General features: G+C 40.6%; 3 protein-coding genes across 15 annotated transcripts; 2 read left to right on the plus strand and 1 right to left on the minus strand.

The window, feature by feature from the left end:
* Positions 1–3,984: 3,984 nt before the first annotated feature.
* On the minus strand, positions 3,985–8,136 carry RMI1 (RecQ mediated genome instability 1). 3 transcript variants are annotated; one of them, XM_037901781.2, is made up of 3 exons: positions 7,799–7,936; positions 5,905–6,089; positions 3,985–5,793 (listed from the first exon to the last, which is right to left on the minus strand). In XM_037901781.2, the coding sequence occupies exons 2-3, from the start codon at positions 6,052–6,054 to the stop codon at positions 4,186–4,188; spliced, it is 1,758 nt and encodes a 585-aa protein (XP_037757709.1). In that variant the 5' UTR covers positions 6,055–6,089; positions 7,799–7,936; the 3' UTR covers positions 3,985–4,185. The 3 variants fall into 3 exon arrangements, with proteins under 3 accessions (XP_037757709.1, XP_037757708.1, XP_007065587.2); XM_037901780.2 differs by lacking the exon at positions 7,799–7,936 and adding an exon at positions 7,999–8,136 and having other exon boundaries at positions 3,985–6,089; XM_007065525.4 differs by having other exon boundaries at positions 3,985–6,089.
* HNRNPK (heterogeneous nuclear ribonucleoprotein K) lies at positions 8,019–34,337 on the plus strand. Of its 8 annotated transcripts, none has more exons than XM_043547321.1 (17): positions 8,434–8,493; positions 10,595–10,622; positions 10,989–11,063; positions 11,170–11,252; positions 12,407–12,504; positions 14,445–14,501; positions 16,011–16,054; positions 17,012–17,084; positions 17,660–17,773; positions 19,090–19,218; positions 20,133–20,440; positions 20,622–20,676; positions 29,976–30,026; positions 32,278–32,299; positions 32,377–32,459; positions 32,882–33,051; positions 33,807–34,337. In XM_043547321.1, exons 4-17 carry the CDS (start codon positions 11,204–11,206, stop codon positions 33,838–33,840), a joined length of 1,287 nt encoding a protein of 428 aa, XP_043403256.1. In that variant the 5' UTR covers positions 8,434–8,493; positions 10,595–10,622; positions 10,989–11,063; positions 11,170–11,203; the 3' UTR covers positions 33,841–34,337. The 8 variants fall into 8 exon arrangements, with proteins under 8 accessions (XP_027683665.1, XP_043403259.1, XP_027683664.1 ...); XM_043547322.1 differs by lacking the exon at positions 8,434–8,493 and adding an exon at positions 8,602–8,802; XM_027827864.3 differs by lacking the exons at positions 8,434–8,493; positions 10,595–10,622 and adding an exon at positions 8,019–8,156.
* A 2,049-nt stretch (positions 34,338–36,386) lies between these two features.
* Positions 36,387–52,077, plus strand: C5H9orf64 (chromosome 5 C9orf64 homolog). 4 transcript variants are annotated; one of them, XM_007065527.4, is made up of 5 exons: positions 36,387–36,683; positions 36,957–37,303; positions 38,741–39,000; positions 49,807–50,002; positions 51,605–52,077. In XM_007065527.4, exons 2-5 carry the CDS (start codon positions 36,967–36,969, stop codon positions 51,835–51,837), a joined length of 1,026 nt encoding a protein of 341 aa, XP_007065589.1. In that variant the 5' UTR covers positions 36,387–36,683; positions 36,957–36,966; the 3' UTR covers positions 51,838–52,077. The 4 variants fall into 4 exon arrangements, with proteins under 4 accessions (XP_007065589.1, XP_027683668.1, XP_037757710.1 ...); XM_027827867.3 differs by having other exon boundaries at positions 36,526–36,683; positions 38,819–39,000; XM_037901782.2 differs by lacking the exon at positions 36,387–36,683 and adding an exon at positions 38,157–38,261 and having other exon boundaries at positions 37,165–37,303.
* Positions 52,078–54,786: the final 2,709 nt, after the last annotated feature.

The following is a 54,786-nucleotide window of genomic DNA, read 5'->3' on the forward strand; positions in this document are numbered from 1 at the left end:
TCTTAGCATGTTAACTCAATTGAGCCAACTTCCCTGGGGAAAAAAACAAAAAACCTCTTTTCATTGTGTAGTCACACTCTTTGTGGTTCTGCAGTGTTTATATTATCTGGGTGAAATTCATCTCATTGGAGGACCTCTGCACTACTTAAGCCCTGAAAGAAAATCCAGAGTTGCACAAACTGCATAGCCCTACAAAGAAATCTCTACATGCTTGGTGCATTTCAGAGAGGTACTCTGTGCAAGCCAAATAGACTGGTGTGTAAGGGAGACTTGAGGGTTTGCTCAGAGTGATGCCATTGGTATCAGGCTTGCACAGATCTGGTGGCTCAGAAACATCATATGGAGAGGAGAAGAGTGAGCCGCTATTCCAGCCAATTCTGATATATGTGTGCTCCCAACTTGTACACCCACATCATGATCTGAGCACATGCAAGTCTGGTGCATACAACAGCTCATGAACATTTGTGTATTTTAAAAAAATCTAACCCTATTAATTTAAATCAGCCTCAGCTGTACATCCCTGTATGTGTTATGTCAGTCCTGGTTTCTGCAGATCAAGAATATTTTGTGAAGTTCTTGTACCCAAAGAACAGAAGAGAAGACCCTCTTAATCTGTAAATAAAGGGATCCAGCCGGTATCACCCATGTGCATTCATAAAATGTCTACACATTGAGAAAAACTAAGTGTTTTAAAGTTACCGAAGTTTCCTCCCACATTCTAATGCATTTCTTAAATGCACTGTATCCTTCAATTTGTAGCAAATTGCACCTGCATGAGGCCTGGCACTATACTAGTAGCTGGATCCAGGAAGTAAGCGCTCTTCCTCACTCCGAAGCACATTCTTAAGTACTTGTCTGGGCTGAGGCCCATAAGCACATTTCTTCTGTATGACTAAGGCAAGTTTCAGGGTTTAATATTGACAATGCTTTCTTGCATATACATTTGTTAAATGTTGACTGCAATGTACTTGTAAATATTAAACTGTCTTAAAGTCAGAAAAGTCATAAATAAATGTAATTACCAACTAAAAGTTATTACGTAAATGTTAAAAGAAAAGGAGTACTTCTGGCACCTTATAGACTAACCAATTTATTTGAGCATCCGATGAAGTGAGCTGTAGCTCACGAAAGCTTATGCTCAAATAAATTGGTTAGTCTCTAAGGTGCCACAAGTATTCCTTTTCTTTTTACGAATACAGACTAACACGGCTGTTACTCTGAAACCTACTTAAATGTTGTTAGTAGTATAGATTACCACCATTTTATTATCATAAATCAGGCTTTCTTTCTACCAAGAATCCTTTGCACATATACACATTTTTCACATTAATCTTTTAAAATCTATTATTCAATTTAGAAATGTGTCGTAAATGCTGGTGCTGTCAACTAAAATCAGTTATTCATCTGCCATATTTAATACCATCAATTACATTGCAATTTTCCCCACACTTGTTCTGTGCTTATCATCAGTGTTGCCAAAGAAAGCATTTCCTCAATATAGAAATAATTATCAGTTCACTTTTTGTGCACACAGAACTTCCCTGAAGTCAAGGGAGATTTTGTCTGGCTAAGGAGCGCAAAAAAATCAGCCTTTGTGTTAATTTTCCAGAAAACAAAAGGTCATATTTTGCTATTGAATTTTAAGTAGTACTGCCCAATAAAGGCAACAGGTCTGATTCTACTCTCATCAGCAGTAACCACATTGGTGTCAAAAGAGTTAAATCGTTGTTGTTGTTTGTATTATAGTGTGATTGGTGTATGTTTTTACTCTGTAATGGTTTAAGACCATTGTTTATTGTAGTTTATACTACAGTGTAAAAACATATAAAGAGACATTCCAAAGAATTTACAACCTAAATAGACTATATAAAGGTGGAAGAAAAAGTATTATCTCCATTTTACAGATGGGAAACCGATTCACAGATTAAGTGATTTGCCCAAGGTCACAAAGGAAGTCTAATGAAATTAGCATTGCTAACATTGCTTATTTAACAGAATCAGCAGCTCGGGGCTTCCCTACTTTTGCTGGAATCAGAGGATGCATATTGTTAGGATTGTTAGGTCTCACAACTTATGGGGCAGTGGTGTTGAATCTATAACACACTCTTCCTTTTTCCAGAATGTTAGCTACTAGACAGTAAGAGAGGCTACCAGAACAAGCAAAACTGTAGGTTGAGGGTCTGATTAAAAATTCATTCCCTTCTTAATTTACACTCTTAGTAGAAGTCAGCAGTGCGCTGGTTCTTCAGTCATCCATCCTGTAGCTTAGAGAGGATTCAAATTTCTACTGTAAAAAAAGGTGCATGGGAAAAAACAAACAAAAACAAATGCTTTCAGACCTTCTGCACATTTCATAAAGGATAAAAAAAAAAACTACCACCAAAAACATACACCCATTTTTAAAGGTCACCTTTAAGACTTCATACTCAAATCATACTTAGTCATCTGATATGTTAATTTTTATGTATGATCCAGTAATATTAAAAATGTTCATCTCTGGATCCATTCACTCTATCAGTTTCCAAACTGGACCTTTCTGTGAGTCTTAAGACAGTACAAAGTGCGATTTTAATAAATATAATAACCACATTGACATGAAACATTTCAGGAACATGAAAAACATTTGACTAAATAGCACAAAGACTAGAAAAGCAACTGTTGTTAAGCTACATTACTAATTTGGAGAGAAAAAATTTATGTTAATGGGGTTCAATCTTGTTGTACTACTATATTGATCAGTGGCATTGTCGGGTTAAAATAAACAAATATGCTTACTTATATGATACACACTACCCTCTGTTAAATGAAATAATTTTTGAAAAACACTGAGATTTTCAAAAGTTGGTTAGTCTTTGTTTCTCATACTGGACAATAAGAATAAAATAGTCTGTTTGACTTTTGATCATAAACCATTTCTATTCACTTTCAGCTTCTCATGCACTATATGCATATTTGAGTTACAAATCCCCTAGGGTTTGTCCTGATAGTATGTCATAATATAGGTAACTTCTGTATTTTATAAAGGTTCAGTGCCTTGTGATGAAAGCAAATAATTGGATTAGATTTACTCCCTGTGACAAAGCTCTGTCCTTGCCTCCGTGGGTCCCGTGTTTCCTGGCGGATTTCGCTAGCCTCAGAGGCTCACTGTGACCCTCCACATAACCCTTCTCTCTCTAAAGACAAAGGTCACAGTCTACTGAGCCATTTTCATCATAAGCCAGCAAGGGAGGTGAGGAGAAGTTATCCTTCCTTGCACAGTCTCTGTTGTCTCCAAGTCTCAGTGATTAATAAGGGGGCAAAGATTGGGGGGGAACCTGGGCCCACCCTCTACTCTGGGCTCCAGCCCAGGGACCTTAACAGTATCAGCTATGGTAGCTGACCTTTTAGAAACATGACATGTACAATTCCCTGGGCTATTTCCCCCACAGCAGCCCTCACTTCCCCCTTACCTCAGGGCCCCCTTCCTTGTGCCTGATATGGTGTGTACTACTCAGTCTCTCCAACAGCGCAACTTCCTCCCACAGCTCCTGACATGCACACCCACCTGACTAACTGGGAGGCTTTTAACTAGTTTCAGCCACCCCTGATTGGTTTCAGGTGTCCCAATCAACCTAGCATTCTCCCTGCCTTCTGGAAAGTTCTTAATTGGCCCCAAATGTCTTAACTGACCTGGAGCAGCTGCCATTTCACTTCACCTGGTACCAGGGATTTGTTTAGCCTGGAGCTAATATATCTATCTCCCACTACTTTTCTATAGCCATCTGGCCTTGCCCCGTCACATCCCCTGATTTCTTCTGGAACTGCATAGTACTCCCTTGTAAAAATTTCTGAGCAGTGACCCTAGTGCTAATGGTAACTCCACTGAAAAAATGTAAGGATCATGATCAGCACTCAATAACAAACTTTCAGATAGGAAACGGGTATTCCTCAGCTCCCTGATTAGGGGCAAGGTGGCTTTTGTAAAAATAATTAGATACATGAACATTTTATCAAAACAAATTTATTTGTAATTTTTATTCAAATATTTTCCCCTTAAAGAATGGATATTTCCCCCACCTTCCCTCCCTGCCATTAAGAAAAACAAACACAAACCACTGGACTTCTTAATGGAGTTCTCAACACTTACTTTGCTATGCCTTGAATTACATATTTCCTGGGACTACTTTCTATAGATTTTTCCTCCAACTATTTATCTAAACGTTTCTTCAAGTTTTCTAGATCTACTGCATCAACATCTTGTAAAATTAGTACTGTTGCTTTAGATTGAAAGGGATTAAATTCAATAGTCATCAAACAACAAAGATCTATCAGTTCTCTTTGGCATTTCTGCAAACCATCCTTAAGCTTCTGATGTAGAATGGGATCTTTCCTTAACAGTTTCATTTCAGGCACTGAAAATCCAATTAAGCTTGTTAGAATTTCATCAGCAATGTCTACCTCTAGATAAGCGGTACCATCAGAGATTTTTGCCATTATATTCCAGAAGCCACTGCTGCTTGTGAGATTTCCAGTAAGGGTTACAATAAAGGCTTTAACTTTCACTGTTGTAACAGTTTCTGCGGTATTTGCAAGTAGAACAGAAATATATGTAAAAGGTGGGGAATCTAACTCAAGACTTTTGCATTTCTCTGTTGTTCTGTAAGAAAAGGTTTGTACACAGTAATTTTGTTTGTTTATCTCTGAATCAGTTTTTGAAAAATTAACTGGTCTTTTGTTTAACAATCTACTGCCAGAAAAACTACAATTTTTTTGACTGCTCTTAACTACATCTATCTTATTACACTTCTGCTCAAGAACATTTTCCAAGGAGAAATCGTTGGTAAAGCTCTTGGAGTGTTGTATATTATGGTGTAGTGAAAAATTACTTGTACTACTTTCATCACCAACAGACAGTTCTCTCCCACAGGATTTTTCTTTGCTAACTGAATCCAACTGACCTCTGTCATCTTTTTCAGATGTGTAACTTAGTGAAGATCTTGGCATATGTGAAAATCTTTGTGTAATGACATCTATGGTTTTGTTTATGACCGGTGACTGCATTGTCTGAATTTCTTCTTGGATCTCCTCTTCTAAAAACAAGTCATCTTCCAATGAGAAGTCATCTAAATCTCCATCAACATCCTCCACAGCTGGAACACTTTGTTCTTCATTTGCCCCAGGCAAGAGGATCCCAAATTCCTGTTGTGAGTAGTTTTCATTGCTTGAAAGGAGCAAATGTGTGGCTGTATTTGAGTTGTTACTTCTGCTACAATATCCACTTTCTAAAGGAACTTCATGATTTATGGTAAATTCATCATTTTCATCAAGACTTGCTAGAAGCTCTTCATCTGAAGGTCCTAGAGTTTGTCCTAGTTCATCAACAGCTCCTAAAATGCCTTGTTCATGATCATGCTGCTTGACAGGATTAGGGTTCTCAGCTTCTCCAATTAACCTGGCAAGGACTCTTTCCTGAGCATAGTCCTCTAGAAGAGCATCTACTTCGCCCCCCAACAATTTCACATTTTCTGATTTTAGCAAAAGAACTCCAAGACGATATGCAATGTTACCCTGTATTGTAATTTTTGTACCTGGAGGAAGATTACTATGGAGGACAGGAATGGGTTGGTATTCCATACCCTGAATTTGATGTATTCCATCAGTTAGCTGCAGCATCAGCATTCGGGTAGGCTTTGCTTCCCAGGACTTTTGGGGTGCCTGAGTGTTGGCTGTTACTTCTTCATTTACAGTATTTTTTCCTCTAATCTTTTGCAACTGGGAATATGCAGGCTGGCTAACATCCACCAGTGAATCAATCTGTATGGAATAAAAGCCATTCAGTTCTCCTTTTGGACCATCTAAGATACAATCAGGCAAAACAGGATAGTCCAAATCTCTCAGATCTGTAAGAAGCCACTGCTCAAATACCTGTTTGTTAATCTGAGCTTGAGTTAAATTACAACCATTTTCTTGTTGGATCCAGTTAATACAAGCTTCTAGCCACGTCAGAGGAACTTTAACATGCCACGTAGAAGAAAGCCAGGTTTCCACTTTTCCTGCAACACTAGATCCACTCATTTTCTTTTAAGTTATAGGAAAAATGCATGAATCCCCTGAAAGGAAACAAAAAAAGTTTATTCTTGGGCCACTTACCATGGCAGCGCTTTAATGTGGTTGTGAGTCATAGCTCCAGCGCTGGGAGACAGAGCTCTCCTGGTGCTGTAATAAAACCACCTCCGTGAGGGGAGGCTCCAGGCGCTGTAGCACTATCTACACTGCCATTTTACAGCACTGAAACTTGCATTGCTCAGGGGGGTGTTTTTTCACACCCCTGAGCGAATAAAGTTTCAACGCTGTAAGTCTCAGTGTAGACAAGGCCTAAGTATCCAGCTGGTCACCAGAAAGAACTGAGAGTGTTGAGATTTTTACTAGGCTGCTCTCCCTAAACCCATCTTGGTGACTCCATCTTTTGTACAGACTTCTGACAAGCCTGTGACTCAAAAGTCTTTCTTCTTGCTGGCAGAAAGAATGCTTGCTGTCATTGTCTCATCTCCCTCCCACCCCGCCAGATTAAATAGTGGAAAGCAGGCTGGGAGGTCCTCCTCAGCCTCAGTTTATGTTTGCTTTCTTCCTCCAGGAATGGCTCTAGTTCCTTCTCTACTTTTGACAGGAACATGGTCCTTATTTTCACTGCTACTAATAAGCTTATGTGTAGAAGTGACAGGACCCATCTATTCTACGAGCAACTCAGGGGATTTGTGTACAATTATGGCACAGAGGGGACCTTAAAAGTGCTGTAACTGGATGAAAGCTTTAGAACTAAAGTAGTATCTAGATATGTCCAAGTCTTGAATCCAGTTGCAGAGTACTTTTAAAGATGTGAAATCATACAACCAGGCACCCTGACTAAACTGAAATTCCAGGTAGAGGTGGTCCCAAATTGTAGCAGTGAGGTCTTGAGGAACACCCATATTACTAATAAAAGCTCTTTGAGGGTTATATGGTCTTAAAAATTAATCAACAAAAGAAACAAGAAATTCAATAAAACATACACAGCTGGGTTGTATCCTTTTTTACTTCATTATTATGTAATCAGAAAGCTTAAAGTTTTATTATTTCTGTTTTTTATTTTTAAAGGAGCTATAGAAGCATTATAAGAGCAGAGGTTGATAAGACCTTTCTCCTCCATGAAATTCTAAATTATGTATTAGTCTGTGGCAAAAGCCACCCTGGCCTAAACTTCAGCCTGAATCAGTCACGTTGCAAGGCAAGCAGACTTTCTCCCCCACGTGAAAAGAAAGCAGTGTGTTCACACATTTATGGGCCTGGTCATCCTGTGCAAGTAGGAGCTACTGACTTCAGTATGATTACAATGAGACGGACCGTTTTGCTATCAGTTTTGCTGCCTCGGGCTTTGCATTTGCAAACTGTTTTTGTCATTTGTCTTGCAGTGTCCTCTGCAGTGCAGTAGGTGCCCCGCAGACAGAGGGCAACGCAGGCCCTGCCCCAAAAGCAGTGGCTTTAGCCGCTTTCCAACCAAGAGCGGCCACTGGTGCCGCCCAGGCATGCGGCTGAGAGCGTTCTGAAAGCGGATCTAGGAAACCATCGTGAACACCCTCACCACCTCGCTGCGGCGCTCGAATCGGTTCAGAGCGCAGGCGCCATGGCCGCTAGGCTCTAGGCAGAGCGCTAGGGACGGAGCCCGGCTGCACGGTGCTGTGAATGTCACGACCCACGGGCAGTGGGGCTAGCGGAATTAGAGGAGAGCGTGCTAGGTACCAGCCCCCACCAACCCCGGCTCGCGGGGAGCGGCCCCACTTACCCGCACCCGGGGCGGGGCAGCGAGCCAAGCGGCCAGGAAAAGGCAACAGAGACCACTCCTCCCGCCCCTCATAACACGCACGCGCACGGTCTGGATGCGCAGAGCCAGCCGTGCTCCGCACTGTCCCCACGACACGAGCCTAAAATCTAACGATCATTTAGAGCCGGGAAGTGCCCGGCCAAGCGCGCGCGACTTTGAACCTCGCGAGACTTTCGCCCATCTCGGAGACGGACGAGGGAGGCGGAGTTTTCACAAACGCCATTTTCTCGCCATACGACGGAGGTCGCTCTTCCTTCCCTTACACCGCCCGCTGGTTCTTGTTGCTGTCGTAGCTTTTATCGTGACTCCTGCCTGTCAGGTAAAGGGTGTCCGACATGCCAGTGCGATGCAGAGCGACCGGAGAATAAAGCCGGGCACCTTTCTTACGGTTTTCGGGCCCATATAGATTTGCGTAGCTACCACGGAGGGCGGGGCTAAGTGGGAACCGCCTGAGGTGTGATGGGCAGCTCTATTAGCCAATAGAGCTGTGGCGTGCCATCTTCGGTTGTAGGCTGAGCCAATGGGCTGAAAGTGCTGTGTGTGTGCGCGTTGGTGGTGGGGGCTGTTCCTTCCCACACCCCTTTCTTTCTCACACTCGAGTCGGTAGGGCAGGCGACTGGTGCGTCGCTGCTTCGGACCAGAGAGCGCGCAGCGCGGTAAGACGTAGCCTGGAGAGGCCGGCCCTGAGGAGAAAGGGGGGCAATGCAGCGCGTGGGATTCCTCCTCCCGCTATAAATGAAGTCGGGACCTGTTTGCGCCAATCCGTCTCCGTCTCGAGACACAGTGATGCGGGCGGCCTGGTTGTAACTGTGCATCAGCCTACACCGTCACGCTGCTAGCTCCCTTTCCTCACCAGGGCACTGCCTCCTTTGCCCGAGGGCAGAAGTCTTCCCCCTTTGCGGGAGTGGGTTGAGCAGATCCGTGCCCAGAGGGATTGTAGGCCCCCGGCCCCCCCCTCACACTCGGTCGGTTCCCGCGTACGCTGAGTCTTTCCCCCCTTCCCTCCTGCAGTCGGACGGGGCGGGTTGGGGGGCGGGGGAGGGGTGATCTCTGCGGGCTTGTTTTGATAACTCGGTGTGGGGGACTGGCTGTTGGGGGATCATGGCGCGCAATCGGGGAGAGGCGTCTAGCGTGCGCGGTGGCCCTTGCGGGGCCTGTGTCGATTTCTGCGGGATCCGGGTTGGGTCTCGGTTCCCGCAGGGCGATCATGGCGGCGGGGGGGTTCGTTTCTTGCTGGGAGGCCTTTATCCGCCCGGGCAGGCCGTGGTGCGAGGGCTCCTAGGCGCCTCTTTTGTGTCCGCCCGGGCAGCCAAGGGGTAGGCCTTGGTGTGACCGCGTGGTGGTGGCTTTTCCGCTCCCGGCTCCGCCTAGCAGCGCGTAGGCGCCATTACAGCGGCCGCCATTTCTTTTCCCTGAGCTGCCGCCGGGAAAGAGAGAAGCTCCGGAGTCATCTCGGGGGGAGAAGAGGAGATTATATAACTCGGCCAGTCGGCTTCTTTCTCCCTCTCTCCCCCCCACCCCTCCGGGAGCGGGACAGCTCTGTCAGAGCCGACACCGGGAGCGGCCGAGTCCGGAGGCGCGGCTGCTCGCTTCTCAGACAGCGAGTATCCCGCTTGTTGGGCGAGTGGGTTGGGGTGGCGGCCGACCCTGCCCCACTTCTCGTCGTTGTGGCCAATCTCGGCTAAGCTCCTCCCGTCCCGATGCGCAAAAGGGTTACACCAGCACAGGGCAAGTTGTAGGCACTGTAATCTCCCCTCCACTGCCCTACTGAGTATCGGTTCTTGTACAGTGTTTATGCTTGCTGCTACGTTATTTGTGTAATGCTTTTGGACTGGCACTTTCTAGCCTAGCACTATAGCCAGCGTGAATTAGCCACACACCACTCCCGCTTGGGAGCATTCGAGCTGCCTGTAAGCAGCTCAGTAAATATGGGGCATACCAATGCCTAGGTTTATGGGCTTTCCTGATGGCGTTAGCAGCAATGGAAATGCGGCTCGGAAATGTCACGGTTACATCCCCAGGCCATATATTCACGATCGATTTGAACTTTTTGGAGTTCACTTTTTTCCTCAATTGTGGCAGAAATATAGACTTGAAAATATGTTTGCACTAATCTTTTTTTTTTATCCCCGAGTTAATAGTTAATTTCAGAGAGTTAATACATTTACAAAGGCTAGTTTGGGCGCTCCCCAAATATTTGTTTCTAGAATAATGCAGTGATTTATAACGATACTATGGATATTGCCTATTTGTCTGCATAAACCCATTAAATATCCTGAATTAATCAACAGTATTAAGTCAGACTTCAGGTAGAGAATACCGAGAATACCAAGAATTCTAAACCAGCATGGAGTTTTTGTTAGCCTAGGAAACCTATTTTTTGATGTATTTAGTTGTTGAAATGTGGATTTAAAGAATACTGTGCAAATCTATACTTAATAGGATTTCAGACAATGCAATTTCTGAACATTCTTACGCAGACTTACACAAGCAGGCAAATGTATAGTTTACACTTGAATATATTTAACTGCTTTTAATGTGTGATAGCAGTTGTATGTGTATACATGAGGGTAAAATATGCTTGTGCAGTGCTTTTAGTAAAGTTTTCCTAAACTTACAGGTAGATCTTTTATCATTCTAAAGACTCACAGCTGATATTGGAGTTAAAAGCCCTATTAAAAACAAGTTGATGTGGCTAAAAATTGTTACTGGCTTTTGTAATTGTGCTTTAACTTGAGTAGTCTCTCCTGTTTACAGATAGACTGTGGAAACCCCTCAAAATAAGGTGTGCATAAGTCTAAAGTGTTAGTGTACTGTGTGTAATAAGGATTGATTTGTCTCATTTAATTTTAGAATTTGAAGTTCCCATTTGTTGAGTGAAAGGTGAATACTGAAATGTTGCTAAACGTAATCTGAAAATTATGAACAAATGCAAAACAATATTTCAGTAACTACATCTTGACTGGAAGTGGGGAAAAATCAGTTGTTGGCCTTTTTATGTTAAGGCCTCATGCTGTCTGAGTTCTAAAGAAAAACTGTATAATAGCATTTACAGTGGAAAGCTCAATGCATCAGCTTCAATGTACTCTTGGTCAAGACTGTGTAACTGTAAATGAACAAGACTAAAATTAATGTATGTTGGTTTTCATAGGCTATTGAAGCAATAGGCTGTTGATTTTGATCCCGCCCAGAACACTTCAGTTTTGCTCTGCAAGGATATATAATCGTAAGTTCTAGAAGCAGTTGTCTCTTTGATTGTTCGTTTTAGCAAGATGCACAGTTTGATTTTTTCTATAAAGAGTACTTGTGCTAGCCTTTTTATTCTTTGACAGGTTCCATTTACTAGTCTAAAAATAAAAGGTAGTGATGGAGACTGAGCAGCAAGAGGAGACCTTTACCAACACAGAGACAAATGGTAAGTTCTATAAAAGCTATATGCAAGTATATATAGCGAGTAAAATGAACAGTTTAGGAAGGAATGTTCCCAATGTCCGTTTTTGCTTGATTATTGGAAGCATTTTAGTAATTGTGAGTACCAAATTCTTGTATGTTTAGCCTTGAGACAATTTTAAGCGTTTCTATAAAGGCTATATGCTTTTAAATACTTTAGAAGGCTTAAATTGTTAAAATACTAATTGCATTCACAAATTCAATAACTTAGATGTACTGAATGTTTTCAAGACAGTAGGTCGCAGTACCTCTTGTGCATTGACTGTGACACTTCTGAAAATTTCTTAATGGTCAAAAAACATTACGTTTTGAATTTTGATTCAGTGCTATGAGTTTGGCTATCTTGTCAGTGCATTACTGCGTGTTCTTGTTTAGCATGTGTGTATGTGTATACACAGATGCTAATCAAATAAGTGTAAAAACTAAGGATTTAAAAATTGTTTTATCATCTATCCATTATTTAGCTCTTATTTCTGGTCAACAGAAGCAAGTACTAGTCAGCGTCATTATTGCAGCTTTTATTTACTTAGTATTTTGCACAAAAGAACTACAGATAGTATGCATTGCTTACTCAGGATCTTATAATCAGTGGCAAAATTCAAAACAGCAGCAGTAATTCAGTTTTCATAGTAATTGGTGCCAGCTTGTAAAGAGAGTATTTGAATTGTTGCATTGCAAATTATTCCAGTAGTACTCAGCAATGGGGTAAACTATTTTCAACCTTTTGGATATGTTTGTGTTAATCTTTTGAGAATTTTGGAAATTGTATAACAGCACTACTGTCATCATAAGTATATCTTACTAAATGGTGTAGACCTAAATTTCATAAAAGCGACAAACCCCCAACATCTTGGTTTAAACTGTACTTCATAGATTATAAATTATTGCAATATTAAGATCACCATTCTGTAAGAATGTTAATTACCACGGTTTTTGCATTGGAATTGTGAATTATTTTGGTTACAAATGTTCAGTATATTTAGCTTTTGGATTTGACATTGGTATCCACTTAATCAAACAAAGTTTAATCAGGAACATTGGTATCGAAGTGCACACGTTTTGAATATGGCATAGCGAAAACTAACTGAGTGTTTGCATTCCTGCCCTATGAAACTATAGGAAAACGTCCTGCAGAAGATATGGAAGAAGAACAGGCTTTCAAAAGATCTCGCAACACTGATGAAATGGTAGAACTGCGCATCCTGCTTCAGAGCAAAGTAATATACTTGAAATATGTTACCCCTTTAAAGTGTGTAGTAGCAATTATGCGGGCAGTCATAACAAAGCATATAATCTTGGTGCTTGAGTTTCTAGTTGAAGGTTTATAAACAAAAATGTAAAATAAAACTTTATTTTTCACTCTGCTGAGAGAACTAACGTACAGTGTTGTAGCAGAAATAGCAACACTGTGTAGTTCATCTTTTAAAATAGTCAAATGAAACTTTATTGTTTGGAATATTGAATGTGGTGATGGGATGTTGCAGATAAAAAGTGATTTTTTTATGATAGGTTTCAGAGTAGCAGCCGTGTTAGTCTGTATTCGCAAAAAGAAGAGGAGTACTTGTGGCATTTGTTAGTCTCTAAGGTGTCACAAGTACTCCTTTTCTTTTTTTTTAAATGTAATTTTACCAAGATTAGTCCAGTGATTTTTAAGGTCTTACATTTTAAGCCAGTAACCAGGAAGTTAAGCAATAACAGTTAAAGTGCAGGTTATTTCCTGGGCTTGGACTAAAAATTAACCTCAGATAATAAGGCTGTAAGGAGAACATTGTTCAATTGGGATCATCAACTTAAATATGGGGGAGGAAATTATGCCTGTGAATTTTAATAACTTTATTTTCAACAGTGCAATTGTTAGTCACCCTCATAGTAAACAAAAGAGCAGTGTGGAAGAATACATGGGTAGCTCCTCAGTGGATATACATTTTTATGTCAGTTTACTCTAGTTTAGCATTTACCCCCACTATGTTTATGTTTATCTGCGACACTGAGACAGAAGGTGGTGATCTTGCTATGGCTAATTCCTTGGTTCTCTCAGAAATTGCCATGCAGTCATCAAAATATGGGCACAGCTTGGTTTTCTATTTTGCTGAAGTAAAGTAATCTATAGTTGGGGTTTTATTGTTAGGATTTATGTTCGTTTGACTGTATGTGGTATTTCTAGAAGATGGATTATATAAATTGTTGCAGAACAAGTTTGACATACTCAGTATAGTATTTGAAGAACCTGCAGCATAGTAAGCAGGTGATTTTAATACACCAGTCAATATAACAGCCTAGTTTGATACATTTATTTGCCATTGTTGAACATCTACCAGTGTTATAGACTGCTGCAAATTTATTCTACTAATCAAAAATGTGAAATGTAGACTTACTCAGGAAAGTGACATTCTAAATTGGCATCACCTTACTCAACAAAAATCTCTATATGTATTGAGTTATACCTACTTTATTTAGTTGAAGTAAGGTTTTTTACCGCTCTTAATTTTTCACAACATGGTGGATTCTGAATGTGAACTGGATTATTTTTTGGCTTGTAAATAAATCGGATAAATCCAAATGGCAGAGCCACTTCAACTCCATTGTCTTCATATCATAACTTGGGTTGTACCTTGCAAGAAGGCAGTAGAGTTGCATAGGTGTAATCAAGGGCAACGCTTGGACTGTAGACCCTTTATTACAAGTAGTTGTCAAGGAGCATTATGCAATCTAAAAGTCAAGTTTTGTAGTGCTGGCAATTAAGATGATAAACCTTCTTATAAACTGAAAATTTAATCTAAAAGCCATTGACTTGCACAATAAATGTGGAACCTCATAATGCCAATGTTACTTTTCAGAGGTGAACTATATCTTGATATTGTAGTGATGCAGATTGAAACACCCAGAAATTTAAAGTTAATATGGAAATTTTATTAGATTGCAAAATTTTGCTTTTTCTTAATTGAGCAGTAACAGATCTGTCAGCGTTTTTTCAGTTTGCATAGCTTGTCTCAATTTCTTCACCATCGTTTAATTTGAACCCTTTTAAAGAAAACTGTCTTTAAAGGCATGCTAAAATCAACCTGATGCAAAAATAAATGTCATTTTTAAACTTATTTCCCTTTGGAAAAAAGTAAATTTTGCATTGGCATTGTGTAATTTTTGAATATTTTTTCAGAATGCTGGAGCAGTGATTGGAAAAGGTGGCAAAAATATTAAGGCACTTCGTACAGACGTGAGTATTTGAGAGTTTGAACTAATTTAACGATTCTTTCAGAACACTGCATTTAAACCTGATTACATGCATTTCTAGAAATTGAGAAAATCAGTTTTAGACCTTAATAGTCTAGTTACAAGCCATTTGTAATGACTGTTAGAATAGATAACCTCAAGGTTTTTGAGTTTATATTGTAATTAAAACCCAGATTGAGTTATGTGGGAGGAGGTTTGTATTAAACCTCTTTGCGTATTAACAGGATTCCACTAAATTATACACTTCAAGTGAGTTAACAATCTAATTAGAAATATTGACAGAGCTTAAAACCCTTAATTGCACCATTTCCCATATGTGTGAATCAATTATAGTATTACTGAAAACCATTGCAGGTGGCTGGCTTAACCCAGTGATAGATGAATATTTTTTAGACTTCCTTTTTTTAAAACTGTCCATCTGTTCTTACTTCAACAGCTTGCACATGAAGCACAAAGACATTAATGTTAAGAAGATTGCATGATTTAAATATGGGTATAGAACAGCATAGAAACATTTTATTCTGTAACTTGGAAGATTTTAAATGATCATGATTTATCTACTATTCACGTTTTATAGTGGGTTGACTCTTGTGATTAGACACATGTTCAACATAAATGTTTGTTTATAGAACTTGGCAACACTTAAAAAGAAATTTCATTAGTTTATCCTCTTGTACTTGACATCAGCTATGATTTCAGCAGTTTTTCTTTCTTGAAAGACACTTCGTTAAACACCGTATTTGGTAGTATATCATTTCACAGTTGGTATCAGATTTGTCTACATTTTTCATTAGATTATTTAAATTTTAAATATGTAAATTGAACTCCTTATAAAAATTGTGCTTGGAAGTTCCTAAACATTAGCAACTAGAATTGAAAATGGTCAGGAACCATATGCACATTAACTGACTTCTTTGGCAGCTAGTGTTCTTTTATTAAAGGGGGAAAAAATCCAGATATCATATATAATTATCTAGAATATTAACTTTCCCGGTTTGCCCAGGATTTCAGTAATCTGAATCTCAACAGGTTTTGTGTCTACCCTCATGAGCCAGCCTACTACTGAAACATCGTATGCTAAAAGTAAAAAGTAGTATAGTTAGATCAGGTAACTCATTTTAAGGTCCATAAATGTTAAGCCACAGTCAATGTAGCAATCCGTTATTGTGTTAGTCTTCAGAACAACTTAAGCTTGTTTCATTAATTGAGAGTAATGAGTATAGTTTGTATTAAATTAAAATTTATTGCTTTTCCCCCTTTTCCCTCTCCTTGTTTTTTTGGCCATATATCTCCGTTGCCCATGTACTGGATCGACTTGCCCCTGCGTTGCCCATCATGACGTTGGCCCATCCGCCCCTGAACGCCCATGTGAAAACCCTGGTTGGCTATGCCCAAAAATGTGCTCGTTGCCAAACGGGTGCCATACTTGACAACTTCCGATTGAATGCCCATGCCCAATGCCAACATCCACGAACGCCAATGACCAATGCAGTACAATGCCAGTGTTTCAGTCCCAGACAGCAGTGGCCCCGAGCGGTATGTCCCAACAGTTTATGCCTCACTGCCTGATTAGAAAGAGAGAAATGTATTTTATTACCTGCCTTTTATATAATTAAATAGTATCCCCTTATAGACGGTGTATTGTTTTTTCAAGTTTTCTGTCTTATTTTCCCCATTAAGTCTTTTTGTCACTGAACTTTTACGTGAGTTGCCCACCCAAACAATCCACTAATTTTATTTCAATGGAAGGAGCACAGCTTCAAGTGTTGCATATTTGCTGCATTGTAAATCAAATTGTTTCAAAATAATCTCTCGCTCTGTCTTTGTGGCCCACCTTGCTCCCCCAACATTGCCTGTTCATAATTTTTTCTGATGAAATGCTAACTCTCTGGTTCACTTTCCTTCACTTCTCATTTGTGTTGTCTTTTTATTTATTTGGGGGGGGGTTGGTTTTTTGTTGGTTTTTGGGGTTTTTTTGTCTTGCTTTGTATTTGTTTTCTTGCAGAGCCCCATTAGTAATTTCTAACTGGTCTCATAACCTTACTCCGAATATAATGTTCACCACTTGCATATCCCTACTTTTCCTATGAGAAGGTGTGCCAGTTTTACTGATGTAATAGCGAGGGTATCCTAAATTAGTGGTGGTGGGGAACACGAATATTCACTTCAACTTTCAGTTCTGCATCAGTTTCTTGCCCACTTAATCTGAGCCCTTCCAAAATCCCATTTTCTCTCTTGCTCTGTCTTTTGCTCTGTCTCTTGCTCTCTCTGCCTCTGCAAGATCTAATCTTAAATTTATCGTGTGTATATATTGGGCATAAACAAAGATGCATGTGTTGTAAATTCAGTAAACAGGTTTACTTTAAATGGGGAATACTGTAAATTCTACTCTGTAGTAAGTTGTTTTGAGTTCTATGATTATGAATGCAAAACTTACTTGTGCTTTTTTTTTTCACCTTCTCTTTATTATCTGGCACTTGTGGCCTTTGACAGCATATTGAGTATAAGTGCAGATATTGAAACAATTGGAGAAATTTTGAAGAAAATTATCCCTACCTTAGAAGAGGTATGCCTTTTTCCTCTACTTGCATCTTCAGAAATGTAAAACATCAAATGACAATTCTGTCCGTGCTATTCTTTCTATGTAAATTAAGCTTCTTTTAGTGGAGGGAAGTGTTACAAACTCTTAGACAATAAGAATCAATAATTTAAGAGATCAATTTTTGGATTCAGTTTATCACAAATTGCATTCTGATACAGCAGAAAAAATTGTCTTAAGGTAAAACATACAAGAATTTGGTACTTCACAATTACTAAAATGCTTCCAATAATCAGGCAAAAATGGACATTGGGAACATTGCATCCTAAACTCTTCATTTTACTTGCTCCGGCTCTGATGTTGCACCATGCTATCTTGACCCCACGCAGTGCTGCATGGTTCTTCAGTGGTTATGTAGTCAAAGCATAGGAAATACAGAAACAAATTTCAGCTGTTTTTGGCCAGATGTAGATCTGTTTAGAACTTTGTATGATCTGAAAAAATCGAAATAGCACTATGCTAAATATTTATTCAAGACAAATTTGTGCTATATTTGGCTGATCTTCATTGTGTACAAATTTTTCTATGTACTTTTACGACAGTACCAGCACTACAAAGGAAGTGACTTTGACTGCGAGCTAAGGCTGTTGATTCACCAGAGTCTGGCAGGAGGAATTATTGGCGTCAAGGGTGCTAAAATCAAAGAACTCCGAGAGGTATCATTTTTCCCCATTATCCAGATTTGTTTTATAAGCTATTTACTAGTTTTGTATTTATAGGTGGGTTCCAGCATGGCGGGGTGCATTCAGTGACTGCTTTATTTTTAACACTGGCAATGTGAATTACTCAGAACTGACTTCACATCGGATTTCCATGCTGGCAAAGGGGTCTGCTTGTACATAGCTTATTGTAGGATTTGCTACAGTTGTACAGTGAGCCCGGGACAGATGGTGATAAAGCCTATGACTTTTGGTCCGTCCTGTCCACTAAAGTGTATTTAAGTCTAATTGGATCACCCTTTTTTTCTAAAAACATCTTAGAAACCTATGAAGAGTTCCTTAACATTTTTGTTTTTTTATAAATATACAATATAACCATTCTATTTGGTGTTGCATGGCATGGACGCCAATACAAAAAAAATTTAGGCTGTGTCTGGTCAAATAACGTACTAAATATTTATATAGCTTTTGGAAGGATATGAAAAATAGCCTGGTACTGATAGAGCTAGTCCTACAACTTGTAAAATTATAGTTGCTTAGAAGATTCTAATATTTTTCACACCCTGCTGCTCGGTAACAAATTTTTACCAATAATACTTAAATCCCTGACTTCTCTGATTCGTGTAATGGTTTTTATATACAAAAAAAAAATTACATTTTTCTTGTGCGCTCATTTTAAATTCATATGTGGATAAAATTGATCAATTATTTAATATTTAGTCTTTCATTTTAAACCATTAATAATTTAGATGCATCATTAGCTCTTCAAAACAGATTAGTATAATTTAATTACTTTGGTTTTTTATTGTATAAAATAGTCAAATATTGACTATTTCAACTGTAAAACAAAATAAGCAGCCTAAGAAGATCTTCGATATTATTTCTGTACCACAATAGACAGTGACCTACATTACAAGTTAAATCCTGGGGTTGTAGATTTACTTGGTTTTGAAAGGATGCTGAAAATTTAAAAATACAGGTCTGTGCTTTTTTTATCCTATCGTTAAAATTAATCTTGGGTTACTGTAATGGAAAAAATTTTCTCCTTCAGTTTGTGCATTTGACAATGCGGTGTAGCATTTGTTTCAGATGTTTGTAGGGGAGCTCAGGAACCAAATCTACTGAAACTATTAAGAATTTTAATTGCCTAGGTTAAGATGACTGTATCTCTTTTTTATTTATTTATACATATACACACACATACATATATATACATGCACACAAATATTGCTGGCTTTTTTGTTAGTTTTCTTGATGAGCTATTAGTCATGCTTAAATACTTGTAGTTGAAATGTTTCTTTTTTTTTTAACAGAACACTCAGACCACCATTAAACTTTTTCAAGAGTGCTGTCCTCATTCCACGGACAGAGTGGTACTTATTGGTGGAAAGCCTGATAGAGTTGTGGAATGCATCAAGATCATCCTGGATCTTATATCAGAGGTAACATGTTTTTAGATTCACTTATTTAAAGATCAGTATTTTGTTATAACGGGCCTAGATGTTTTCAAGATAGGGACATGACACTTTAGTCTTCTGGTTTCCATTTCTCTTCTAGCATATGGCAATTATAACCAAAAGTTACAATTTGGCTATTGGTGCCCTGTGTTAAATAAGTTTCAGGCCAATTCTAGAAAACGTTTTCTTTTTACATTTTAAAAAAAAATGCAGTATTTCTACAAAAAAGGCATTGTTCATTTTCTCTTGTATACTGAATGATATAAAGGGAGTCTGGGACGGAATAAAATCAGAAAAGAATGTTCACAGAAACTGAATTACTCTCTGATCCTTGAGTGGTGTCTCCAGCAGAGTTGAACTTCATAGGAAGCATATCAAGGCTACTGTCTACACCTAAGAGGTTACGGCAGCGCAGCATTGCAGTGCAGCTGCGCTGCTGTAAAAGCTCTCATGTAGTGGCTCTGTGCCAACAGAAGACACCTCTTCTGTTGACATAATTAATCCATTCTCAATAAGCAGCGGGAGAAGCTCTCCCGCCGATATGGTGCTGTGCACATTAGCACTTACGCTGGCATAATTTATGTTGTTCAGTGGGGTGGAATATTCACACCCCCGAGCGACATTAAAGTTTTTCTGACATACGTGGTAGTGTAGACATAGCCTAATAGGAAAGTTCATGCTAGTTCTGCCTCTTCTGTTCCTATTCTGTGGATAAACTGAGGACATGCCAGGGTTGCTAGATGTATTCTTCACAAGCATGATACTTATGAAAATGTACAGGGATAATTTTCAAACTCTTTAAATTGGTGGTTTAAAGTATTGTTTTATACTTTTATGTATTATACTGAGGTCTATTAATTTTAACAGTCAAATGCGAACTCTCTCTACTTTTTAATTAGTCTCCAATCAAAGGACGGGCACAGCCGTATGACCCCAATTTCTATGATGAAACATATGACTATGGTGGCTTCACAATGATGTTTGATGATAGAAGGGGACGTCCTGTAGGATTTCCAATGCGTGGAAGGGGAGGCTTTGATCGAATGCCTCCTGGTCGTGGTGGGCGTCCCATGCCTCCATCAAGACGAGATTATGATGACATGAGCCCTCGCAGAGGACCCCCTCCCCCTCCTCCAGGTCGTGGTGGCAGAGGTGGTAGCAGAGCACGTAATCTTCCTCTTCCTCCTCCTCCGCCTCCTCGTGGCGGGTGAGTTCTTGCGCAAGGACATACAAAATTCTAAAGAGTAGAATTTGTTGATTCTATTTGTGCTTCCTGTGTTCGTTGCAGATTATCAAATTGAGTTAGCAATTTTGAACTAAAATGTGACCTTACATAAGTAAAAATACTTAAGTTATACACCAGTTTTGGTTTTTTTCCTTCATTGTAGAGATCTTATGTCTTATGACCGGAGGGGCAGACCTGGAGACCGTTACGATGGAATGGTAAGGATTTTAATTTGTATTGTAATTTACCATGTATTCACCAAAAAACCTTACTTGTTTGTTCTCCTTCAAGAATTGCCTCTTCAAGTACCTGGTCTAGGATATGTGTTTTTGTTTCTCAAAGTTCTAGAAAGTAGGGACCCATCAGAACAGTGCAAAAGGTACACTTCACAGCTTCCTCATGGAAAGGGATATTTAGGACTGAAGCTAGAAGGGGCATACACCACTGCCTGAGTCAGCTTGTTTTCCTGTTGTCAGGCATGGTGCTCTGTCAGTTTGTCTCCACTAACTCACCTTTTAGTCCTATGACCACATGGGTTGTAATAGGCCACTTCATCTTGAATGGTCCCTTAGAATATGTGACAGGTTTCAGAGTAGCAGCCATGTTAGTCTGTATTCGCAAAAAGAAAAGGAGTATTTGTGGCACCTTAGAAACTAACAAATTTATTTGAGCATAAGCTTTCGTGAGCTACAGCTCACTTCATCGGATGCATCAGATGCTGTAGCTCACGAAAGCTTATGCTCAAATAAATTTGTTAGTTTCTAAGGTGCCGCAAGTACTCCTTTTGTTTTTAGAATATGTGCTAACTACCCATGCTAAACTTTGTGTTAGATCTTGTAGATAGCTGTGACACTGTTAGACCATGTCTACACTAGCAAGCTTACAGCAGTACAGCTGCAAGATCACTCATGTAGCCGCTATGCAGACTTGTCAATATAATAAACCCACATAAACGAACAGTGGTGACTATGTCCGCAGGAGAAGCTCTACTGCCCCCATTGTGCAGTGCACATCTTGCCTAAAAGTGCTTCTCAGAAAAGTATCAAAAATGTTAAGATTTAAAGCTATTGGATCTTTGTGGCTTCATGTATTCTGAAGCTTCTGGGACTTACTCATCATGGCTTCAGAAAAAAGTGATGGAGTGCTACTCTGACTTAAGTTTGGGGCCATCGTCTGAGAGATGCCATTGGTCCAAGAATGATTTTTAAGTTGAAAGGCAAGGCAAGCCAAATATGAGCATTCAGATGGCTTGCTGCTTTCCATTCTAGTGTTGTCGGGTCCTGCTGCAGGTACTGCCCATTTGGCCCCCAGTTCAAGTCTCAGTTGTCACTTTTCTGCAGATTGTCACCTGTCCCAGGTTATCTTGAATATCTTATCACTCATGTTCTTCACTTGATTCTTTTTTCCTCTGGATTGAGAGCTCAGGTAAATTCCAGAGGTACCAGGATTTCAACTCAATATATACTCCAATCAGAATTTATAAATTTGATGTTTCATGATGGCTTTTCCGTATTTTCTGTCTCGAAATGTACCTACAAACATCTAGATCAACGTTTCTCAAATATGGCCACCAGCAGCTTTTCTTGCAGGCACAGCCTCCTGGGCAGTGGTTTGAGGGAGCGGGAGGCAAAGCCGCCCCACCTCCTTCTGGGGAGAGACAAGCTGAAGGAGCAGGCAGTTAGTGAGTTCTCCACCTTCCCGGGAGTGGTGGGGTTACGCTTCAGACCTGGGGTGGTGGATAGCAGGCTCCCACCACACGGCTTCGGGCTCTGTCCCAAGGCCCTGTCCCCTGGATGTGGGGCTTTGGGCTCCCTTCCTTGGCTGTGTGGTGGCGGGCTCTGTCCCCAAGCTTACCCCCACCTTCCCTATCACCTCTGGCCCCCACTGCCTGCCCCAACACCCCTGGCCTCTGCTGCCTCTGAACCCACCTACCCATCCAGGGCTTAATTTGTCCCCAGGCTTGCTGGGGCTGAGTAAGTCTGCAGTGAAAAGTGATACATACAAACATACAAATATCACTTTTCACCGCAGACTTAATTATAGCTAGCAAGTCTTAAAAAAACCCAAACCAACAACCCAAAAAGGCAAAAGAAACGAGAAAAAAACAAGAATGTTCAAAGCACCTTATTTGTGTTTCTGTTCTCTTTTGATCCAGTAAAGAGTAGAGATAACTGTATAGTATTTGTATTATTGAGTCTGCAACAAAAAACCCTACATAGGTAAATTATAATGATTTGGACATGTATATGTGCATATTTGTTTTTTTTTTTTGTTTGTTTTTTTTCCCTAAAGTTAATTAAGTGTTTTAGGAAAAATTGTCAGAGTGGCCACACTCTGAGGCCACCAAAAAATGTGTTGTGAGAACCCCTGGCCTAGACCCTTGTTTATATTAGGAAAAATTAGACTTTTACCAGTGATTTGAATTTTGCTACTAAGTATGTGCTCTCGCAGCCGTTTTCCGTGAACTTCTCGTCCTTCACCGTTTGTCAGATTCTGTCGGTACAGCCCAGTTCTTTCATGATCACAAGGAGCCTGGTGAACTCTAGGGGACAAGAGAAGTCTATTGAGAGATTCCTAGTTTGTCTACCCCAACAAAAGTTAAGATCTTTTCTAGAGAGTGAGGATTGAAGAGTTCACTGAGAAGCCTGCGATATTTTCTCTCTACTCCTAGAAACTCTGTGATACTGATTCTTTCCCTTATTAGATCATCTTTTCTTGTATTAAGATTAGAATTGACCTATTCAAGATGTTCAGTCACTGGATTAGTGATTATAAGGCAAGGTTGAGCATCAGCTGTCGGTCTTTGAGTGTTGCGTTACATTACTTCAACATTAGGTGGTGATGACTTGATCAGGATGTCAGAAACTCTGGAGTTGGAAGTGTCTTAAACTCAAGAAAAGACTTAAATGGACAGACCATTTTGGAATCTTGTCAGAACAGTGCTGTCTTTGCTTTTTAGTGACAGATTACTGGAATCTGCTACGTTTTTGGTTTAACCCTACATCCATAACACCTGTGGTGAAGAATCTGAAGAATCTTCATCAAATCCTCTATCAAGGCTTTTGCATATTCCTTTTTCTGTCCCATTCCTGGTTCTCTGGTCTCCATATCTGCAGAAAAATCTGGAGCAAGGGAAATTAGGAAGAAAGGCTTAGTCTTTGGCTACTAGGCATTAAGTTTTGTCATTTTTTCAGACCATTCTTTTCTTATAATTATGTCTGGGAGAAAATTTATATCTGAAATATCTTCTGTTTGATTTTTAAGAAAGCTAAATATCCTCTTGCAAAATTTCAGTGCATATTCATCGACAGTGTTAAGTGATCATAGCTGCAAAGGCTGTGGCTACCTGTTAAATCTGCATAGACATGCACAAGTGGAGTACTCAGGGCTCCTGGTTGATATGAAAATATGTCCATTGAAGGTTGAACCCCTTCACTAAAACAAAACCACAATAAGTTTGACAAGACATGCCTTTTCTTCTATCTAGCTTTTCCATGTAACACAAAGTTGAACATACTGATCTGTGATGTTAGAGTTCAAGAAAGCTATGTGATCCAGTTGCACTCCATCCTTACTCAACTCTTCGATATTTCACAACCTGCTATGGCAGGAAGTTACTATCCTTATATAACAGAGAAGTAGAAATTTCTCAGAAGTATTGAAGGGAAGAGTTTCCACTTATAATTGAGTTTCTACTCTATCCTGCATCTTCAGAAACTGAACTAATCAATAGATGTAAATATCAGGTGATATTGCCTTCCATTTGACAACCTCCAACCTCATGTTCTCAAGACCGATTTTCATATTTTGATCTGTGTGTCTGAAAAGACTTCTGGAGTGATGTGTTTACTTGGATGACTGATCAAAGCACAATGTCTTCAAAATACTCTCTTCACGTAGTAATGTTCTTTATTATGGACTCAAACATGGAATAAACCTAGAAAGTCCACTTTGTCCCAATCAAGCCAACTTTTATTGGGTGTCCTTTGGTTGTTTGGTGACCTAAGAGTTCCTTTCAGAACAGAAGTCTCAAGACTTGAAAATGCATCTTCCTGTGAACCTATCAGTTCACTTTTTTCCATCTCGTCATATTAGAAGCTTAATTGACTTTTATGATCATGTATACTCTTCTTAAAACTGCTGCTTCCTCAAAACAGATTGAATGAATCCATTTGCTGTTCTCAGGGCCAGAAAAAATGTAATGTCCCAGCAACCTTCAGCTGTACATGTGTGTTTGGGAAGTATGGTTGTATGTGAAATATAAAGATGCTGCTCCTGATTGGAGACAGAGCCTGTAGGAGTAGTGATACGTAAAGTGTAAGATCTTCCCAGTTGCCTTCACTTAACAGGAAAGGACAATTCTCTGGCAGAATGTCTGAGTCTCCGCTGAACCAATATGAATATAGCCTCTGAAGGACTTTATAGTAAAGAGAACAGGAGTACTTATGGTGTCTTAGAGACTAACAAATTTATTAGAGCATAAGCTTTCGTGGGCTACAGCCTACTTCACCGAATGCATAGACACAAACATATAGTAAAAAGATATATACATACAGAGAAGTTGGAAGTTGCCATATAAACTGTAAGCCCCTAATTAATTAAGATGAGCTATTATCAGCAGGAGAAAAAAACTTGTGATGATCAAGATGGCCCATTTAGACAGTTGACAAGAAGATGTGAGGATACTTAACATGGGGAAATAGATTCAATATGTGTAATGACCCAGCCACTCCGAGTCTCTGTTCAAACCCAAGTTAATGGTATCTACTTTGCATATTAATTCAAGCTCAGCAGTTTCTCTTTGGAGTAAAGGCCATCTTCAGAAAGTCAGATCATGTTTATATAAATCTAATGACTCAAAAGACAGCACAACATTATCCTGATAAGACAGGAAAAGATCCAACATTCAGATACCATGTGACTGGATGGAAGTGAAGTACGTGGGAGTGCTTGTTTTTCTCTGCCACTTTTTTCCAGTGACCAGTATGAGTCACATTATTCTCTTATCCCCAACTTGTGCTCAGCACTTCTTGTGTGAGCATATCCTACACTGGTCGCAGCTCTTTTGTCTTAAAACTATTAGATTTTCTATCCACACTGAGGGTAAATAGATTTGCTAGTTTGAGACCTTTTTAGTTTCGGTTATGAACTTTGACAGTTAAGAATCTTTACAAATCTTCCAGATCCTGAAAAAGGAAAACATGCTTTGAAAAGGAAAAGTTGTTGCAGTTTTTTTTAAAATAATTTTTTTGGTTCCTCTCACTTAATCCACTAAATTGGAATATTCAAGTCTGTTTTCTCAGTTAAGAGCTATAACTACATATTACTAGTTGTGCAGGCCATTCTGTTTAAGAAATTTCTTCACAAGGAAGGCTATAAAGGATTGATTCGTCCTGTATCTCTAGTTACAGAACCACCATAGACATTGGATTTGAATCTAGTCCAGACTAGATAAATAGAGTTGACTTTCAAGCCTATCGAGAGATACTTTCTTTTAACGGGCTTTAAAGACTGCTCTGATAGCTTGGATATTACATAAGAAGACCTGAATGAGCTCCAAGAATTCCTCCTTTCACAGGCTTTTGAACGTATAAAGTGGTGGTACATCCTCATCTAAAATGGTTTTTATTTAAATCATTTTTTCCGCAAAAAATTTTATGAAATAGCTTACATGAATTATGTACAGCTAGGAATTACAAACCTAAGAAGTCAGTCTCCATTTCAAAGTGAACCATGTTTCCAGATTTATAATTTAGCTGCTGTTTCTGTTCTGCTCATTCAAAAGCTGTGTCATGGTACATCTTAACAGTTTATTAGATTTTAGAAAATATTTAGTTAATTATCAACCAGATTGAAGCACATACAAAAGAAAATCAAAATTCACTGTAATATTAAATCTTTAAGCTATATCAGGCAAAGACTTCTGATGTTTAAAAAGAAAAAAAAAACCACTGTTGGCACATAATGTTTCATACATAAATATTAGCAATATCTACACAAATGGATGGTTGATACTGAAGGTTATGCACAATTAAATTCATTTACTAAAAAACAAAAAACTTCTAAGGAAATCTGATATAAATATTGAAGCTGTTGTCTTTCTGGACAATAAATGAGTTTTTTCCGCTTCCGCGTTGCTCACTTTAAGCTGTAAAAAGTGCAGTGTTGTAATTAAAATTATAGACACGCTTAATAGGTAGCTTATTAGAAATATAGGAATTACCTTATTGGATGAGGCTAGTGGTCCATATGGTCTTCTAGCCTCTTGCCAGCAAGGAAGGTGCTGCAAGAAACACTGCAATTAGGGGATAACCTGCCCCAGGGAAAGTTTCCTTCTGTCCCCGGTAGTTAGAGGCCGGTTTTAAGCCATAAAACATAAGGATTTATGAGGGTGGAGGGAATGGTGCTCTTGGTTTTTTAATATGTTTACTATTACTCTAGATACTCTTGTTCATAGAAATCTGTAATTCTTTAATCCTGCTAATTTTTTGGCCTTGATGATGATTTATAGCAATGAGTTCCACAGAATAATTGTGCTTTAAATAAATAAATAAAATTCTAAAATAATAAGCAGTCTTACTACTTAATTTACTGGGATAATTCAAACAAACCTAGAGGTACCAATAGAGTGGCAACTTGGACAGTAGCTACATGAGAGGAATGGAAAGGGATTGATTAAAAAGACATTACTTCCTTGCAGCTGGCCTTGTAGTAGACATAAAAGTGCTGATAACATGTAGTTTTCTTTATCTTCCTTATTCTTTAAATCTCTCTTAGGAGACATATCAAAGAAAGGAAAAGAGAAGATTTATTTCATTATATTTAACATGGTGTAATTTATTTATAATAGGAGGAAGGGGGCGGGGGTTCCTAAAATGGGCAGCGTGCAGATTTCCACAAACGCAGGTGGCGGGGAAGAGCACAGTTCTAGCTTTTTGATAAAAGTACCAGTTTCCTAATAGCTAATCTCTAAACACAGATTCAATTTTTTTCCATAAGTGTATATTTAAACTGTAGTTAAAGTTGAGTACATATCATTATCATAATGGTGAAAGCATCACAAGGGTGTTGTAATTATCCCAAATCCAAATGTTACAAATCCAGGAAATTCACAGTTAAACTCAAAAGAAATCCAAATTTGTTAACCTTAACTGCTTTTCCAGGCCCTTACTGAATACAGGCCAGCTGTATTCTGTCCTTCAGTGACAGCAGGAGAAGAGGGGGGAAGCATCCCTGAACATTTAAAAATCGGTTTAATTCAATCTGGGACTGCAAACACACAGTAATAAATTTACTGTGGTTGAATGGTGTCACTACAGGATGGAATTAAGGTTATTTTGGGACGCTTTTGCTGCATAGTATAACACGTTTGGATTTTTTTTTTTAAGTTATTGGTTCTGTTACATTATTGATTTGTACTCAAACCTTAACTCCAGTTTGACAATTTTATTACCATGTGATATTTCTAATCATTTGAAGATAAGATATGTGAAATGTTTTTTAAAGCAATATTCACTATCACGATTGGTCTGCTTTGCATTCGTCTAGATGAACGCAAAGCAGCCTGCGTATATTGGTCAGATACCGCCACTCCTGATCTCCACATTTCCCTGTGCATATCCCGTAATTTTCTCCTACCTCCATACATGAACACCAGTTACCTCTTCCCTCCAGTACCTCAAATTTTCTTTGAGACCTCCCCCAAATGTCCACCTGCCATTGCTGATGAGTAGACCTGGTACAACAGGTAGCTTTTTCTCTCCCCGCACCCCCCCATTGTTGAACCTTTCTCCTTCAGCAGAGCTTGATAAATGTTGTTCTAAATCTACTACAGAGATTTTCATAAAGGTGGAATAGCAAATAACAAAATGACTGCCATCTTCTATTGCTTTCAGTGAGTAAGTGCCCACTTTCAGAATGGTCACAGCCTTCCATTGCTCCTAGTGTGAATGAAGTCAAGCTGCCCTAGGGGACGATGATGGCCCCTGACAGCCATTGTAGGGTGCCACCAATTCCATGGGGAATGGTGGGGGTCATTTTCAAATAAGTCATTTTGTTGATTGCAGCTTCACTTTCAATGGATTTTATCTACACCAGATTTTTTATTTAACCTTGAGTGAGTTAATTGCCAACTAAGTCAAGTTGTAACATGTTAAACATTAGTGTAGCCGCTCTCTGGATATTCATTCCATGCTACAGATGTTTACTCTTTACCCTGTGTTTTAGGGCAAAAACAAGTTGCATGTGGAAAATTATTGGTGAGGCTTTGCTGAAGGAGGAACTTTTCAAGTTGAAAAATGGCAAAAATGTATTACTATTCCATTAAAAAAAATTTTTTTTTTAAGTGTAACCAGTATATGAGACTTCAGTTATTTGTAACTGTTGATGGGTCTGTATGTTCAGTTAAGATCACTTGGGGCATATGTGATGTAACTCTTGAGTACTGGACATCTTAGAGAACCCATTAACTCTAACGGGTTTATTTCCAGCATTTTAGGAAGTTTATTCTGTGCCCAAAGAGTGCTGTAATTTCAGGAAGGATGTGCTGTAAGGATGTAACACAGTGGTATTAGCCCTACTTTAAGTACTCAGACTTAGCTGTGGAGCCATAAGCAGAACTTGTGTGTAAAACACAACTCAGAGATAACTGAATCTTTTGACAGTAGATGATTTTATGTGAATCTCAAGGTCAGGAACATAGTCCATAAGTGGGGAGAAGGGAGAGTAGGTTGCACCTTCAGCAAAAGTGAAACAGTTCTGAGGATGGATATCTTCCGTTGTTTGCAGTGTTGTAGCCATGTTGGTCCAGAATAATGGAGAGACAAGGTGGGTGAGATAATATCTTTAACTCGACCACCTTTTGATGGTGAACTATCAGGTCCTGAAGAACTCTGTGTAAGATGGAAAGCTTGTCTCTTTCACCAACAGAAGCTGGCCCAATAAAATATTACCTCACACAGCTTGTCCCCATTAGTAGGGATACTAAAGTAAGGAGGAAGTACAGTTACCGCTCTTGCAAAAAGCGTTTCCCACTCTTCATTATTCTTCACTCACTATTGAAATGAGGGTTCATCAGGCAGAAGAATTTGAAGTAAAAGCATGAGGGTTTGGTGCTTGGGGGGTAACATCTACCAATAGGTGGTAAAGCTAACTCAGAGTGCCCTATTTGTCTGTTGCATCCTTAACAGGAAAATCTGTCCCATCCAAAGGGGCAGAGAAGGAGTGATGAGCCATTTCAGGCTCCCCTCCTCCAAAAGCCCTGCCACTGGCCAGAATCTAGAGGAAACAGAGTGGCCAGTTGTTTCCTTCTCCCTTTTCGGTACTCTATACTGGGGAAGGTGGTTGGGAGCACAAGGGTATTCCCCTACACATCTCCATCCTCTGTGTGTGTGTGTGTGTGTGTGTGTTTGTACATGCACACCTTCACTTCGTTAGCTATAGTTCTGCTTGAGGACATGGACTCAGATACATTTCTCTTGTCCCCATTCTCTCCCTTTACCATGTTCTCTCTCGCAAGATGATGCAGTGTCACGTGGACGCCTGTGATGACATACAACCACCTGAATTGGTGAGTGAGCTTCTTCTTTTCTTTTAATTTGATCTGCTATAATTATTGCTTCAGAGGGAGTGCCTTTTTAGCTGGTTAAGGATGTTCTCCTCAGACAATGAGAAGGACATCAGGCAATTCTTCAGTTTAGGTATAGCCCATGACAGGCTTGTGTAGTACTATGAAGTTATAGAAACCTTCCATTTAGTGCTCTGGCTACAGATTCATGCAGGTATACTCTTCATTTGGCATCTTTCACTTGTCCATTTCTTGAGAGCAAATGCTGCAGTTGCTAAGCTTTCTCTTGGGGATTGTACTACCAATTAATATCCCAGAGTACAAATATGCAGAAACTTTCTCAAAGAAGAAAATGGTAAAGAGCCTTTAACTATTGTTGTTTCAATATCTTGCCTCTTTAGATCCACTCTCCCCTTTTGCCCCCTTTTTTTAGTCCTAACGTTTGATCCATGAGGTGCTATTACTCTACCATCACATCACTTGCTGCTTTGCAGAAATTTCTATTACAACAGCACTGTTTGTGCTTGTATCCCACTATGGATCTGCTGAGGCAATGTATTCTAACCAGTTATTGGTAAGAAGCTAAATATTCTATTTGGTTTATCATGCTAAATTTTAATTATGAAAATGTTAAAATTGGGTTATAACATACACTTATGGATAAGCATCTTATCAGGTATGCATTGTTTGGTCTTTGCACTATTTGAGTGTACAGATAAAATATAAAATCATAACTTTGAATGAAGCCCTGTACAGTGGCTTTCATTCTCCTCTTTTTTTTGTGTTCCACTGTAAGTTCTAATATATTGCATTGATAACTCTGTTGCTAAGTAACATGATTATACCATATTCGTTGCTTAGGAACAAATGATTAACTGAACACTTGGTTCTAAATAGTTTCCTTTTTGGCATAGTTCTCAAAAAGGACCAGAGGTAGCAGGTAAATAAATGCGAGATTATTGTAAGAAGCAGCTCAATTAGAAATTCTGCAGACAAATAACAATTCTGCATGTTCCCCTATTTCTGACTAATTTGCTGAATTATAATTTGAATTTTAATAAGTATCCAAATCTAGTTAGTTTTTGCACTTTAAAAAAGGAGTTAAGAGGTTACAAGTGATAAATTAGAGGAATCAGTTAAAATGTGTTTAATCAGGAAGATTGGAGAACTAAGTGCATGAAGTGAAGCACTGTAGACATCAAGTGAAGTTCCATAGAATTAGTGTTAGGTTTCTGCACTGATCATGTGCTCTGATTCTTTTTAGCACTCTTCTGTCCTGGTTGGAGGGGAGGGGGGTGCTATGGCTATTGGGGGGCATGTTATATTGGGGCTATGTACTGGGGCTAATCTTCTTAAAGCACTGCCTTACAGTTGCCACTTGATTTTTGCCTAGACCAGTGGTTCTCATATGCAGTTCTCTGTGGGTTATATGGGCTCACATGGAGTCACACGACTTACAGCTATGTACCGATTGGGCTGCAAGCAGGCCGCAGGATGAAAACCATTGGCCTAGACCTAGGCAGAGTGAGAGGAGGGCTGATACGATCTGCAGATTCAATAAAAGTCACATATTTGGGCTCAGAAAAACGTTGTAGAGCACAAGAGCTGTCGTCATACCAAGTAGTTTAAGTGGCTTTGAAATGCTGGGGTTTTCACTTCTGAGTCATAAAAGTTCTGATCTTGGATCAGTACGTCACTATTGTGAGATGTCCATTTGGTATCATATCTAAATAACATTATTAATTCACATTCTTTTGTTAACATACATATCCAGATCCTTGGTGTCATTGCAATCTCAGTCCCAGATGTTTCTTCCAGAATAGGGCTGAGGTACATAGGCTGGAAAGATCATGCAGAGCAGTCGTTTTCTTTCTGCATATGCTTTTATGGCACTGTGGTGTTTTTCTTTGTCCAGAATGGGGTTAGTCTTCAGATGGTATGTCTACACAAAAAATCACGGCTGGCCCGGGCCAGCTGACTCAGGCTTGTGCTGTGGGGCTATTTTATTGTTCTGTAGACTTCTAGGCTCCAGCCCAAGCCTGGAAGTCTACAGAACAATGAAACAGCCGCACAGCCTGAGCCTGAGTCATCTGGCATAGGCCAGCCACAGGTTTTTCTTTGCTGTGTGGATATACCCAGAGTTAACAAATCAGCGCCTTTAATGAGTGCTAAGTACATTTGCTACAAACGTTTCTCATCTAAATGTTTGATTCATTAAATAAGAACACTAAACCTTTTTCTTTTTTTCCTATAGTTTGAGGGTGGGTCTGGATATGGTAAGTTTATATTTATACATTTTACGCATGGTTTACTGCTTATTATTATAAGGACTTGATGCATACGTTTAAATCAGACTATTCTTATGCAGGGGGTCGTGGATCATACGGTGATCTCGGTGGACCCATCATCACAACACAAGTAACGATTCCCAAAGATGTAAGTATTTTATTCTTTTTGTAATAGCTCTCTAAAACATCTTGCCCAGATTGTACAAATGAACCAGAAATATTTCAGATGCTCACCCTTTTTCTTTCTATGCTGTATACATTTTTCCAAACTGCCACTCTTTGATTATTTGATGTTCATTTTGTCGCTTCATTTTACAAAAATAATTAATAGTAAAACTTAGTATTTTACTGATCTTGAGCAATCAAAATAGACTTGTCAGCTTGATTTTTTTGCTTAGTCAATTTGACTATTTCTCAAAAATGCTGCAAACAAATGGTGGCCACAAGGGAGCAATTTCCGTTGGCACTCTAAAAAATCATAGAAACTACTGAGAGTAACACCTTGAATTCTGTAACTGCTTTTACAGGGAAATTTTATATTAAAATGTAAATGACTGGCTTTTTTTCTAGTTGGCTGGATCTATTATTGGGAAAGGAGGTCAGAGGATCAAACAAATACGTCATGAATCAGGGGCTTCGATCAAAATTGATGAACCTTTAGAAGGCTCAGAAGACCGGATAATAACTATTACAGGCACACAGGATCAGATACAGAATGCACAGTATTTACTGCAGAACAGGCAAGTTGAAGTTTTAATGTTGCACTCCCACTAAATTCTAAAGCTCTTCTTCTCTATTTATATGATGTAGCTTTTAGAAGGCAGGGTTTTAAAAATATCTATATAAGGACCTGACTTCTACACTTGGTAGTTTTGCCTTTTATTCTCTTTTGTTCTCCATTCTTACTAAAATGAAGACGCCCTCAAAACTAATCTTGCTGGAAGACGCCTTAACCAAGCAGTCCTCTCATTTCTCTGGTGAAAACTGCTGCAAAAACTACTTCTAATAAATTATATAGAGCCTGTAGAAAATATAGAAGATTTCAGTGGATGTTGGTCTAGTTCTGTGTGGAAGACTAGTGATTTTGTTGTTTTTAGATAACTAAATCGACAACAAATCGCAGTCTGCCATATGGCACAGGCCATCCCTCTACAGGACAAGTTGAAAACGATTGGTGCTGTTAATGCAGCATTTCACACCTTACTGGCATTGCCTTGTCTTTTCTGCCAAATATTAACAGCTTTAGATTTAATTTGCTTAATTTTTCTGTATTAACATGTTGGCTAACTAGTAAATATTTTGTAATAATAGATTTGAATGTTGAACTTCAGAGTACTAATGCTTAAATGTGAATTAAACCTTTAGTCTTTAAAAAATATGCAAGTGTTTTGAGAACTTGTAATTTTGATTTTTTTAAAAAAATGTGTGTAAATATTGATGCAAAATGTATGTTCAACCATTCTAATACATGCTTTTTTTTCTTTTTCTTTTATAGTGTGAAGCAGTATGCAGATGTTGAAGGATTCTAATGCAAGATATTTTTTCTTTTTTATAGTGTGAAGCAGTATTCTGGAAAGTTTTTCTAAGACTAGTGAAGAACTGAAGGAGTCCTGCATCTTTTTTTTTTATCTGCTTCTGTTTAAAAAGCCAACATTCCTCTGCTTCATAGGTGTTCTGCATTTGAGGTGTAGTGAAAGCTTTGCTGTCCACCAGATGTAATGTTTTAGTTCCTTACAAATATTTGGGGGGGAAACAGGGTGGTGCGCGAGACTAACATTGGAATTTTGAAACAGCAGCAGAGAGAGTGGTTTTTATTTTTGTTAGTTGGTGGTAATCTGTAATGTTTTTCTGTAACTATTGTGAACGCCCTGCTTTATGTACACTGTATTTTTATTTTATTTTTTTTTTTGAAGGGGGAGAATATTAGTAGTCCATGTTTCTGGCATCCATTCAGAGCAGTGTGCAGAATGTAATGCTCTTTTGTAAGAAATGTTTTATGATTTTTAAAATAAATTTAGTGAATCTATACTTGGTGGTCATTTTTTTAGATATTCATGAAGGTAATATCTAAAATTGATGCTCTTCTCCCCACCCCCTACCTCCCCCCCTTGCAAGAAATTGTAATTGAAAATTGCTGTTAAGTTCTTCTGCTTCTGATACAGACTTGTGTTTTGGCAAATTAAAGTGTATTGGTGAAAATACCATGATTCAAAGCTTTGCTGCTTGGGAATAAATTGCAACATATGCAAAAGTTGGGTTGGGTTTGGGTTTGTTCCAAGTGTTTGTCCCTACTTATCTGATTTGCAGCACATTTGTCTATATTACTGACTGTATGTGAATAAAACCTTTAAAACTTTGTGATATCTGAGTTACAATGTTAGATTCCACCTGAAGTCTGGTCATTGATGGCCTTGCTGTATCAAATAACACTGTTATAGAGATGAAAGATGGTGTACCTCTAATAAATACATTCTGATTTGTTTTCACATCTTTCAATTGTATGAGGTAGCCACTTCTAAAGAATTGGGAATTTGATAGATACTCTGTAACTTGTAAAAATATCCTGGTTTTTCATTGTGTACAGGCTTACATGAAACACTTGTATTGTTTCCCTGTTAAATGTTGGATTATGTAGGAAACGTGAGAAATTCAAAAAATGATAAAAGTACCTCTGGATATCTCATGTACCTTGGCATTTGTAGTGATAGTTTACAAGTTTTAATTTCACTTCCTAAATAAAAATAAATGGAAAAAAAAAAAACCTATCCACCTTACACACGGCTGGATCTGATAAATCTAGTTTGTGTGGATGCTTGTTTTCATTACTGAGACATTTCACTTCAGCCACCATCCCAAACAGCTATCAACACCACTTGTGGCAAAGATGTAGATACTAGAAAGCTGGTTATTGTGTGTAGCTGTTCTTACACATGCATTACTCAATCCTACTTAAACTAGAGCAGTTTTTATAGAGAAAACAAGAAATTGTCAGCTTCTTCATTAAAATCAATATAAAGCAGTGGTTTTCAAACTATTGTACTGGTGGACCCCTTTCACACAGCAAGCCTCTTGAGTGTGACACCACCCTCCCCATGTAAATTAAAAACACTTGTGTATATATTTAACACCTTTATAAATGCTGGAGGCAAAGCGGGGATTGGGGTGGAGGCTGAGTGCTCGTGACCCTCGTAATAACTTCACAGCCCCTTGAGGGGTCCTAACCCCCAGTTTGAGAACCCCGATATAAAGCATCAGTAGTGCTTTGGGTCTGTGTTAATGCTGTAAGTAGTTATTCCACTGAATAGCAGAGATGGGGTTGCTGGTATTTTCTGTGCAGGAAATGGTAGTGTCCAACTATATTTTATTAAACGTGGACTATTTCACAATACAGTGTAAATGAGCCTGAAACTGGTGTTACAATTGTTAGCCTTTGCAGGCACATGGGCCGGTTGTCAGGTAGACCAGTGATTCTCAAAAGTGGGTTGTGACTTCATTTTAATGTGGTTGCCAGGGCCAGCAATAGACTTGCTGGAACCCAGGGCGGAAGCTAAAGCTTGAGCTCTACCCCTTCTTCCCTCCCTCTGCCCCATGTAGTAACTTAATTGTCTGAAAGGGGTCACAATGCAATGAGCTTTAAGAACTCTTGGGTTAGAGTGACTTGCACGTTGCAGGCCACAGAATCTCATCTATCTTTTCCTGAAATAGACCCATAACTTCTGTCTCAAATCATGATCTAAAGGCTTTGAGTTATAGAGAACATAGTGTCTTGTGTCTTTCTGACTACCAGAGGCTAACAAACGGCTTCTTTGGGGGAACATGACGCGGTATTTTGTTCACTTTCCTTAAGCCTCTTGTAGGCATAATAACGCTTTAAAATAAAGCACGTGCTTTCTGTGTTCAAATCGCTCTGCGAGTAACTGATTATCCGTGCTGCAATATAATTCCCTCAAAACTGCCTTTTTCTGCCTTCCCCGCATTCTCCTTTACCCCCCAAATCAGCAGCTAGCCCCTCTCACTGCACCAGGAGCTACAGCGAGGAAAAGCGTTTGGCAGAAGCTCCATAGAGTCCGTAAGGCGGAGTTAGCGCCTCACCGCCCTCTGATACAAACTGCTGTAAAGGCAAGGCCAGGCCGAGCCCCCGCTCCGTTAATCGGCTCTTTCTTGCAGCCTGTGTATTGGCTCCGAAGGGGCGCCCCGCGCCTTGTCCTCTCGCCGCTATTATGCGCATCAGGCAAGTCCTCATTGGCTGCTGAAGGTGCGACGGCTGGAAGAAAGGCGGAAGGGGCGGGCCGTGCGCCGCTGTTTCTCGTTCTGCGGGGTAGCGTCCTTGTTCTGTCCTCTCTCCTCGCGAAGTGCCCGCGCGTCTGCCCAGGTAAGCAGGGAGCCGGCTCGGGGCGCTCGTCCCCGCTGCAGCAGCGCCCGCCTGGGGTGTTAAGCGTGGGCGGGGGGCCCGGCCGCGGGCGTTAGTCCTTCCTTTCTGGTACGTTCTGCGGGGAGAACTGCTCTGGCGGCCTGTAGCTAACCACGTGCAAGGGGCGGGGCCAGCCTACCGCGAGACCTGGGCGATGCTAATCATGGCCCTGTTCGCGCTGGGCCCCGTCACGCCCCTGGGTGACTCTGCGTGTTTCTCTTTCTCCGTCGCCAGAAGGAGAGCCATGGAAGCGTTCCTGTCCCCTAAAGACTCTGCCAGGTTCATAGCCGAGAGCAGCCAAGACGTGCTCGTTGAAGAAGAGGGAGTGAGGAAAGTTGCAGAGGCTCTGTTTGACAAAGTCTCAGCAAAAGAGTTCAGTTTGGCTGGCTGGAAATCTCTTCACGAACTGAACCCTCAAGCAGTGAGTGATGATGCAGTGAACTGGGTATTTCTTGCAGATACCCTTAACTTTTCCTTTTGGTCTGAACACGAAGACTGTAAGTGTCTGGTGAAGTACAGAGGCAAGATGTACAGTGGTTACTGGTCTCTTTGTGCTGCAATCAACAGAGCACTTGATGATGGTTAGTGCATAAGTACTCTGAATTGTGGTGGGGCAGCATGGCTGCTGTATGGTTGAGTTGCTTATTTAACTAAAAATCTACATACCAGTTATCATTATGATGGGGAAGGAGGAAATTCAAGACTGTCTCAGAGTCAGTTTCAAAGTTACTCCTTTATCCTGCAAATACATGGAGGTGAGCAGCTTAGTATACATGGGTAGTCCCATTAAGTTCACGTGAGATGAAATAGAAGGACTCTAATAATACCTATTCTTACAGGAATTAAAGTAAACTATTCAATCATGTATGTGCAAAACAATTTCTGTCTTGGGTTATATTTTTTCCTATTAATTATACTTTTGACAATTACGTAGTTATGCATATGTGACTCCTGTTATTTCAGATACATACTTTCTAAAATTAATTTTATATTTTTGTGATTAACAAGTAAACCTTGTCTACGCTGAGACTTTTAGGGAATTCTCTCCTGTTAATCTAACACTAATGCAGCTCTTGCAAGTCTAGAAACCGCAGTAATAGAGGCAGAGAGTCCTGTGGCATCTTATAGACTAACAGACACATTGGAGCATAAGCTTTTGTGGGTGAATACCCACTTTGTCGGATGTATGTAGTGGAAATTTCCAGAGGCAGGTATAAATATGCAAGCAAGAATCAGGCTAGAAGAGGGCCTCATCCTCCCTGATTGAACTAACCTCGTTATCACTAGCCTGGTTCTTGCTTGCATATTTATACCTGCCTCTGGGAATTTCCACTACATGCATCCGATGAAGTGTGTATTCACCCACAAAAGCTTATGCTCCAATATGTCTGTTAGCCTATAAGGTGCCACAGGACTCTTTGCCACTTTTTACAGATCGAGACTAATACGGCTACGCCTCTGATACTTGACACAGTGCCTGGTGTCGGCTGGTGCTTCCACAGTTGCTATCACTGAAGGAGTGCTAGCCCAATGGTGAAGGTATGGCGAAAAATTCTCTGTGTGGGTCTAGTTAAATGTCATAATGAAGAAACCACAATGAGTGCATACAAATAAGGGGAAAGTTGTAAGAGTATTTTATGTGGATTCAGAATGACTGGTGTAAAAAATATGAGTAAGAATCAGGTGCTGATATTTGCATGGGAATATTATTTAAACCTCAAATCAAGTGTTGAAGACTAGTAGAAATGGGGAAAGACACAGAAGAAAGAGAAGAAATGTACTATGATGACCTGCTATTGGGAGCTGTTATGTATAGGAGTCTACAGATCTAATAAAACACTGTCTCCATTTAAAACCAAACTTAACAGTTATCTGAACACTTGATTCATCTTAATTTGTAAACATTACTTTCTAGTGTACAAGTGTAATATAACCACTCCAATCCTCAGTGTATTATTACTTCGCAAATGCCTATATAACATGACGTTCTAAAAGGTTTTGTTTTCCTTTTTCTGAAGGAATACCTATTACCAGTGCGGCATATTATGCCACTATGACACTTGAGCAGGTTAGACATGTATTTCGCTCTGACACAGATGTCCCCATGCCTTTGATTGAAGAGAGACATCGTATTCTGAAAGAAACTGGGACAATTCTGCTTGAGAAGTTTGGAGGCTCTTTCGTCACCTGTGTTAAAATGAGTGAGAAAAGTGCTCAGAAACTACTGCGTATAGTAGTCGAGAATTTTCCTTCTTACAGAGATGAGGCTACATTTAAGGTAAGTTAGTTCTGCTGGGGAATTTTGAACTTCAAAAGAGCTCACTTATTACTGAGCGTACCCCAAAACTATTGTTAAGCTGTCCATGAAAACTTTTTTTTTTTTTAAAATGACAACAGGTCAAATTTTGTCAGAATTGAGGTCTTGTGAAAACAAGCTTCCATAAAATCAAAGACTAATAGAAATGCTGCCGTGAAATCGTTTTATTTTTGAATTTCAGTAGTAACAATTCTGCTGTGTTTGCAATCCAAACATTATAGCATGGTGCTAGTGCTTGAGAACCTGAAAGTGAAATTGACTAATCAATTTTTGCTGATGTTTGTCTCCTGTAAAAAGCAAACAGCATGTAGTGAAAAGCAAATCTGATATTTTAATGGGTTTTTAATAATATTTAATCATTAGTAATAAAGGGAACTTTTTTGTTTTTTTTTAAGAAATTAATTTTAAGATGTGGTAAAATTGTTTTTATGTATACAGCCAACAATAGATAACAAAATTACAAGAATTACTTAAAACTCACTTGCTTAACTAAAGCCTTTGTGCTCCTTGAAACCCAGTAGGCCGGGGTGGCCAACCTGTGGCTCCGGAGTCACGTGCGGCTCTTCAGAAGTTTTATATGTGGCTCCTTGTATAGGCATCAACTCTGGGGCTGGAGCTACAGTCGCCAACTTTCCAATGTGCCAGGGGAGCTCACTGCTCAACCCTTGGCTCTGCCACAGGCCCTGTCCCCACTCCACCCCTTCCCACCCCCTCCCCTGAGCCTGCTGTGCTTCCACTCCTCCTCCCCCCCCCCCCCCCCCCCCGCCACCCCCCCCAAGCCTCCTGCATGCCACGAAACAGCTGATCAGGAGGGAGGGGGAAGTGCTGATTGGCAGGGCTGCCAGTGGGTGGGAGGCGCTGGAAGGGGGAACTGACAGCAGGGGGTAGGGAGAGCTGCTGATGTATTACTGTGGCTCTTTGGCAATGTAATTGGTAAATTCTGGCTCCTTCTCAGGCTCAGGTTGGCCACCCCTGCAATAGGGACTGCCTTAATTACTTGCACTGATAAATAACTCCTGTACTAGTCAGTGATGCATTCCTTATGGATGATGCACACTTTTCTGAGTAAAAGCACACAGTTTATTTTCCTTCTTCACCGTTCTTGCTATTGTTTGTTTTTGTATTGTAGGAGTGACAAGGTTCCCAGTCAAATCAGGGTCCCATTGTACCAGGGTCTATATAAACACACAGGAAGAGATGATTCCAGCCCCTGAAAGTTCATATTCTGCTCCCACTAACTCTATTTTTCCTTTTATCTGAGGGTATGTCTACGCTACCAAATTAGGTCGGTTTTATAGAAGGTGATTTTATACAGTTGATTTGTGTATGTGCCCACTAAGCACATTAAGTCAGCGGAGTATGTCCTCAATACCGTGGCTAGCATCGACTTACAGAGCAGTGCACTGTGGGTAGCTATCCCACAGTTCCCGCAGTCTCCGCTGCCCATTGGAATTCTGGGTTAAGCTCCCAATGCCTGATGGGGCAAAAATATTGTTGAGGGTGGTTTTGGGTACATGTCGTCAGTCGCCCCTCCCTCCGTGAAAGCAACGACAGACAATTGTTTCGCGCTGTTTTTCGTGGGTTACTCATGCAGACACCATACCATGGCAAGCATGCAGCCCACTCAGCTCACCGCTGCTGATGTGAGCATTGTTAACACCTTGCGCATGATCCTTGAGTATGTGCAGAACCGGGCTAAGAGACGACAGCACGAGGACGATTGTGATGAGGACATGGACACAGATGTTCCTGAAAGCATAGGCTGTGGCAATTGGGACATCATGGTGGCAGTGGGGCTGGTTGATACAGTGGAATGCCGATTCTGGGCCCAGCAAACAAACACAGATTGGTGAGACCGCATAGTGTTGCAGGTATGGGATGATTCACAGTGCCTGCGAAACTTCCGCATGCATAAGGTCACTTTCCTTGAACTTTGTGAGTTGCTTTCCCCCACCCTGAAGTGCAGAAATGCCAAGATGAGAGCTGCCCTGACAGTTGAGAACCGAGTGGTGATAGCCCTGTGGAAGCTTGCAACGCCGGACTGCTACCGGTCAGTCGAGAATCAATTTGCAGTGGGCAAGTCTACTGTGGGGACTGCTGTGATCCAAGTAGACAGTGCGATCACTGATGTTCTGCTATCAAGGGTGGTGACTCTGGGAAATGTGCAGGTCATACTGAATGGCTTTGCTGCAAGGGGTTCCCTAACTGTGGTGGGGCGATAGATGGAACACATATCCCTATCTTGGCACCGGACCACCTTGCCAACCAGTACGTAAACCTCAAGGGGTATTTCTCAATGGTGCTGCAAGCACTGGTGGGTCACAAGGGACATTTCACCGACATCAACGTGGGATGGCCGGGAAAGGTGCATGACGCTCGCATCTTGAGGAACTCTGGGCTGTTTGAGCAGTTGCAAGAAGGATCTTACTTCCCAGACCAGAAAATTACCATTGGGAATGTTGAAATGCCAATAGTTATCCTTGGGGACCCAGCCTACCCCTTGCTCCCATGGTTCATGAAGCCGTACACAGACAACCTGGACAGTAGTAAGGAGCAGCTCAACTATAGGCTGAGCAAGTGCAGAATGGTGGTAGAATGTGCCTTTGGACGTTTAAAAGCTCATTGGTGCTGTTTGCTGACTAGGTCAGACCTCAGCGCAACCAACATTCCCATTGTTATTGCTGCTTACTGTGCGCTCCATAATATCTGTGAGAGTAAGGGGGGAGACATTTATGGCGGGGTGGGAGGTTGAGGCAAATCGCCTGGCGTCCGATTTTTGAGCAGCCAGACACCAGAACGATTAGAAGAGCACAGCTAGGCACGTTGCACATCAAAGAGGCTTTGAAAACCAGTTTCATGACTGGCCAACCCTCGACCCCTTTGATCACAGCTGGCAAAGGAAATGAAGTAACTATTATTTTGAAACCATGCATTCTTTATTAATTTAAAAAAAAAAAGGGGGGGAGATAACTGACAAGATAGCCCGGGTGGGGTGCGGGAGAAGGGAAGGACAAGACCACATTGCTTATTGTAGCCACAACACTACAAATCAAAACTGTTTTGTTTGAATGACAGCGGTCTGTTGCTTGGGCCATCCTCTGGAGTGGAGTGGCTGGGTGCCTGGAGCTCCGCCCCCCCCCCGGTGTTCTTGAGCATCTGGGTGAGGAGGGTATGGAACTTGGCGAGGAGGGCAGGCAGTTATACAGTGGATGCAGCGGGGGTCTGTGCTCTTGTTGGCTTTCCTGCAGCTCCAACAGACATTTCATCATGTCCGTTTGCTTCCCCCATTAGCCTCAGCATCGCCTCCTGTCTCTGTTCTTTGTGCTCACTTAATGCTTTCCTGGCCTCTGCCACTGATTGCCTCCATGCATTAAGCTGTGCCCTATCGGTGCGGGAGGACTGCAGGAGCTCGGAAAACATGTCAGCGCGAGTTCAGTTTTTTTCGCCTTCTAATCTGCGATAACCTCAGGGACGGAGATGATAGGGGGATCATTTCTGAGAACAAAAGGGAGACTTTCACATGAATGAAGCGATTCACAGCAGACAGCATATGTGCTTTTAGGTACAAGGTCACATTTTGCCTTTTGTATTGAGCACCTGCTGGTATGGTGACATATCACAAATGGCCGGGCAACAGAATTCAGTTTCCAGGCAGCCATGGTAAGCCTTTTGGTACGTGGGGTTGGCTTCTTACACCTTCATAACATGTGGGAATGGTTTCAGACTGCAGCGCCATCCTTTCCCATAGCAAGCAATGCCGGTTGGGCTACACATTTAGAAGAAGGGTCTGCGGTTTTTGGATGGATGTGCAGCACACAACTCCTCCCACCCCGCTGCATCATTTATTCTCTGGGATGATCCCTTCACCCCTTGCCCCGCCACTATTCTCTGGGATGATCCCTTCTAGGCAAGCGCAAACAACCCAGCATGAACAGTGTCCTTTTACTGTTCCCTTACAAAAATTCCCCTATTTCAGCCGGGTGGCCATGAATGATATCACTCTCCTGAGGCTACTACAGAAAGATAAAGACCGAATGTCGCTTGAATGTGACCAAAACCCAGGACCATTCACTGCCATGCTTTGTGCTGCAATGAATCCAGACTACTTGCTACTGTCTTGGCGTGGTAAAGTGTCCTACCATGGAGGACGAAATAAGAGAGCCCTCCCCAGAAATCTTCTGCAAAGACTTTCAGCGTACCTGCAGGAGAGCTTCATGGAGATGTCCCTGGAGGATTCCCGCTCCACCCCCAGACACGTTAACAGACTTCCAGTAGCTGTACTGGCTGCAAATGCATCCCATTTGCCCTGAAGAATTGAAACATTAAACACTGTTTCTTTTAAACACTGTACTGTAGTTACAAATGTGCACTCTCACCAGAGCTGCCTTCTCCAGCTTCAGGGTCGGGGATCCCGCCTTCGGAGGGTATTGGCTCCAGGGTGATGAAAAGGTCCTGGCTGCCAGGGAGAACGGATTCACCACTTGCCTGCTGAGCATTCTCCTCATCCACAAAATCCTCCTCCTTGTTGCATGAGACTCCCCTCTTGCAGGTGTCCATGGACAGTGATGGGGTAGTGGTAGGGTCCCCCCCTAGAATGCCATGGAGCTGATCATAGAAGTGGCAGGTATGGGGCTCTGACCTGGAGTGACCGTTTGCCTCCTTTGTCTTTTGGTAGGCTTGCCTGAGCTCCTTGACTTCCACGTGGCACTGCTGTGTGTCCCTGTGCGATTTTGGCATATATATTATCATTTCTTCTTTTTGATCGGAGTTCAGCCTGCACAGATTCTTCTCCCCATACAGCATTCAGATCCAGTGTCTCCCTTTCAGTCCATGCTGGAGCTTGTTTGCGATTCTGGGGGGACTGCATGATTACGTGCTGCTGAGCTCACCACGCTGACCAAACAGGAAATGAAATTCAAAAATTTCCTGGGGCTTTTACTGTGTACCTGGCTAGTGCATTGGAGTTCAAAGCGCTGTCCAGAGCGGTCACATTGGAGCACTCTGGGGTAGCTCTCGGAGGTCAATAGCATCGAATTGCATCTGCACTTCGACCCAGCAAGGTCGAGTTTAGTGCTACTCCCCTTTGATGGGGAAGAGTACAGAAGTCGATTTTAAGAGCCCTTTAGGTCGACGGAATGGGGTTGGTTGTGTAGACGCATTCATTTTAAAATTGACCTAACATGGCTAAATTCAACCTAACCCCATAGTGTAGACCAGGGCTGAGACTCCAGGGTTTTTTTTCCCTTTCTCCCCATTTTTTAAGGATTTCAACAGCCACGGAAGAAATTTTTATTTTAATGGAGTATAACAATTGACCCCAGCTGGGGATCTGCCCCTTGACTCCTGTGGATTTCAGTGGGTGTTGCATAGATGAATATAAAATAGAATTGACCCATAATGTTATACTTCTGCTCAGTAGCTCATCTCTACAGGGATGGAGCAGAATGAAACACAGACTCATAAAAGGAAAGGGCTGCTGTACAGGAAATTGGGTCTGGTCAGTTTTGTTCATTTGTTGGCATCTCCTGTCTATACTGGAGCTTGGTCTGTGCTAGCATGTTCTGTCCCGGGAGTCAGAGCAGGTGAGCTGCACTGTGTTTAGTCCTGTCTATACTAGTACTCGGCTTGAACACCACATGTGAAGACCTGCATGAGCATTTGTGGTAATACGTGCAGTCTTTTCAAGATACCTTTTTTGATCACCTTAACTGGAACCTAAAGCATACGGACAACATGCAAAGAGGAAGCAAGCCAATAAAGTGCAGAATGGTATTTTATAACTGATTTTTTTTTTTTTCTCTAGCTTGCCTTCAGTAAGTGATGTTTTATTTCTTTTTGTGGCTTCCTACTGAGAAATGAGATGTCTTCTGTATGGGAAACATTTCCACCCAGGTTGGGAGGTAAAACTCTGCAGATAAACTTTCGAACTCTGGGGCTGCCCTGACCAGGGACAGAGACTTTTGGGCCATTGGACTTTTGGGACTTTGGGTGATTTTGGGTTGCTGGACTCAAGAACCCAAGGGAAAGGACACGCCCCAATTTGCTTGGGGTGGGTTTTTGCTCATGGGTTGTGTTATGAATCCTGTTGGTGGTGTTTCCCCAACATAATGCCACATTGTTTCTCTCTGTTATTAAAAGGCTTTTTTTGCTACACTCAGACTTCGTGCTTGTGAGAGGGGAAGTATTGCCTCTTGGAGGTGCCCAGCGGGGTGGTATATATTTGTCACTGGGGGGGGGCCTCGAGCCGGTTTTGCATTGTGTTATTGGAATGGAACCCCTAGATACTGAACCCGGCCCTTGTTGCTGCCAACTCTGATGGGCAGAAGGGTTACACTTACAAACGGGCTATTGTTAGCTCTAGCACGGTCAGAATGGTATTAGCAACAAATGCTTTAAGAGTTTCCTTTTTTATACCTTTTTAACAAATAAGTGATGTCATTGCCAATTATTGGACCTCTGCTAAGGCCAGATGGAGTTTCTTTTATAGCCAATTATTTACTGCACCTGGTACCCAATTAACTGTTTTATTTCTGTTATTTAGCCTGAATCTTAAATAAGATAACACTGGTATTTGAAGGGTCACTATTTCTTCTACATTTACATCAGCCATACAAAGAAGAGCAACAACTCTATCTTTTTTTACATTTAGATGGTTAAGCCAGATAATTGCATCTGGACTAGCAGAGTGTATTGTTGTGATGCCTCCTTTTGTATTTATGAATCGGGCATTGAGTTGTTATATGTTCCATGGTCTGTTCTGGGTGACCCCAGTTGCACGGTGGAGAGTCTTTAATTTTCCATTTGTACAGCAAGTATCTGCATCTGCCATGATTTGTGCGGATGTGTTTTGAGTTTCCCATGAGCTTCGTGGAAGATCAAAACCAGGGGTCTTCTGCATTGGATCTTTCACAGGGCATTTATCTGTGACTTTTTTTATGAATTCCTTTCTGCTTTCTAAGCGTCATCAGGGTTGAAGTCACACTGGTTGAAGCTTAAATGCGTGGGTCCAAAAGTGCTTACGTGACCTCAAGCGGTGGTGAGGGATGGTGTTAAGGTCCTGGTGAATAGAAAGACTTCATTTTCGGTGGTCCTCTGGAATTCCCAAAGTGTTGTGGCATTGCTTCCCCATCCATTTGCTGCAACATGCAACAGTACTGGCAGCCAAGGTGTTGGGGTTCACTTGAGGATTGCAGTGATGCACCGCATTGTAGTGTTCAGTTGGACAGTAACAAGTTGAATATCGCTACTTCTGGTCCATACCAGCACACAAGACTCCGCTACAGAGTACACAAGGACTGTTGTCCCTAACACTGATGGTGATGCTCGCCTGCTTGTACTTGCCAGTTTCTGGACCAGGTTGACCCTTGTCTTTGTCTTGGCAATTACCTTCTTCAGATGGTTATGGAAGGTTAGTGTGTGATCCAGCTTCACTCCGAGATAGGCCAGAATGGGGTCATGACATAGTGTTGCCGCACAAGAGTTACTACACGTTTCACAACAACTCTTCTTTCTCATGGTCTTATTCTTTTTGGTCATTTTGTTGGATCTGTTGCTAATATCCCAACTCAATTTAAAATCATAGTTCATCCAAATCTAATGTGGGCCTATATTGTACAAGAGGTCCACCCTAACTATTTTCTGAACTTACTGTGCTGTTCACTTTAAACAGTTCAAAGCATATTCTTTCTCCTTCCATCAGATATATTTCTGATTAAAGGATAAACACTTTACTGGAAAGTGATCAGCAGAATATGCTTCTTATCTATGTAATGACAAAATATGTTTATGTAACCTTCACAAGAGTCTGAATGCTTAATGAGTCTTGCATTATAAATAGCAGCTGCAAACAAACTGCAGAATGAAAATCAGTCACAAACGCTGCCATTGCACCATAAACATTTACACGATCAAAGGCTTTGCATTAGTGCAATAAACTCTCTGTTTTTTTTGCCAGGCAGCTCTGAAGGTGGATGAAACACTGCTGCCCAAATTTATACCCTGATTGTAACAAAATCAGTGCTACCAGTTGAGAGACAGTCCTAGTTTTCACATTATCAACATTGTTTCCGTGGCAGAAGACTGAGGTGTCACAAGGCAGGACCATGACTGTGATACAGGATCAGGAAGTAGCAGAGAATGAAGTTGGGTGGGGGAGGAATCTGAAAGCAAATCAAATTTCCCTAATAACACTTAAGAACAAAAATGTAATGTGCATTAGTGTCTCACGTTTGTATTAAAAAGTATAACTAAAATAGACTTCAGCTTTACTCAGTCATGCTCTGATTTTCTAGGGGAATTTTTAAAACTAAGACAATATGTCCCCAATTCGATGGGCACAAGTTTCACAAAATGTACTACATACAAGACACTTCGTTGCTAAAATTACAGACATCAGAGTCCCTATTGTCCGTATGTTCTTAAAGGCAAACTACAAACCAAAAAAGTATGTCCTTTTTTGGTTTTGTTTGTGCCCTTAACAATATTAATAGACTGCCCTCCCCCTCTTCCACCCCCCTGGCCCAAAAAAACAAACAAACAAAAAAACAGTTGCTGTTAGACTACAATTAAGCAAGAACTTAAGTGCTTTGCTGAACTGGGAGCCAGAGCTATATTACTTGTGAATCACTGTTGTACTCAAAATCATTGCTGTATTTGAAATGTGTCCCAGATTTTTGAGATTCACACTGGAGGAGTCTCATGCCTGCCAGTTAAACCATGGAATCCTTTCAAAGCAGTGACCCATGAATGATGCATATACGTATCCCTCGCGTCCAACATTCTGGAACTGTAAAATCCTCACTCCCTAACAATCCACCTTTTCCCTGATTTGGTGCTATAAGCATTATCATATCTTAAATGCTCAATACACTGCTTTGTTAGCAGCAACTAGCATTGGTAACATGGTACTTAAGGCCTCTGTCTGACTCAAGATTAGATCTGTTGGTAGGTCAGAATTAGTAAGGGTTCTGATGGTTCCAGCTGTTTTTCCTCTTTTCATTGGGGAGTAGGGATTACCATCCAATCCCTCAATGGACTTCCACTGCCAAAACTGATAGTTGGCCCAACTTCCCTCTGAAACAATCTGAGAAAGCAGTTCAAATGGTAACACTATTTCCCTAAAGGTATATGCTTCTTCCGGGACTAACTGCCACCAACAACCCTAGTTAATTCTGCTCTGTCCAGCTGACAAGTTATGAAGGCTTAGAGGGAGATGGGGTCACTGTGGTAGCATTTTGGGAAGGATAAAAGTGCATGCATGCCAGGGCATGAAAACTACTATCACAGTCTAGCTGTACTTTAATTTCTTTCTTTTGAAAAGAGAAGTGCTGGAAATTGTTTATATACAAAGTATTATTTCCTTACATAGAACCTTACATATACTTTGAGTAGCATTTAAGTGAAACACGATAAGATTCTAAGATGAGTATTTCTTTAAAAATGGAGGGGGGGCAGCCATGCAGGATGAGTGGAGGATGGAGAGAGAGAACTAAAAAAAAGCACACAAGTGTTGTGCAGTGAAACAGACTTGGCACTACTGATCTCTTGGTCCTTTTGGAGTTGGGCACAGAGCAGCGAAAAATATGCTCTATTCGCTGGAGTAATTTAAAGCCCTTTTTAGAAAAAGAATAATTTTCTTGCTGTCCATTGTGAATTGTGACAATTTGAGGGGAGGGGAAGTGGAAGAAAAGTATTCAGAAATGTAATAAAAGTCCCGTCTTATTTGCTAGTATTCTATAGTAGTCACTTCAACAAACAAACCCTATTCTGCCATAGCTGTATTTTAATCAGATCTAGTTTTATTTTATAATAAACGTATTTATAGTTATAAGACCTATGGCGCCAATCCTACAAAGGCTTATGCACATTTTTAACTTTACACTTTGAAGTCAATGAGACTGCACACAGTGCATTAAAGAAAGCATGTGCGTAAGTCTTTGCAGGATTGAGGCCTAATACAAAAGTATTTTTACAATTACTGAAATGAGTGTTTCCTCTCTACCCCTGTGTAATTGGCGAGATGTATGGAATGAATATTAAGTGTTACCTTCACTAGACTTGTTTGATCAGTATTAGAGGCACACAGTTGAACTCGATGTACCAATGGTCTGATCCAGTAAGATGCTCCCTATGTTCCTTTCCTCCGGATAAAGCCTTGGGTGAACTCTAGGGCCTCTGAAAGAAACTTTGTATTAACTGGGCTTCACGTAATGTAACTTATGGGCAATAAACCATTGTCACTCAATAACCTGATATTACAGTAATTCCCATGGACAATAAACCAATATTATTCAAGTTTCAGAGTAGCAGCCGTTTTAGTCTGTATCCACAAAAAGAAAAGGAGTACTTGTGGCACCTTAGAGACTAACACATTTATTAGAGCATAAGCTTTCGTGAGCTACAGCTCACTTCATCGGATGCATCAAATGCTGTAGCTCACGAAAGCTTATGCTCAAATGAATTTGTTAGTCTCTAAGGTGCCAAAAGTACTCCTTCTCTTTTTGCAATATTATTCAATAACCTGATATCACAGTATGAGTTCCACTTCAGTAAGTTCAGGTGTATTTCTTGTTTAAGGGGTTTTTGCATATAAAATTTGCATTTGGTTCTACAATGTTTTTATTGGAATGTATAGGAGGATACTGTGTTCTGTTTAACTAGCTATCCTTAGTTGAGTAAGCATAATAATCGTTTCCTTTAACAAAATGAAGTCTCTGAATACCTACGTCTTTCAGGTGCCTAAACAGTTGTGTTCTTGTTTTCTGTCAGGGTAAAAAGGTGTCTTTTTATAAACGGGCACAAATACTAGTGGCTGATACCTGGAGTTCATTGGAAGGGAAAGGAGATGGCTGCTTCAGTGACATTTCTAGTCTGACTATATTTGCTGACTATAGGATCCCTCAAGTCCTTGTTCACCTGGGAGCAATGAGATATTCTGATGAACTGATGAGGAAACTTCGTGAAGGTTTGCAACTCCTTTATTGCATCAAGTGTGTTTGTGGTTCATCAGCGTTTATGAATATTAATTTTGTAGCATAGAGATGATTAGCATCTATGAAAGAGGTGTATATAAGGTTTTCCTTTTGGTATGCAGAGTTATCCTCCAGTGATGAGGGGAGAGTGGGAAAGTACATTCTCTAAAGATCTGGGATGAGAAGACCGCCCCCGTCATCCTTACATAAATATTAAACTTTAAATTTATTTGGATTAAACACTACTAAGTCTGGATTTAAAAGGATGTATACCAGTTGAACACTGAGCATCTGTAGGGCTGGTGCCATTTTCAACAAGGTTATAGCTGCCACTCCAGTTTGTGGCTTAAAGCAGTGCTTCTCAAGCTATCTGATGTGGGAGACCGGCAATTTTTTTTTTCCAATGTGCGCACAGACCGGCACCGGTCCGCGGACCACCACTTTGAGTAGCACTGGCTTAGAGTATGTCTACATTGCAGTTAGACACCTGCAGCTGGCCCATGCCAGCTGACTGACTCACATGGCTTGGGCTAAGAAGCTGTTAAATTGTGGTGTAGACATTCAAGCTCAGGTTGGAGCTCCAGCCCAAGCTTGAATGTCTATACTGTAATTAAACAGCCTCTTAGCCCAAGCTCCGTGAGTCGAAGTCAGCTGGCATGCGCCAGCCACAGGTTTTTAATTCTAGTGTAAACATACACTTAGTGAGTCCCTTCCTGAACTTGAAAAAACAAAAGGGTGGGGACAGTCATTTACCTCGACCTGCTAACAGCTACTCTGTGTGTGTGAAAAGAACAGTAATATAGAAACATAAAGGTATTTTGTTAGTTATTATGTAAACCTATCAATGTAAAGTTAAATTCTGAAGACCATATAAGCAAATTCTCTCTGGAATCATAGTAAAGGCATAGCTATTGTAGTCATTAGAATAAATGGGTCCCTTTACATCTGGCAGTCCTTTAGTCATGTCCACTGACAGCTGCCTCTATTCTAATCTGTAATGTGTTTTGTCAGTACATGATAGCACACTTTTATATCCAGCAAATACAGCTTCCTTATTGTGTTTTTATTTATTTTATTTATTGAGTCTGTGGTCTTCTAGTGCTGGGTGATATTCTGATTCTGTTGCTATACAGTGGTGGATACATAATTGTCAATCTCTTGTCAGAAAAAGATAAAGACTGGAATTGCAAGAACAGGAATAAGGTGTATTCATAAATGTATGCAGCTTGCATAGCACCTGCCTGCAGCATCCTGACTTTGAATAATGCTGTAGTATTTGGATTTGCTTGTATATCAACCCTTCCCTCATCCGTGGCCACGTAGTGCTGTATTTTAGAAAAAACTACAATATATAGGACATCTCAATAGATGGGAGTTTAACAATGCAGCAACTCATAAATATACACAGAAAAACGAAATCCCTAGAAAATGCACAGGCTGAATTTTCTTGATTTTTTTAGTGCAGTATATTAAATCTGAAACTCTGGTTTATATTTAACTATATGTAGCTTAAAGAGAAAGTGTGTACCATTCTGTGACTCCTGTCTTCTGTTCCACTGAACATTAATTGAAGTGCTCTCTACTCTGTTCTATAGGAGTAATGCTCCATTCTGGAGATCAACAAGAAGTGGAGATCCGAGGTTGTTCTATTTGGTGTTGTGGATTGATTTGTGATCACCTACTGGAACTTTATAAGAAGAAAGGACAAAACATGAGTGACAGAATCAATGCAGTTCTTCTTGATTATTATCTATGGGACTATGCCCGGGATCACAGAGAAGATATGAAAGAAATTCCAATTCATCGTGTACGTTGCATATACTACTAACAACACCAGTTTTATAGATCTCTCACTAAAGCATCCTGCAGATTTGTTACTTAATTTGTAACTTTTTATATACTGATTTGAAGCATTCAGCAGAAAGTTAAATACCTATTCTCTGATATATTAACACTTTGTCCATCACTGCAGTTGTGTAGTAGTACTCCATAGAGTTCACATTCAGGGAAGGCCTATTTTTTGTATTCAGTAAATAATTGTGCTTGAAATAAAACCAAGAGATCTGGATTTATATAATCAAACTTTATTAAAGTTGAATCAGCGGTGTATTAACGCCTAGGCCAACAAGGCCTAGGCCTAAGGGCTGCAAATTTGCAGGGGCGGCAAATTTATAATAGCAGACGGACACTGCTTCCCCCGGTGCTGGTTCGTGCCCTCTGCCCCTGGCCCAGCCCTGCCTCCTCTCCTGAGCGTGCGCCGTGTTTTTCCCCCCCTTTCTCCCCTCCTTCGTGAAGCTGTTTCGCGCACAAGCAGTGGCAGGGAGAAGCAGGACCTGGCGGCACGCTCAGGGGAGGAGGCGGAGGTGAGCTGTGGCGGGGGGGCTGGGAGCTGCTCGTGGGGGAGGGCGGCAATTATTTCAAGGCTTGGGGGCGGCAAAATCATTAATCTACCATTGAGTTGAATCACTTGATTCAGTAAATATTGTAAATTTTAAACATCGCTGCATTTTCATAGGCACACAGGGCTGGAAGAGATGTTGAGAGGTCATCAAGTCCAGCCCCCTGCACTCAGGCAGGACCAGGTAAACCTAGACCAGTCCTGACATGAGTTTGTCCAACCTGTTCTTAATAAGCTCCAATGATGGAAATTCTGCAACCTCCCTTGGAAGCCTGCTACAGAGCTTAATTATCCTTATACATAGAAAGCTCTTCCTAAATCTCCCTTGCTTCAGTTTTAGACCATTGCTTCTTATCTAACCTTCAGCTCACATGGAGAACAATTGATCAGCATCCTCTTTATAACAGCCCTTAACATATTTGAAGACTTTATCTGGTTCTCCCTCAGCCTTCTTTTCTCAAGACTAAACATGCCCAGTTTTTTTAACCTTTCCTCATAGGGCATACTCCCCTGTATTTACACCCCGCACGCTACTGTAATATTTCTACAAAGTGTGCCTTGTAAGGTATCATTTGAAAACTCATAATTTGCTGGTTAGTATTGACCTGGTAAGATGTGTGGGAGTATTGATGCGAAGTTATAAGATTTCCCCCCTGTGGTGGTGGTAACACATGCCCCAAACCCCACAGCCCTGCCCAAACAGATGTTGGCAAACTTTCTTGACTTATGCAGTTGTGATACACTATAACCACTGGATTCTTTTCAGCAGTACTACGGCTTAGCCAATTATTTCCTATTTTGTAGTTATGCATTTGATTTTTTTTTCCTTCTTAAGGGTAGTATTTTGTACTTTTATCTTTATTGAATTACATCTTGTTGATTTCAAACTAGTTCTTTAATTTGTCAAGGTCATTTTGAATTCTAATCCCATCCTCTAAGGTACTTGTAACCCCTCCAACCTTGTCATCTGCAGATTTTGTAAGCATACTGTCCACCCCATTATCCAAGTTTATTGATGAAAATACTGAATAGTACAGGACCCCTGCAATATCCCACTACGTATGCCTTCCCAGCTCAACAGTGAACCATTGATAGTTATTCTTTGAGTACAGTCTTTCAACCAGTGGTGCACTCACTTTATAGTAATTTAATCCAGATCACATTTTCCTAGTTTACTTGCTTATGAGAATATCATGTGACTGCATCAAAAGTCTTACTTAAATCAAGATACATCTGGTCTACTTCTCCCACACCTCCACTCACCCATGCAGCTAAAGAATTGGTTTTTTTACCCCTGAAAGCTTATGCCCAAATAAATCTATTAGTCTTTAAGGTGCCACCGGACTCCTTGTTGTTTTTGTGGATACAGACTAACATGGCTACACCTCTGATAACTCTGTGTCTGTTTTCTTTTGGCCATAAGATGGCTCTTTTGTAATTTGTGTGTCTTCTGCAGCACTGAGAACATTGTCATCACTTCAGTTAATTAACCAGAGCTAGCTTTGGTTTTTTGGTGGGGGGGGCTTTTAATTAATTGGAAAAACCTCAGGCTGGTACATTTAGTTATAATTATGGTAGAGCACCATAAGCACAACAGTGTAAGACACCTGGTACTGTAATGTGATCTGGTGGCAAAATACCAGCTGAGTTGCTGTGCAACCCATGACATGGCTGTGTAACATGATGGTTGACTGTGATGGGGTGGGGTAATATGTAAGTTATGATGACAGGCCTGGTGGCAGTGTAACACCTGCTAGGTGAAATGGAGATAGGCAGCAGCATAACCTGTAGCAAGTGGCAACTGATGAGGGGAGATAGATGCCATCCTGCCAACTGTTAATGATTTTATCACAAGTCTTGCAATATTTGGTGGTTTATTTAAAGCCACAGTTTCTGGAGCCAATGATTGCGAATCTCAACTTTATTTTTTGTTCTTAAAGTACAATTCTAATCCCGGGGAGGGGGAAGTGTGCAGAGAGCAGCTCGATCAGGATGGCCCTAGGCTTGTCCCTCCACCTACCCCTCTCCAGCAGCTCAGAAAGCAGATGTGCCAAGGCATAATTTTTTTTTAAAGACCGAAAAAAACAACCACTCTTGTCTCGTGATATTTTGAGGCCTGATTTTTGAACACGTGGCACGGACATGGCCATTGGAGACCTAGCCTGGGGTGAGTGGCTCCAGCTCAGGGGTCGGCAACCTTTGAGAAGTGGTGGGCTGTGTCTTCATTTAGTCACTCTAATGTAAGGTTTCGCGTGCCAGTCAATACATTTTAACGTTTTTAGAAGGTCTCTATAAGTCTATAACATATAACTACACTATTGTATGTAAAGTAAATTAGGTTTTTAAAATGTTTAAGAAGCTTTATTTAAAATTAAATTA

The sequence above is a fragment of the Chelonia mydas genome, chromosome 5 (assembly GCF_015237465.2).
Source record: "Chelonia mydas isolate rCheMyd1 chromosome 5, rCheMyd1.pri.v2, whole genome shotgun sequence".
In the NCBI taxonomy this organism is placed as follows: domain Eukaryota; kingdom Metazoa; phylum Chordata; order Testudines; family Cheloniidae; genus Chelonia; species Chelonia mydas.

Excerpts from the sequence above, each read along its gene's own strand:
- RMI1 (XM_037901780.2), bottom strand. The coding sequence starts at position 6,054 with ATGAGTGGATCTAGTGTTGCAGGAAAAGTGGAAACCTGGCTTTCTTCT.
- HNRNPK (XM_027827864.3), top strand. The coding sequence starts at position 11,204 with ATGGAGACTGAGCAGCAAGAGGAGACCTTTACCAACACAGAGACAAAT. Across the intron at positions 17,085-17,659 it reads TTATCCCTACCTTAGAAGAG|TACCAGCACTACAAAGGAAG; the intron begins GTATGCCTTTTT and ends CTTTTACGACAG. Across the intron at positions 32,300-32,376 it reads TGAGGGTGGGTCTGGATATG|ACTATTCTTATGCAGGGGGT; the intron begins GTAAGTTTATAT and ends CGTTTAAATCAG.
- C5H9orf64 (XM_007065527.4), top strand. The coding sequence starts at position 36,967 with ATGGAAGCGTTCCTGTCCCCTAAAGACTCTGCCAGGTTCATAGCCGAG. Across the intron at positions 37,304-38,740 it reads CAACAGAGCACTTGATGATG|GAATACCTATTACCAGTGCG; the intron begins GTTAGTGCATAA and ends CTTTTTCTGAAG. Across the intron at positions 50,003-51,604 it reads GATGAGGAAACTTCGTGAAG|GAGTAATGCTCCATTCTGGA; the intron begins GTTTGCAACTCC and ends TCTGTTCTATAG.